The 72,089-nt window shown below is 39.6% G+C and overlaps 1 long non-coding RNA gene across 3 annotated transcripts; it reads right to left on the reverse strand.

Annotated features, from left to right (window-relative positions):
• Positions 1-1,295: 1,295 nt before the first annotated feature.
• On the reverse strand, positions 1,296-48,225 carry LOC311631881. Of its 3 annotated transcripts, none has more exons than XR_014796661.1 (3): positions 48,109-48,225; positions 17,109-17,171; positions 1,296-1,761 (listed from the first exon to the last, which is right to left on the reverse strand). It is a non-coding gene; the product is annotated as an uncharacterized lncRNA (long non-coding RNA). The 3 variants fall into 3 exon arrangements; XR_014796663.1 differs by lacking the exon at positions 48,109-48,225 and adding an exon at positions 46,658-46,764; XR_014796662.1 differs by lacking the exon at positions 17,109-17,171 and having other exon boundaries at positions 48,109-48,141.
• Positions 48,226-72,089: the final 23,864 nt, after the last annotated feature.

Here is a 72,089-nt window from a genome sequence, read left to right on the forward strand (position 1 = left end):
AGAAGCATTGGTTTGATTTTGTGTCATACAAAAAAGGAAGCTGGGTGGCAACACCTGTGTAATTATACTTCCTTGCCCCACCCATTTTCCTCCTGGATGACCAAGGTGCTTAGTATTATTGGTGACTACATTAGGCAAGGGATCAGCCCACATAAGGGCTTTTACCCATGAAGGGTCAGGAACATAAGTCCTAAACACTTCCACATTTGTCCCAGGTAATATTACCGTACAGATGAATACTGCTAACATGGCAAGAAAGACATTCTCAGGTGTCAGGCGTCTGTACCGTCTTCTTCACCATGCGCCAGGAAAGTTAACTGCTTTCCTTTGCCAGTAACAATACATGCCTATAAACCTTCTAAAATATTTATATTTATTAATTTTTATTTGATAAGGCTTTCCATGCAATTTCAAGTATATTAAATCTGTTTTAAATCATTTAAGAAGAGAATAAATTTCTTGTATATCTCTGGGCCCTTGGAGCTTTCCAAGAATCATCTCTGTTAAGGCCTTGAAATTTTAACATGGAAAAAACCATCAAACAAATATCTATATCATATATGATTTAAATATTATAATACCTTTTATTATTATCTTAAGATATCAATTAAATTTAGACTAGTTTTTGCATAGAAAATATTTGGTTGAGATCACAGAATTAATCCTCCTTTTTTAATTAGACCAATAATAAGCAACTTATTTTTAATTCCTAATTATTAGAGAAAACACCTTTTATTTTCTCAAAAACAAGTTATACTTTAGGTATTTTAATTACAACTATATAATTTCTCCCAATTTAATTTGCACTTTGAACTTTTAAAGCTGCCAAATCAAATATATATTGCATGACCTAGATTAATGACACTTTACATTTCTAAGAAAAATACAAGACATAATCAATTAAGAGCTTCAATTCTGTCCTCTAGATTTTTTATGAGGCAAATTTAAACTTTACCCTTTTTTTAATTAAGCAAACTTCCACAAAAATTTTTGCCACAGGAGTTTGGAGGAAGTTTGTAGCTATTCAAATGCAAGTTACCACATTCCTTACTGGGAGAGTGGTCTTATAGGATTGCCTGGTCTCTCCCTTCCCCCACATCAAGCTTACTTTGGGAGAAGTTTCAACAGATCTGGCCACACATTTTTTCATGCTTAAAAGATAAAGACAGATGTTAAATTTTTTCTTTCTTTTTTGCTTTCTGAAGTAATCACTAGCACCCAATTTGGCCAAGATAAGCATTTCCCTGCGAATTCTTTTATAATTTTTAAAGAAAACTTTAAGTAATCTCATTGCAGGAGAGCAGATGGCTCTGCCCTCTCCTGCCACCTTTGAATTTCTCCGCACCAGAGGCGGTTTCAGCAGTGGAGTCTCATTTCTTATTACAGATTTTAAATTCCAAATACAAACTAAGATTTTAATTTGAACAAGAAACCACATTCTTTAAGCTTACAAACCAAAAATCTATAATAAAGTTTACTTTATATTTATAACCTAATTCTTCCCCATTAGCCTGGCTGAAAAAAAGACGTTCCCACCCTACTTACAGTTCGCGACTCTGCAGCTGGCCGTGGGCTTTGAGTGCGGTGAATTTCCCTCACCTTTTTTCTGGTGAATCTTCCACACCTTTTCTCGGTGTATTTTTCCTCCTTCGCTCTAGGCGAAAAATACCTTCTCCTCCAGAAGTCCCGCGTTGAAGGCGCCAGATATAGGACTCTCTTTCACGGCCCGCGTAGAAAGAGTTCCAATTCAGGGTTCAGGTCCTGGAGAAGGGCCGCACACAAATGAAGAGACTTGAAGAAATTCAATTTGGCGATTTGGGGGGCCAGGCGGTAGTCCAACTCTAGTGGGAGAACTACTCCTGCTCTGGCCCCGCCATCCCCTTTTATTGAGGCTTTGGGGAACACATCTTAAGCAACATAAACAGAAATTTACATGTAGCCCTTAGGCAGGAAATAACAGAAACTTGTAGATTCTGCTTCAGCTAACAAAATCTCAACTAAAGGTTAGAGCAATTAAGGTTTTTGACCAGCCTTCCTGGCTTCCTGTCAATATCTCTTTTTTAGTGAAACTGATTTGGTTTCCAGCAGTCAAGGGTTGGATCCCCTAAGACCAAGTCTGAAATGAGATGCTGGCTCTCCTTAATTGACCTTCCTTGATTCTCTGTCTTCCCTTTGTTTCTCCTGCCTTTTTGTTCTTCCTCCTTCTCTTTCTGTTTCTTTCTTTTAAAAAACCAAACTCAAATTCTTCATAAAGACCAAACTTAAGACAAAGTCAAACTTTGCATTGTCTATATCTCCCACTTTCCATAGGTTCTAGTAATGCTCCTTCATTTCAATATTTCAACATCTTTCTGATGTAGCACCTGTTACTGAGCTGAGCACATAGTAGAATCTTGTTGAAACACTAGGTTAGATGCAGAGTTCACAGGTACTATTCCAAGATGGGTAAAGGTTCCCCAAAGATGAGACATTTGTAATTTGAGGTGAATACTCACTGCATCTTCTCTATCCCATGCTTTAACTTGCCCTGACCACATATCTGCACTCCGAGGATTTTTTTTGTTTTCATCTGATTTCCCTGGTTCTGGCATTTGTATAGGGTTGCAATGTTTTGACTGTAATCCCCTTTGGACTGGCTTGATATTTACATCTCTTGGCTGAGATCTGATATGGTCTTTGGCTACACAGTTAAAAGAGGACACTTCTGATTAATATGGGGGTACTGCCTCTCATTAAGACAAGGACTATGTAGCGTATTTTACCATGTGGCATTTTCTGAGCTATCTTTGCTCATGTTCTCATGGCCAACCCTTCTCTCCTCATGAAATTTGAGCACCATTTTGCCTTTCTTGTAAAATCAACAATGTTTATTTCATTTGCAAACATTCTTGCCTGACATTGAATAAGCTTGGTTCACACACATAAACCACTCTGGCACTGCTCCATAATCTAAGACTTAAGCCTCTGCTCCAAATTTGCCCATTTTTCTGGTTTTCCTCTTAAGGCCTTCTTCTTTTTTGGCATCTTAAGGAGTTGTTCTTCCTGTTTTCTCCACTGTCTCATCATACACTCAGTGGGAGGAGGTCCAAATTGTCTCTCTGCAGCTCTATTTCCATGTTCTTTTGCATAGCTGATTACACTAGGTTTGATTTTTGCAGAGTAAGACAATCACTTTATCTTTTTATTTTTTTGACATCTTTATGTACTCAGAATGCTCTTGCACAATCTCTGCCTCCACCTCCAATTATGACATCAGCTAATGTCAGTAACAATAAGGCTGGTGATTGGAGGAAGCCTGTTGACAAGGTACTGGGCAGCTATGCACCCGCACAGCTCCCTCATCAGCTGACTTTCATGTATAAAACGCCCCTTGATTTTCAGTCTAGAGATTTTAGAAAAATAAATAGCATCTTATACATGGAAAAATACAGTACTAGTTTGCTAGAGCTGCTATAATAAAGTACCATATAATAAAATACCACAAACTGTGTTGTAGAAATATATCATTTCAAAGTTCTGAAGACCAGATGTCTAACAACAAGGGGTAAACAGTGTTGGTTCCTTCTCAGGACTGTAAGGAGAATCTGTTCCATGCTTCTTTCCAATCTTTTGTTGGTTTGCTAGCAATCTTTGGTGTAGATGAACCTTTGATATCTCTATGTGGGTCTATATCTAAATTTCCCCTTTTCACAAGGACATTGGTCAGCTGCATTGGAGACCACTATGCAGTATGATCTCATCTTAACTAATTACATTTGTAATGACCCTATTTCCAAAGAAGGTCACATTCTTAAATGTAGGGGTTAGGACTTCAACATCTTTGTGGGAGGCACAATGCAACACACAAGAGATGGTGACTTTCCTGTTGCTTGTATCTATTAGGCCCTTAATAGGACTGAGACTATTGTGAAGCAAGTGAGACACTCATATTTAGAGGCGCACAAAGTAGCCCAGCAATCTCAATAAATAATATTTTAACAATATATGTTAATACCAAATTAATTTAAAAATCTGTGATGAATAAACATCAAAATGTTAAGCAAAGGCAGCATCTCTTCCACACTTGCCTCCTCCTGATACTCGCTCAGTAGCCACACTGCCTTCCATGCACAATTGCTGTTCTTTATCGTTGAGTATGATTTCACTAAATTGAGAACATAACTGAAGACACTATTTTTTAAAATTTTGGAATTCAGAAGGCTCTTTTAGCATTAGGATTGAACTTTATTAATTTCCTACTTCAATGATTTTCTACCAAATGCTTTGCACTTCTTTTAAACGATGTGTTAATTTGAATACCTTGATTTCTCAGACTCACTTAAACACTTCCTGGAGGAGGATCTTTCTGCTTCAGTTTGATGTCATTTGGCAGTGTAGCTGTTTCCTAGTCTTTGGTGTTTTTTGTTTGTTTGTTTGTTTGTTGTTGTTTTGTTTTTGTTTGTTTGTTTTCTTTAATTTCCAGACATGGTATATTTAATTGAGCAGTGCAGGTCCTTAACAACTGTAGGGTCGCTTTCCCTACTGGCCTTCTCTGGGGTGGACTAGATATCTCTGGATGCTCATTCCCCCTCAATCAAGGCTAAGGGCAAATCTGGGGCAGAATTGTGAAATAAAAATTTTCCTCAGGACTTGTCAAACTCACTCATGCAAATTGAAAACTAGAGGAACCACCTCCATTACTGAAAGAGATTACATTGAGCTTTTTTTTCAGGTGAAGACTTGGTTGAGCTATTTTGCCAAAGTAACAGAGAGAAGGGGGTAAAATACCAGATAGGCATGTGTTTTGGTAAAAGCAAGACAGACCTTTTGCCAAATACACAGTGTTTGGCTTGCCTTTTCTATGGTGAATTGGGCAGGTGAAGTGGGAAGTGACCATTTGTTATCTGGGTTCTTAGTCTCTTCCAGTGTCTTCCTGGAACCTTGCTTCTCTTTACATCACCTGTCTAACCCCAACTTTATTCTGAGTTAGCTTTTTATAACACACCCCCGCCCCACTCCCTCCAGCACACACATTTACATACCTACACCAAATTCATTTTCCAGCTACCTAATTTAGTAGCTGAGAATATTTCTTTAAGCCCTTGATTTATCTTGTGAACTGTAAGTACTGACCAGGTTGGTCTCCACAGTTAAATGGAGGGGAAAGTGGGTCCTTGCAGTGGGTTTCTTTTATCAATATTACAATTTTTTATATGCCATTCACTAATACCCTAAACTTACAGCTTTTAGGGAAATGACACCTCCTTCAATGAGTTAATGTGAGTAAAACAGCACAGTCCTTGGCACCTGCTAGAATTTTAATAAAGAAAATCTAGGACTTATTTTGCTTAAGAACAAGGAAGTTTTGCAGAACCAAAATTTGAGCAAATGTGCTGCATTTCAGTATCAAGAAGACCAACATCTAGGAGGTGGCAGAGAGAATGCAGGACTTAGGCTGGTAACCAGGGTTACTCAAAGCTAATTGCAACTCTGCTAACAGTGGACTAGTTAGCAGGTAACTTAACCTCTCCAGGTCTCGGTTTTCTCATGTAAAATGAGAGGACTGGCACAAATGGTGGCCTAGAACACGTCAGGATTTAAGTCTGTGACACTGAGATTGTTCCTGCTCCTGGATAATGGGATACACTGGGAGAAATTGCTTTTTCAATAAGTCAGCATATTGGAATGAGAGTGCCTGTGATTCTCTGTAAAGGTTGGTGATGCTGACGGTCACAATTCTCGTGAACTCAATAAACTGCAGTATTCTGCAGACAGCTGCCTCTCGGGAATGGTGTTTAAATCATCCCATTGGGAAACCAGAGGACAAGAAATACTTATAAGATGCTCTCAGGAAGACTTAAGCTGACAGAAAAAGAAGCCATGCTCTGTAAAGAATCAAAAGCTATTGCAGAATGATATTTGTGCACGTTCTGTCTAAAGTGAGTAGTTTTACTTTTCAGGCCTTCCTTTTCTTTTTCTAAAAGGCTAAGAAAACAGTAAAGAAATAGGTTTTTTCAGAAGTCAAAGAGAAAGATTTCATGTTATTTTGGCTTTATTTTTGTTCAAAATGACCTTCCAAAATGCTTTAATGAATCTCAACTTTCTCCTCTTAATAATGGACCCCTTAGCTTCTCAGTCACTGCCATTTACAAGAAAAGACAAAGGAAAAAATTAAACTGCGATGGTAGCATGTCTATACTTTTCCTTCAGCTACCCACACACTGTGAGCCAATTTCAAGCTCTTATGAGTTTGCAGGGGATGCCCTGATGCTGTCTCTTCCCATTAGTTTCCTTGGAAGCAGGACTGGCTGGGACAAATCAGCTCAGTAGTACATGTGTGGTTATATTACACAACAGCTGTGGAAAATTATTAAACTAACAGAGAGACAAATGGCTTGGGAGAGAATAAAGTTAGCAACTCTGGAAACATCAGTAATAGGTCATCATGTTGTGTCTTCTCCCTTGATTACTCTCCTGGTTCCTAGATGAGAATCCAAATTGCAGCAGACTTTTTACTTTGCTCACCTCCCTTTTGTTAGATTCTTATTTTTATTTTGTTAGTGAGATCTTACTTACATTGCCTCATCCTATTCCATTTATTTTATCTTTTCTCTGGCCATCAGCCAGAACACACACACACACACACACACACACACACACACACACACACACTACTCATGTGCATTCCCTCATACTCACTCTCCAGTATGCACACACTCTTCACATTCATATACACACACTCATGTGTGAACATATACACACATTCATGAGATTCCCAGTTTAGTACCTTCTTTGTCTGGGCTCTGGTGATTAGGCTACTCTCTGAATTTTTTTCCCACTTTGGAAATAGCTGGAACTGAGTATGTCCACTCTTCAATGCTATGAGTTCACATTAGTAAGTGTAACTGGTTTACTAAATGGTATGAATTTGGTGAGAAATACATATGGAGGTGGCTTTATTTTTCTCCAAACACGACCTCCCAAAATGCTTTGTTGAATCTCCATTTTCTTCTCTTAATAATGGATCCCTTAGTTCCTTAATTATTGTCAGGCATCCAAACATGCAGACCAGATTAAAACAAGGTATATTATCAGATTTAGTCTATATGTCATGATTTAGGGGCTACCCTTCCCTAAGAGCTGTCCAAGCACCCAGCATCTGGAGAGAATAGGGAGTAGTTCACCTTTTTGTTTTTATTATTTTCTGCCTCTAGCCTCTGGGTAGTTGAGGTGAAAGGGGAGGGGCGATTTAAAAAAAAAAGCAAAAAAAAAAAGGCCAACACCTTTATTTTGCTGCTGCTGTTGGAGTTCTCTCTCTTGGCTGTTGATGACTCTGATCAGAGGGCTAACTCTGAAAGGGGTGCAGGTGGGTGCTTTGGGGATGATGTGCTTCCTTCCCAAGCTTAGTCTCCTGATGTAGATTGATGTCTTTTGACATTCCAGCTCCTATACCCTCTGGCAAGCCCACAGCAAGCAGGCCTCATGGATGTTGTCCTGGGAAGCCTGCTCTAATCTGAATGCATTCTGCAGTGTTCATGGGCGGATCACACATTCTGGCCATGCCAAATGATGGGTGTGACCTTCACTATCACTGTTCTCTGGCCATTCTGCTGTCCCTCTCTGAAAGGGCAGATCAGCAAGTCTGCTGCATCAGAGTTTATTCAACTAAGGAATATCCACCAGCAATGCTTCTTGCATTCATTTTTATTTTCCAAAGTGAGACTTTTGGAGCCCCCTTGTACCTGATTTATAGAGGGAATATCTGTGAGACAGACTCACATCCTGTCCCTGGCATGTATGTCCTGACTCAGCCCTGAAACTGTGAATATAATAGGTTTTATTCCCATGGTTAGTTTGTGTCATATGGCACAGTTGATTTTAAGGGAGATTATTGGGCTGGTCCTGACCTAATCAGGAGAGTGCTTAAAAGGCACTGGGCTTTCATGGAAAGAGACTCAAAGTATGAGAGGGACTGGACAACACCTTCCAGTCCCACATGGCAAGGAATATGGGTGGCCTCTCAGAATAGCTCCCAGCTAACAGCAAGAAAATTCCTGCAAAGAACTGAGTTCTGCTATCACCAGAGGAGCATGGAAGAGAACCCAGAGCCTACACTGTGCCTGCGCTTCTGACCTACAGAACAGTGAGCTAATGAACGTCTGTAGTTTTAAGCCTCTAAGTTTGTGTGACTTGTTACAAAACAATAGGAAACAAATACATTGCCCCTTTACTTGCTAGCAGGGAAGAGGGAGAACATACTCCAGTACTCATCATCTAAGACAGCAGTCTCAGTTCTGTCTGTTATTTTGCAAATACAGAATGGAGGCAGGTGGTGGGTTGATGGCAGCAGAGTCAAATAGCCCCGGAGAAATATCTGCTGTCAGTGCAGTCAGTTCTCTTTAGAATGTAGGGGCATTTAGTACTAATATTTTCAACTTTGGATTTTATCTGCAGTTCTCAGACAATAGAAAAAAATCCTGATCAACTCAACATCCTGTTACTTAAGGGAAAAGCAGTGTCTCCAATATCTTTGTCCCTTTGTAACTATTATGTTGAATAAGTGCAAGTCCAGATTGTAATTACTAAGCAATTTTATTTTTGTCTTCCACTGGTCCTTTCTTCTGTGGAGTTAATTAGCCTCTTGACCATGACTTTTATGGTCGCCTTTAGGTAATTAAAGGTCTTCTGATCAGTAATTAGTATATCTAATTCAGAATTATAGTCCAAACTTTCAACTTCACTCAAGGTTATAGTTACACCTCTTTCCCAGCTGTTGTCTGCTGGTTATTTGCAGTGATGGTAGGGAGTGGGGAAGAGAAACTGGATTCTTGATTTTTCTCCAACTTGTGCTTTGAGCCACCAGTTCCTTTGCCCTACCTGTTCTTACCCTTGTGAAGTTAGAGCAGAGAGGAAAAGGAAAGGAACATTCCAGGCTTGACTTTACTGCAGGTAAAAAAAAACCCCAAAAACCCTCAATATAGAAGTGTATCCCTAAAGACTCCACAAAGATCTCATGAGAGAGTCATCTGTGAGCTCTGCAAGCCATGAGAGTGAGAGGCCGGCCCAAGGGAGGCGTGAAATGTTTTCTTCCCTCTTGTCTTGCTTTCATTTACTTGACCCGGGCTTCCCAAGCTTTCCCACACTCCTGACTAATTTTTTTCCTCTTCCCCCTCAAGTGTCTCTCAATCTCTGCTTTTGACTTTCTCCTCTTGTTTTTCTCTAATCTGGCCATAGTTTATTATTCATTTTCAGGGCTCCAGCTCTAGCTTCCATGTGATGACTTCCCCATCTGCATGACTAGCCCTCTCTATTCTCTGAGCTCTGATTCTGAATTCCTTATTATCCACCGGGCATCTTAACCTGAAGATGTATAGTCTCCATGTCTCAGAGTAAAGTCAGCCCTCCCGTGCTACTAGTCTACCTTCCTCTGATGTTCTTGTTTTATTAATGGCACCATCCAAACAGGCTACTTGTCATCTTCTGCTGATCCTTCTTCCTTGCTCTCTGCATGAAATCCATTGCCAAGTTCTTGCATTCTGTTTTCTTAATAGCATTTGAATAGGTCTCTTCTATATCACAGTTGCTTCTTCTCTAGTTCTACCAAGTTGAGGTAATAACTGTTGACATTTTGATGCATATTTTCCAGCCTTCTTTTCTAGTCGTGTATTAAATAAGTAAATAAATATTATATGTGTATTTTCATAGGATAAGATCAAACTTTACATATTATTTTGTAAACTCATTTTTTCCACTTAACATGTTGTGAACCTTTCTAAATTATTCTATATCCACCCACAACATTTTTCAGATATAGCAACTGAGAATTTGGGGTTTTGTTCTCTGTTGTTCAGATAGAGCTCTCATAACCCCTTTCTCCTCTCCAGTGAATTCCTAAATTCCATGGGGGAAAAAAGGAAAAGAAAATGGTGCTTCACATAGGGCATATATCCTGTCCATGGTGCACTACATTCATTAGAAACAGGGGGCAGTGTGAGGTGGACATAGGCATTGCCGGACTTAGAATAAGTGTTTAACAAGTATTTGTTGAATGGGGGAAAGGTGACATAGGAGGCAGGACTCGATGAGGAGTCTGGTTGGGTTAAAAAAGCTGTCACCAGATCTGACTCAGGACAGGTCAGAGGACCGCTCCCTAAAAGGCTGTGCAGCTCTGATAAAGATCTCTTTTCTTCTTCCCTTGTCTTTCCCTTCTGTGGGAAACACTTGGTGATCCATGACAAATTGTCTCCCTCTGGAGTTTGCCCAGGAAGGGGGACTTTCAAGCTAAAACAGGGCAGTTGGTTACCCTACACAGTAAGTCTCACCCTGGGTTTATATAAGGGACATGGATTGATTCCAGAAGCTTTGATGCCACCATCTCACCCTTGCAGAAACATTCAGTGTAGTGTCTGAGAGATTTATATTTTCCGGTCAGAATCCTTTTATGGGTGAGAGAAGTAAATGAAAATAATTTTATGCTTCTGTTATTTTGGATTTTCTGTTACTAGCAGCTAAACCTAATTCTTACTGATAAAAGTAATACTAATTTAAATCATTTGCCAAACTCACCAATTTTATTCTTAATTACTGTGATGTGCAATAATAAAGTATGCACTGCAAGATTTATTTCATTACAGCATTAAACACAGTGTGTAGATATGCGTGGCTTTTTCAATAGTCTGTTGATTTTGTAGTATAGCTATCCTCTGACAACTTATAAACATGGGTGGGCATATATTTTCTCTAGCATGTGAATGGAGAATCAGGGCACAGGCCTGCTATTGAATTGGAGTAAGTAATGGAATCTCTTAGAAACATAATCTGGGAGGCAGCATTAACATACACCTCATGGCTAAAGTGCATTTTATTAAGCCTTTGTGTGTGTGTGTGTGTGTGTGTGTGTGTGTGTGGTAAGTTGTTTTTAGAGACATGGTATGACAGAAATACATATCTGTATTTGTGAGATAATAAGCCATTCTTTAAACCAAGATTTTGCTGCCTTACAAATGCATGGAGAGTGTTTTCAAAATTATTATTCTAGTGCTGATCTGCTTCCTTTCTTTCTCTGAAATAATCTGCTTTAGGTATTCAAAGGGTCTACTCATCCCAGGACATGACTATAACCAATTTGCTGAGAGCCTGCTTAGGGCATCTGCCCAGACCTTAAATCATTTTAAGTGGGGAAACTAGGCTAGTATTTTCTGCTAGGAAAAAGAACTGTGAATCTTGGTATTCCTCACAAGACTTTCAATGGTAGAAATGAATTATGCTGCAGATTTACAAAAGAAACATAAATCCATCTTGTTTCATGAGGAACTTGACACTTTTATTTAGAAAAATTATATTTCTGAATGCTTCCTCGTACATTACAGATGCATTTCAAATGTGACTCTGTTAGGTTAATAGTTTATGCTTTCCTATTTATATGTTTCACATTGAACGCTATTTTCTATGCACATAGGATAACTAGATAGTTGATGTTATTTGCTAGAGGCAAGGTGGAGAATTCTAGCTAAAGGCAGCTATGAAGTAGATTCTGACTGGATTTTCAATAATTTCTAAAGTAGGACTCATGTTGCTGAGAGAGGTTTGGTTTTGAACTAAATAGGCAGAGTTGCCCATCCCTATTTACTCCCAGGCCTAAGAAAAGCCAGGTTACAGACACTATTATTCCCCTATATTTGTTATCTACCAACTCCAGGCAATCTCATTCTTCCAGGGAATAGCTGGGGAATGATGGGATCCATCTACCTCTGGCTGCAGACTGTCTATCTTGCTCTGAGAAATTAAAAGATAAATCAATGTCTTTTAGCCAAAAGAAACCTGTTCTCATTGATTTAATGCTCTTAGTCTTCTGTACTATTAGCCCTTTCTTTTGAATCTCAGTATTTCTTGACATGAAATAATATAAACTAAGATAAATAAGTACAATATTTGGAAAGTGTGTGTTCTCAAAAGTGCATGTTCTTTAAGAAAGACATTTGGTAATTGACATCTTTAAATTGCCAGACAGTCAGGAGAAGGGCAGGGTGGGGGCTCTTCCAGGCTGTAAGCTCTGATTAGAGTCTTAAATGTATACATGGCCAGGAGGCCAGGTGCATGGATAAAACTCCATCCCTGCTGTGTCAGATTCTGGAGCTGCTTAGGATAACTCCTAGCTCCTCCACAAATAATGATTCAGAAATATGTGAACTGCTAGCTGAGACTTTTGTCATTGTGAATGAGCATCATGTTCTCCCTCTATGCCAGGTAGCATGATTGTGATTCTTAACCTCTAGCTGGGAAAGGAGGTGCTGAGGAGTTTCAATTTTTCTCTCACAGAGGGCAACACAGTGTGGCAATGAGCTCATTCTTCCTGGGGTGACCTATCTTAGCATTTGTTTCCTATTGTGATTCATGGTCCTGAATATCTATGACCCTATGGTACTCCTGCTGGCTGGATTCTTCTACTTGGCTAATTTAGAATGCAGAATTTCATCTTGAGAGAAAGATCAGCACTTGTCCTTTACTCACCCTCCCAAGGGTGACTGCGTGGGGCAGGCAAACAGGCTTCAGTGATTAGAGCTTGTTTGCACAGTTACTATATTTATCCAAAGAAGAATATAAAATTTGCAGCCTCTTAGCCCCCGCCCTCTCCCACCAAAGAGCTATCAGAAAAAGTAAAGTTCATGTTACCCTTAGAAAGATATTCAATTGTTTTATTTTGTTTGTGGTTTCTCATTTCCTAAAACTTAGAGAAAGTTTGACATAGATTACTCTTTTTTTTTCCTTTTTAATGTATTTTTTTTGCAAGGAGAGAAGGTGATGTTTTTGTCACTAAGCAACAGGAATAGGGAAGAGCACTTATGGTTGTTTGTTATTTAAATAAAGCAATAATGAAGAAACGGAACTTAAATCCTGATGTTTTTCTATTTCTTCACAAACCAGCCAGAAATGGCAGCACGGTGTCTGAACATGTTAATGTAATGGTTGAGACACCATTCACACTTGCAACCTTGATCTTCATAAGCAGAGTTCTTGTATGAATTATGTTCATAAGCAGAGAACAGCCAACATAATTGTTATCAATAGGTTGGAAGCACAATATACATGTAATTTCCACATTTTTATCCACTCATCTATTGATGAGCGTATAGGCTGCTTCCAAATCTTAGTGATTGTAAATAACACAGCAATGAATATAGGGGTACATATATTCTTTCAAATTAGTGTTTTGGGTTTCTTTAGATATATTCCAGGAAGTAGAGTTGCTGGGTTATGAGGCATTTCCTTTTTTAATTTTTTGAGATAAATCTATACTGCTTCTCAGTGATTGCACCAATCCGGGTTCTCACCAACCTTTTCTCCACATCCTTGCCAACACTTGTTATTTGTTGATTTGTTGATGATAGCCATCAACAAATATTCTGCTGCTTTGGAGTAAAATGCTTTGAAAATATCAACTAAATCCATATGATCTAGTGTGTAATTTAAAGGCCACCATTTCCTTATTAGATTTGCTGTCTGGAAAATCTGTTGATTGATGTCAATGGGGTGTTAAAATTACCTACTGTGACTATATTATTGCCTAAATCTCCTTTTGTATCCATCAAGACTTGCTTCACATATTTAGGTGCTCCTATGTTGGGGGCATAAATGCTTACAAGGGTTATATTCTCTTGTTGGATTAATCCCTTTATTATTATGTAGCACCCTTCTCTTTGTTGTAAAGTCTATTTTGTCAGATATAAGTATTGCTACCCCAGGTTTTTAAAAATGTCTATTTGCATAAAATGTATTTTTCCATATTTTTACTTTTAGTCTGGGTGCATCTTTTCTTCTGAGGAAGGCCTCTTGTAGACAGCATATATATGGGTCTTGCTTTCTTGTCTAATCAGCTACCCTATATCTTTTGATTGAAGCTTTTAAGCTATTTACATTATTTAAGCTATAATATTTACATTATTGATGGATACATATATATTGCCACTTTATTCTTTTAACTATATTCCTCTGTGTGTGTGTTTTTTTTGTGTTTTTTTGGGGGGGGATTTGTTTGTTTGTTTGTTTGTTTGTTTATTTTTGTTCCTCCTTCTTCTATTTCCCTTTAAAATTTCTCATAATACTGGTTTGGTGGTAACAAACTCTTTTTTTTTTTTTTTCTTTCTTTCTTCTGAGAATGTTCTTACTTTGCCTTTAATTTTAAATGATAGCCTTGCTGGATAAAGTGGTCCTGGTTGTAAATTTTTTTATTTTCATCACTTTGAATATTTCATGCCAATCTCTTCTGGCTTGAAGTGTTTCTATTGAGAAATCAGTGTATAGTTCTATGAAAGCTCCTGTGTAGGCAACTAACTGCTTTTCTCTCATTGCTCTTAAGGTTTTCTCTTTGTCTTTAACTTTTGCCATTTTAATTATGATATTTCTTGGTGTGGTACTCTTTGGTTCAGCATCTTTGGGACTCTGTGCTATATGGACTTGTGTGTCTATTTTCTTCACCAGGCTAGAAATGTTTTCAGTTTCTAATTTACTCAAATAGGTTCTCAATCCCTTGCTGTCTCTCTTCTTCAGGCTCCCCGATGGTGTAGATGTGTTATGCTTCATATTATCCCAAAGGTCCCTTAAACTATCCTCATTCTTTAAAATTTCTTTTTTCTTTTTGTTGCTTTGATTGGATTTCCCCCCGCGCCCTTCTCACCTTATCTTCCCTGTCACTGATTTGAACCTCCACTTCATCCAACCTACTTTTAATTCTTTCTAGTGTATTCTTGATGTCAGATACGGTATTCTTTATTTTCACTGGCTCTTTTTCATGGTGTCTATGTGCTTTTACATGCTTTTGTAGTTCTCACTAAGTTTATTGAGCATCCTTATAACCATTACTTGAACTCTATATCTGATAATTGCTTGCCTTCATTTCATTTAGCTCTTTTTTCTGGAGAGTTCTGTTTTTCATTTGAGGCGTGTTGCTTTGTTTCCCCATTTTTACTGCCTCTTTGTATTTGTTTATGTATTAGATCTGCTATGACTCCCAATTTTTGGGGTTGGCCTTATGTAGTAGGAATCCTGTGGGACCCTTTCAGTGAGTGATCCTAACAGGCAACAGGCAGGCAGAGGCGGATCTCCTTATGGTGTCTTGGGACTTTTGCCGACCTTCCTCCATACCTGGTAAAAGCCAGGTGTACAGCATGGTCCTTCCTGCTTACAACTCAGCCTAGCAGAAGCAGTCAAACTATGGTTTTCCTGGAACTTCAAATAAGTTAGCATCTGACATTGGCCTATACCAGAGTGCCTTCTAAGAGGCCCAGAACCAACACAACCAATGGCCAGCTTCAAACATCAGAGCAAGAACCAATAAACTTCATAAACAGCATATCCAAAGGGATATCTCAGCAGGCACTAAAACCTGCTGAGGCAAATTCTGCTTCATGTGGTTAGCACCTGCACAGCAGTTTACACACTGTGTTGGGAGTTGAGCCTCAAAGTCATCCAGCTTGAGGGTTGATCCAATGCTCAAATGGGACAATAGCAACCAACACTCTCTTGCCTCTTTCAGTTAAAAAGAGTATTTCTCTGGTAAATATTTTATATTGCAAAGTACAGATATAGTCTGAAGGATACTTCTCTCATCTTAAGTGATTTCTCTCTCTCTCTCCCTTTCTTTCTCCATCTTTTTTCAAATGGTGCCAGAAGAAGAGAGAAGATTTTGGGATTGGGGGAGAGGAGGTTGGTATTTACTTCTGTTTTAGTGTGTATGTATGAATTGGGGAGTGGTATGTAGACAGTGAATTCAGAAAGGGGTGTATTGAGTTGGAACGGCTTGTAAATAATGCAGGAGGCAGCTGATGTTGAACAAACTAATGATATCTTATTATCTTGATTTATATGAATCAAATAAAAATTTGTAATTAATGTAATCTTGATTATTTTGAGGGTTTATCAATGAAAAAATGAGAAAGCCATCTCTGTAGTGCAATTCATCTTGAAGGGTGCCAGTTTCCAAATGGACCCCTCTTACTCTACCTTTTTAGCCCTCTTTTTAAGGTCACTGGTCCATATCCCAAAGCTTTAGAATAAATTTGTACATGAAAGATTTCTTTAAAATATTTTAGGTTAATACACATTAATAAATCAGCCCAGCAAGGTATTAATTCCTGGAGAAAACTGATTAAAGTTGGTAGCATTCAGTGTAGCTCGGGTACTGATAAGGTTGTGTCAGTGAGTCTGGACACAGGCTTTGTTGGTGAGGAATTGCAAAAGGGACTACTATACAGCCAGAAGTCAGAATTACTTGAAAATTAATTAGTTGAAAAGAGATAGTTTGATATAAGGAGAAAATGATATGGAAGTAAAAGGCAGGAGTTGCAAGTTTTGTTGAGGTTCTGAAGATGGTGAAATTATAGGCTTTTTGGCAAGAAGATGAGTGTCCCTGAAATAGGGAATAAAAACGTTATCCTATTACAGGAACCAGCAGTTCTTGCTGAATAAGAAATGGCCTTGACCACTTCATCTGATGCAGATTGCCCCAACTGCAGGAATTTGGCTGATGCTGACCAGGTTCAGCATGTTGATGTTAAAGATCCACATCCAGACCAGCAAGGACATTGCCTGCATGTCCATAGCCTCTCTCCGGACCTCTTTGCTCGGCTTTACTTCTCCATCCCTATAAAAACCCATGCCTGCACTGAGATGTTAAAATGGGCTTTAGGACAAGAGTCTCTTTTTTTCAGATGGCTGGCACTTGAATAAACCACTTTAATTCTTATCATCACCTGTCTCTTTAGTATTGGTTTTCAAAGAGGCAGGCAGCTGAATCTGCATTTAGCAACACCCTTGAGACAAAGAAGGAAGGTCCTCACTGATTAATACATTTGTAAAATGCCAACTCTTGGGTGTATCCAAGCTCCATCACTTTCATGAAGGAGCCTTATTCGCTTACACTTTTAGCTATAATCTGAGTAAGACTCAGGTGTGAGATAATACTTTCCAGGTCCCTCCACAAAGAGCGTATTTTCTTTATATAGGAGCTCCAGAGAGGCAAAATTGAATGTCTTTGGTCTTTTGGCATGTTGTTTCCATCAAGTCACAGAAAGCATCACATCTTGAGTTATCATATGACAAGACATTCTGTGAGAAGTTTGCTCATTACTTACTAAGCATGTCAAAATGTTGGCTGTTTCCAGGCCTCTCAGGGGAGCAGAGATTTTCCAGAGTACCTTCATGGGAAACACAAACAAGAGATAAATTGCTACTCAATTTCAAGCTTGCTGCTGAGAACATATGTTCTGTCTGCTCCCTCTCCTGCTGAGGCTTCTGGTTACAGAAAAAAACAAAACAAAACACCATTAAAATAATTGTAACACAGGTATTCTAACCTGGTGACAGCTATAGACAGTACAGTTTATGGAATAAATATGGTCTCCTCTTTTGTTTTTCAATGAATGGCTTAAGTGCCCCACATATTGCATTAATAGGAAGTCTGACATCTTTCTCTCAAGCTTGAATTGTGACAGATTGCTTTTGATTCTCACTACCACACAGAGTTGCTTTCACTAAACAAGAAGTTTAAGGGTCTGGGAATACAACAGTGCCTGGGAGAGATATATCACTGAGATAATCTACTAAGTACATGGAATAACAGAATTAGAGAGCAGAGAATGAGAAGATAAATGGGCCAAAAGTAGAGTAACCTAAGAAATGTCTATGTAGAAGGATGGGAAAAGGGACATAAATCTTCAAATAAGACTGAAATGGAGTATAGGAGAAAATTTAATAAGATACGGTACAAAAGTTAAAAGAATATGATCTATATAAAGGAAATACGCTCTTTGTGGAGGGATCTGGAAAGTATTATGCTAAGCAAAATAAGTCAGAGAAAGACGATTATCACATGACCTCACTTATATGTGGACTCTAATGAACAGAGTAAACTGGTAGAAAAAATAGATCCAGAGTCATGAAAGCATGGAACAGACTGACAAATCTCAGAGGGAAGGGGGGCTGTAAGGTGGAAAGAGATTAACCAAAGAATTTATACCTAGTATGCATATATAGTATAACCCATGTATATAATACTAGAGGCCCGATGCATGAAATTCATGCACAGGGGAGAGGCGGTGTCTTTCAGCCCAACCTGCACCCTCTCTAATCTGGGACACTCCAGAGGCCGCAGAGCAGCCAGGCTTGATCCGCTACCTTAGTGGGCGCATCCCACTCGACCCCTGGCGAGGCCAACAGGCCCAAACCTTCCAGCCTCGCTGCTCAGCCCCAGGCACTCCAGAGGCAGCAGAGCAGCCAGGCTTGATCTGCTACTGGATTGGGCACATCCCCCATGACCCTTGGCTGGACACCCCAGTCGCCTTCCAGCCACACACCCTGGGCTACCTCCCAGCTGCACACCCCAGGCTGCTGATGCTAGCAGCAGGGATGGGTGTATGGGGACCTGACCACACCCAGGACTGCCTCTGCTGGTGGCAGGATCGTCACATGGGGGCACTAGTGCCTCCCAGCTGGACTGTGGGACTCCAGAGGGGCTGGACTGGGGGACTCTGGCGGGGTTGAAAGCACTGGGCACCTCCATGATGTGGCTATGGGCACCGCCATTTCTGTAACAGAGTGATGGTTAATTTGTATATTACTCTTTTATTAGATAGGATAGTGCCATGTTATTTCCATGGGCCCAGACAATAGTGCAGAGAAGGCTGGGGATGAGGGGAAATGGTCAGTGGGGGGGGGGGGATGGGGATTTCTATAATACTTTCAATAATACAGATATATTAAAAAAAACTAGCTTAATAAAAAAACGAAAGGAAATGTGCTTTAAAAAAAAGGAGGGATGGTCAACACTGATAAACACCCTGGTGAGAATGGTTCTCAAGTAGTGGAAGTGACAACTACTCAAGGAGTAACTGTGTGGTGAGGAAGTGGACACAGTGAGGAGTGATTGGGAGGGGAGAAAATGGCACAGTGTGCATTTCTTTGGTTTTCTGCAAAATGGAGAATAGAAATAGAATGACAGAATGAAGTGGATATGAGGTTAACAATTTTTATTATTTGCTCTATAAGATGGGAGTGTCTGCAACATTTTCAATGCTGAAGGAAAATAGTCAATTAAGGATGAGCAATATAGATACAGGAGAGAGGATGTTTAATATTGGGCTCTAGCCCCTAAGAAGGCAGATGATCTCACTTATAGTGGAATCTAATGAACACATATGGGAATACACAGACAAGTTGGAGATTCATTTATGGAGAGAAAGGTCAAGAGGTAGATGCTGTTTGCAGGTAAGGTTTTTATGTGGAAGTTGAGGCAGTGCCAACAAAGTTATGTGCTAAGAATGAGTGTTGGACAGAAGTAGGGGAAAGAATTTGGCTCCATTTAAGACACTAATACTAATATGGTTCATTCAGATACAAATGAAGGGGCCTGTTGGTGATCTTTCTCCTACAATTACAAGTTCCCTCACAATGTGAGATGATTTATTTTGAGGCATGTTTTTCAATTCTGAATCTCATGTTGTTCTCTGACTCATTCATGCCATACATACACTTGATAAGAAATACTTTGGACTTTTTACTTAATCAATTCAGCTCAAAAACTGTTTATAGGACATTCACAATGAGTCAGGATTTGGGGTTACAAAGAGGAGTAATTAATGTTTTTACCTTCAAAGATCTTATTCTCTAGTGACATCAAATGCATTTCAAAAGCTGACTTTTTAGAATTGACTTTTATGTGATATGCTTTCTTTGAATATCTAGTTCATAATTCCTTTCAAAAATATAAATAAGTAACAGCTTCTTTGGGAATACTGTGCTCTATTACGATGAACAAATTAGGACAAATTTAATGTAATAATTTATATAATAATTAATAATGAAACTTTCCTCCTTCAAGTAGTACTTTAGCTTTCAAAATGCTTATTATTTAATGTTGTTTTTTATAGTATATAGGGCATTTTCAGATAAATTATCTTAATATTTTAATTTATACATCATTTAATAACCACAACATTAATTTTTAAAATGTGTTCATTTTGTAGCCATAATGTGCAGGCATTATATATAATTTTATTAATCTTCATAAAACTTCATGATGCTGGTATTACCCCATTTTACTGTGAGAGAACTAAATGCTCAGAGTTTTGTTGTTGTTGTTAATCCTCACATTGAGGTTATTTCTTCATTAATTTTTAGAAAGAGTGGAATGGAGTGGAAGAGACAGAGAGAAAGAGAACATCAATGTGAGAGAGACATATGGATTGATTGCTTCCCACACACACCCTGACTGGGGCACGTGTCCTTGACCAGAATCAAACCTGACACTCTTTAGTCTTCAGGCTGATGCTCTACACATTGAGCCTCAGATCTTGACTAAGGTAATTTAGCTGGAGGATGTCTGGAATTCAAACTCAGGTCTGCTGACACTATAGGCTTTATACTTTGCACTGTGAGATATTTTCTAAAAGAGTTATTAAAACAATCTCCTGTTCTGGCTGGTGTGGCTCAGTTGATTGAGCATCTTCCAGTGCTGGTTGGATTACCAGTCAGGCACATGCCCAGGTTGCATGTTCCATCCCCAGTCAGGATGCATGCAGGAGGCAACCAATCAATGTCTCTCTCACATCAATGTTTCTCCCTCTCCCTCTCCCTTTTCCTTCCTATCTCTTTCTCTCAAATCAACAAAAATCATATTTAAAAAACAAACAAACAAAAAATCTCCTGCACCTTTGCCTCTGTCTTCTGAAATGCATAAGAACACTGAAAGATTAAGAGTGTCATATTTGGGTGGTGGCCAGGCTGGCCTCTGGGTTCTATTGTGATGCCTTTTCTATTTCCTCCCACCCCCCATGTGACTCCATGCTGCACATGACTGTCATCTACTGAATGTTACCTATAACCTGCTATAGAGTCTAGAACACTCTCAGGAAGGCCTCATAGATCTGTCCTAAGAAGCAAGATAGTCCATGGGAGAATCTGGCTCAGTGGCTTGTTATGTTTATAGCATCTGGATTGACAGGTGAGTCAAGGGAAAAATGACAAATGACAGAAGTGTTTTTAAGGCTGGGGAAATATTCACAGATTGTGGCAAATTTCAGGAAGAGTTGAGAAATGAAAGATGCACTAAAAGACAGATTCATAAAGGGAAAATGCAAAAACAACAATAATAGCAATAAACAAAACAACTATATATTTTTTTTACCAGTACAGAGAGTAAGTATGGTTCTTTCTGAGGCAAAGGGCCAGAGTATTTGAGTCACAACATAGAGACCTAAGCTATAAAATAAATAAGTATGAAATGATATTTAGACTGAACATTCAAAAAAGTTCAGCTAAAATAACTAAGGGGTTAGACCCATCTAATTCACTGATCTTAAAATGTGAAATTGACCTGTCAGAATGGCCAACATCAACAAATCAACAAACGACAAGTGTTGGCGAGGTTGCGGAGAAAAAGGAACCCTCGTGCACTGCTGGTGGGAATGCAGACTGGTGCAACCACTGTGGAGAACAGTGTGGAGTTTCCTCAAAAAACTGAAAATGGAACTCCCATTTGACCCAGTAATCCCACTTCTAGGAATATATCCCAAGAAACTAGAAACACCAATCAGAAAGGATATATGCACCCCTATGTTTATAGCAGCACAATCTACAATAGCCAGAATTTGGAAACAGCCTAAGTGTCCGTCAGCAGATGATTGGATCCAAAAACCATGGTACATCTACACAATGGAATACTATGCTGCCATAAAAAAGAAGGATTTCTCGTCATTTGCAGCAACCTGGATGGAATTGGAGAACATCATGCTGAGTGAAATAAGCCAATCAATGAAAGAGAAACACCACATGACCTCCCTCATTTGTGGATAATAAAGAACATTATAAACTGATGAACCATAAGATAGATATAGAGACAGTATATCAACAAGTAGACTGTCAAATTATAGCAGGGAGGGGAGGAAGATCTGGGGGAGATAATAGATCAACCGAAGGACTTGTATACATGCATATAAGTGCAACCAATGGACACAAAACTCTGGGGAGGGAGGGGATGTGTGGGAGGGAGGGAGGGGGTCAAAAAAATCAATAAAATATATTAAAAAAATAAAATAAATAAATAAAAAAGAAAAAAGAAAAAAAAAGAAAAAAAATGTGAAATTGATTATACTCCTAAATATGAGGCTTATTATTAACTAGTGGCCTGGTGCACAAAATTTGTGCACACAGGGAAGGGTATTTCTCAGCCCTGCCTGCACCCTCTCCAATCTGGGATCCCTCAGTGGATATCCGACTCCTGGTTTAGAATGGTCGGTCCTAAACCGGCAGTCAGACATCCCTCTCACAATCCTGGACTGCTGGCTTCTAACCACTCATCTATCTGCCTGCCTGATTGCCTCTAATCACTCTGCCTGCTGGCCTGATCATGCCCAGCTTCCCCCCTTCTGATCAGATGAACCCCAACTGCCCCCACCTGTTGGCCTGCTTGCCCCTAACTGCTCCCAACTTCAGGCCTGCTAGTCCCCAATTGCCCCCCCCCCCCCTCCTGACCTGCTTGTCCGCCCCTGCTGGCCTGCTCACCCCCAACTTTCCCCTTCAGCCAGCCTGCTAATCCCCCCCCCCCCCCCCCCCCCCCCCCCCCCCCCCCCCCGCCTGATCACTCCCAATTGCCCTACCCTCCTGGCCTGATTGCCCCTAACAACCTGTGCCTTGGCTCTGCCACCACGGCTTTGTTTGGAAGGATATTCAGAAGGTCTCCCCGTCTAATTAGCATGTTACCCTTTTATTAGTATAGATTAGAGTTCCATCCAACCTGCCTTTGCTGGCCTTGGACAAAATAGTGAAAGTGAAAGTGGTCAATTTAGTCTTTCTGTCCTTCCACCCCCAACACTGTTTTCCCATCTCTCCTCATGTGTCTGGGGTCTTTATTCTGTCCTTGCAGGCCCCCAAGCTGGGACTATCTCTTGGATAATTCCAGCACTACTCTTTCAAACTGGATCCTCTGTCCCATTTCCTCTTTCTTCCATAATAAATAGCAATCAAATTCCCTACCATTTCTAGTATATAATAATGATCCAGGAATATTTGCTGTTTTAAACAAACATCTCTCTGCTTCCCTTCTCCTTTGTAGAGGAATCAAAGCTTTTCTTAACCCAGAAAAAATAGTTTGATAGGGGAAACTGTCTTGATTTTTCTCACATTGATTTTCTTAAAGATGAATGTCAGCCTCTGAGCTTCTGTTTACTGAATTAGTGTCACAAAAAACATAGGCCACAGGATAGCATAAATCTTCAAGCTATCAGCCTTGAATAACACAGGTTTGAACTGCAGTGGTCCACTTATACACATATATATTTTTTTTTATAAATAAAGTAAATGTATTTTCTCTTCCTTATAATTTTAAAATAGCACCTTCTTTTCCTTGGCTTAATTTATTGTAAGAATGCAGTATATAACCCATATCATACAAAGTATGTATTAATCAACTGTTTATGTGATCAGTGTAGCTTTTGGTTAACAGTTGTTTATTAGTAATTAAGTTTTTGGGGAGTCAAATTATACATGAAATTTTGACTGCAAAAGGTGTATCATCCCTAACCGCCAGGTTGCTCAGGAGTAAACTGTATTCTTAAAACCCTAAAAGTGGCACTTTATTAATGGGTAATTTGTTTGCTAAACAAAATTTACTTTTAATATATTTTTTACATAATTTTCTTTGAGGAACTAGAATAAGCTTGTTTCAGTCATTTATTGCATTTAAAAAGAGTAATAATACATTTAGATAAACACACATAATTCAGTATTTTATTAGTTCAGGTACTGCCTCTACCTTTGAGTTATGATTTTTTTTCTACAAAGAATAAATGTTAATATGAAAACAAATGTTGCATTGGAAGAAAACAAATTTGAGAAAAAGATGTATCTGTGGTATACTTTCAGGGCTTTTGGTCTTACATAAGAGAACAAAATCTGCTTGTCTTAAGCCAGAGTGAAATTGGTTAGATGATGTTGGGGAGGTCTTATAATTAGCAGAAAATCTCAGGAACTAAATAACTAGGAATCAAAGAAATGTGGGGGGCTGTAGCTATGGCCAAGGCCACAATCTAGCACAAATGAGGTTGGGCTCCATCTGGATGCCATTGCTGCCCCCAGCACTGCCATCCCACCCTGGAGGCCCACTAGAACCATGCCAGTGGCCCTCTGCCTGCAAGTTGGTACCGTATTTTTCGGACCATAAGACGCACTTTTTTCCCCCCAGAAGTGGGGGGAAAATGTCCCTGCGTCTTATGGTCCAAATATAGCCTACACATATACTTTAAAAAAAAAGTTTTTTTACTTGCCCGGCTCTGTGTGGTCTCTGTGTGCTTGCCCGGCTCTGTGTGCTTGCTGCAGCCACTGTCCATTCCTCCGTGCCCAGAGTGTCTGCCCCGCTCTGTAAACCCCGAGTGGTAGAGGAGTTCCCATGTATGGTAGTCAGCCTCCATGCCCTCGCTGCAGCCATATCTCCATGTCAGCCCAGGTGCGGTGTACGGTAACTGCGTAATCCAAACCGTAATCATCGCCTGTACCCCTTGCTGGCCCGTACTCCGTGCCCGGAAGAATGCCGTGTCTATTCCCCCAATCATTCCTCTCCGCCCTCTGTTGCCATGCTTGACTACTGGGTAGGCGTACTGTAGATCTCAGCAGAACCTTTACCATAAATCTTCAACTTTATTCTAATTTATTACTGAAGTCTCTCGTTATTGTGTTTTACAGTACATTTTGTCTTTTGCTGACTGTATTTGTTAATAATGGTTCTAAATGGTTCTAAATGCTGCTGTTTACTTTACAGGGTTGATTACATGTGTTTATGACTGTGATGTTGGGTTTTAATGCACATAAAATATTTTAGGACACTATTTGTTTCAGAATCTTTTTTTCTTCATTTCCCTTCTCTAAAAACTGGTGCGTCTTATGGTCCGGTGCGTCTTATGGTCCGAAAAATACGGTACTTCTCTCCTCTGATCGCTGACTTCAGTTTAAAAACTGATTGGCTGAACTCAGGCCTCATGTTGTGGAGAAAGGGCACATCTGCCTCTTCCAGTTTTAGCAGTGAGAGCTGGCTCGCTTCCACCAACACTTACTGGGAATTTCCCAAACACACAAAGGAGTAATCTTAATTCTGGGTATCTAAAAATACACTGAAACTTAAATCTAACTCAAGCCAAAACCTCAACACCCTTGCAGGTAAAATTCTCAAGCAAGTGCAGGCCAAATTGGGCTTGTTTTAATAATCAACCCAGGTTTCAACTTTCTTTACTACATGGAGATGATTCTGAATGTCCACCATGTGTTTATTGGAGCATCTGATTGTTTTTCCCAAAGGAGGCAGTTCCATGCCACAGGAAATGGGGTGGATAGTCGGGAAAAGAGCAAGCAGGCTGCCCTAAGGGTAAAATAAAATTCTTCTTTTGAAAAATTATCCAAAGTATCAAGTGATGTTATATAGGGCGAAGTAAAGATTTGTGTTGAATGTATATAGAGCATAATTCCTTTGTAATGAATAGGACTTTTTATTACACCAATAGAGAACCACTGTGGAGCTTATATAGTTGTATACATGATTTTAATAAATCTATGAAACTCAGTAAGAATCTTTATGATGGAGTTTTGGTTGAGATTAATTAAGTAAATACAACACACACATTTGATATATAATTCAATTTATTCTATAACATATGTTATATATGAGGGGCCCAGTGCAAGAATTTATGCACAGGGGATGGGGGGTCCCTCAGCCCAACCTCTCACATACAGGGGATGTCCTACTGACAGCTTAGGCCTGCACCCCACGGAAAGCGGGCCTAAGCTGCAGTGTGCCCTCCCTTTGTGGATAAAGGGATAAAGGGAAGGCACCAGCCCCATCACCCCGCTGCTGTAGCCACTATCATCACCCCAGGCTGATAAGGGGAAGGCACCAGCCTCATCACCCCACTGCTGCAGCCACCGTCAGTCACCACAGCACAAAGGACTCTAGTCCCTTCTCCAAGAAAAATGACAACTTTCGTTAGGCATTTTCAGGATGTGTCTTTCATAGGATATGCATTTCTTTTTTTCTTTTTTTATCCTCACCATTGGCATTTAGACAATGTGGAAGAGAAAGGGAAAGACAGAGAGAAACATCAAAGTTAGAGGAACACTTTGATTGTTTGCCTCCTGCATGAGCCCTGATCTGGGCCCTGGCCAGGGAGGAGCCTGCAACCTAGCTAGCTACATGCCCTTGATCAGAATCGAACCCAGACCCTGCTGTCTGCAGGCCGAGGCATTCTCCACTGAGTCAAACTGTCTAGGGCAGGATATGGCATTCTTAGCCCTCCAGCAGCAGACCTTCATTTTTTCTCCAGAAGTGTGGTCGAAAAACCCTAGATCACCTTTGTGGATTCTTATTACCCAAGTTACTAAGAATATTACCAATGGCATACAGGAAGCTTAGCCAATGTGCAGTCAGAAAAGGTGTTTCCTCTATAGTTCACACCAATCGCAGGCTGGGTCCTGCCCAGACCTAAAGCCTCTGGCCAAAACTTTAGGCCTGGGCAGAGCCCCTGGAGCTCCCTCTGATCACAGGCTCAGCCCCTGCCCAGGCCTTCCCTGGCCAAAAGCCTGTTGAGCAGGAGTGGACCCCCAGCTCCCTGAAATCAATCACAGGGGGTCTGCTCCTGCCCAGGCTGAAAGCAGACCCCCAACTCCCTGCCCAGGCGATCAATTGCAGGGGGTCTTCTCATGCACAAGGCTGAAATCCAGGCTTTCAGCCTGGTGCCGGAGTGGCCCCCAGCTCCCCGCAACCAATGGCAGGGGGTCTGCTCCTGCCCAGGCCTTACCTCACAGTGACCTGGGAGCCAAGATGTTCCTGGGACACAGGGCCTGGGCACCTATGTATGCAAATTAACCGCCATCTTTTTTGGGCTAATTTACATAATCACTCTGATTGGCTATAGGCATAGCAAAGGTACAGTCAATTTACATGTTTGTCTATTATTAGGTAAGATGTTACATGTAAATATATAATATATAAAGTACTATATAACATGAAGTATAGATGTACTATATAGCATAGAAGTACTATATAATATGAAATATTATATATATTACATATATAAATCAGTGTTACTATTTTACAAATATAATTATATATTAGATGCAGTATAAGATATATGATTATATAAAATACTAGAGGCCCAGTGCATGAAAATTCATACATTGGTGGGGTCCCTCTGCCCAGCCTGTGCCCTCTTGCAGTCCAGGACCCCTGGGGGCCATCTATCTGCGGGAGCAGGCCTAAGCCATCAGTTAGACATCCTTAGAGTTGAGGAGGAGGCAGGAGAAGCTCCCACTGCACTCAAAGCCATCAGCCTGGCTTGTGGCTGAGCAGAGCTCCCCCTCTGGGAGCGCACTGCTTTGAGTGTCTGCCCTCTAGTGATCAGTGCGCATCATAGAGACCATTCATTCCAGGTCATTTCACCATTATGATCAATTTGCATATTGCCTGTTTATTAGGATAATGAACATAAAATATCATAGCACAGTATAGCATATAGTTTGTCTTATTTCACTTTTTAAAATATTTCTATATCTCTTACTCTGACCATTTTGAATCTCAAAACTTAAATAACAATTTAATAGAATAAGTATTATTACTTGTTAAACAGGTGATTGGAGAAAGGATTAAAGCAATACTTTACATGATATATTTGGAGTCTCTTTTGTAATAGGCTTCTCTGTTTCTGCCTATGTAATGGGGAAATGAAAAGTTGACTGGATATCATTTTAAGCTACTATTCATTTTCATTTCCCCATTTTATTTTTATAAAACCATTTCATTGGTTAACTCAAGACATTAAATACATATAATTAAATAATAAATGAGTGGTCATTGTGAGAACAGTAGGAAGCAGAAGAGGGAAAGTTGAAGAAGTTTTCAATAAAGACGAGAAACAGAAGAATGGGTGGGAAAATGAATGAGAGAATGAAACAGAAAAACCTCAATAAAGTACCTAATAAAACGAGAAGTCTGAGAAAGAAATCTTACTTTTCTGCCTTTCCCTATACATCCAGCTGAACCCCAAGGAAGGCCAGTGAAAATGGCTACTATGGGTTTATGAATAAATATACACACGGTATTACTTTTTAAGTTATATATATAGATATATGAATAACATCAATTTCTAGTCTGCCAGTGGAGATGGTCTCTACCCACCTACATGTATTAGGGAATTTGAAGACCTCTTTTATACCAGAGCTTCTTTCTAACATCATACTTCCAAAGAGCTGGGAAACCCAATACAGTGGGGAGGGGAATCCAGCCTTCCTGGGTGTGGCTTTCATCGTGCATAAGTCATAGGAGAAGGCACTGTTTGAAATGCTCATGACTAGGAGCTATGTAGTCTGAGAGATCTGTCTGAGACTCATGTTTTAGATATGTGCCCACACCAGATTATCATCAACAGCACAGGAAAAATCAGTACTGCTGGAAAGAGTGATGAGTGAAAAGTTCTTAGGATGCTGCCTGGCATGCAGTAATTATTATAATCAGAATATGGTTGTTAATTCGTGCATGCTGTTTAGTTTTATAAAAACTTTCACACATTTTTTCTCATTTGATCCTCACTATCACTATGTTGTAGACATTTTTAGTGTTACTATTTTATACATTTTATAAAAAATTTTAAGCTCACAGATGTTGAAATAATTTATTCAAGTCTCTCACACTAGTAATTGGTGGTAGTGGAGTTTTAAATCAGGTATTCTCAATTTTGATTTCACAATTCATGTGGGTATACATTGAGACTTTTGAATTAAAATAGAACTTTAGATCTTATTATAATTTAGTAATGGAGAGTCTGAAGACATGGTCATTTTTTAAAATGATAAATTGATGTACAATTGAAGCCCAATAAATTGTATATGTGTCAAGTGTAAAATTTGATGAATTTGGCATACACATACATTCATGAATCTATCAGCAAGGCCAGTTTAGGGAATGTTTTAATCAACCACAGGTTTCCTGGCAACTCTGGTAACCCTTTCTTTTTTCTTTCTTCTTTTTTTATTAATGTATTATATGTGTACATATCTTATCATTGCCCCCTTTGGTAACCCTTTCCTTTCACCTTCTCTTACCTCTTCCCTGTCTGCTGATCTGCTTTATATCACTATAATAAGTTTGTCATTTCTATAATTTTGTAATTCAGCATTACTCTTCTTTGCCTTGTTTATTTTGTTTTAACATATTTTAATAGATTTTAGAGAGGAAGGGAGAGGGAGCCAGAGATAGAAACATCAATGACAAGACAGAATCATTGATTGGCTGCCTCCTACATGCCCCCTACTGGGTATTGAGCCTAGAACTGTCCCCCCGACAGGGAATTGAACCATGACCTTCTGATCCATAAGTCAACACTCAACCACTGAGCCACACCAGTAGGGCTTTGCCTGGTTTCTTTACTCAGCATAAAGTTGTTGTCATGTGTCAATAGTCCATTCCTTCTTACTGTTGTTCAGGATGCCACTGTAGAAATAGACTATACCACTGGTTGATACTTGAAATGTTTCTAGTTTGTGCTATTAAAAAATACTTTTATGAATATTGATCTACCAGTCTTTGTGTGGTTATATGATTATATTTTTCTACCCTGAAGTCGAATGGTTACTAGGCTATATGGTTGGATAGGTGTGGTTTAACTCTGTAAGAAATAGCTGAAATGTTTTCCAAAGTGTTTTTACCATTTTAGATTCCTAACTGCAATGTATGACAGTTTCAGTTTCCCCATATTTTTGCCAATATTTTTTAAGCTAGTATTTTTAATTTTAGCCATCCTAGTGGGTGGTAACAGTTTCTCCTTAGTGGTTTTAATTTGCATTTCCTGATGATTATCGAGTATCATCTCATGTACCTAAATGCCATCGGTATATCTTTTTCAAATCGGGTCATTTGTCTTCTTATTGAATTATAAGAATGTTTTATATATTTCATTTATTGTACATATTTTGCAAATATTTTATTGTATATGTTTTGCAAATATTTTCCTTCTAGTCTATGATGTAGTTTCATATTTATGACAGTAAGGCATAGAAATTTTGCCCTGAGTTTTCTATTCTCAGTATACCCTCTTTCTGACTTAAATCTCATTACTAACTGCTTCACTAGACATTGCTTGTTGCTGAACTCTTTGTATACCACCTCTGCTTCTTAGACCAAACCCTCTTTTAGTCCTTGCACAGTGGATATTATTCTGTCTTTGTGTTCAATCCCCTTGGTGTTCTATGTTCATCTGTAAGAAAAGAGGCCATGCCTGACTGGGTGCTTAGATAAGTGTCACATTCTTGGAGTTTTACCTAAAATAATCACAGATTTCAGTGAAGGAACTGCATTCATTAGAACCGCAGCACATTCAAAGAAAAGACAGCCATCTAGAAATAAAACCAAATACTGACCAGTTTATGACATTGATGACAAATCCAGTCACTCATACTTATTTATCAAGCAGCCAGTATGTGTAAGGCCTTTTCTATAATTATTTTTTAAGTTCAATATTATTTTGCATTAGTTTCAGTAGTCAAGAAAGAGACTCTAAACAGCTTATGAGAGATTTCTGGAAGACTGAGACTGCATACTGATTCCATGACTTAGACAGAGGCTTGGGGAGTGTTGTATAAAAGGTATCAGTGATATTCTTAAGTATCAATGCTGTTCTTAAGAAGTCCTCATATTTAGCTCAAGAGACTTTCTGAGATAAATGGCATCACCATGAGCTGTTTTCCACTAATCTGGGGCTTTTTGCTCCTCTAATGAGAATATATGAGCTTTTTTCTATGATATACATACCTTTCAATGCTCTGTTTTTCTTCTGAGTTTACACAATTATTACAGGGAAATTGTTTATGATGATTAAAAAATATTAATCTGCTAATTATTTTGTGTCACATTTTCATTTGTCTTGATTACAGACAATGGCATCTCAAATGATGAGAATATACCTAAGTTCTGGGTCAATGCAACTGCACATTCAGTTAGTATTTTAGCCCACCCATTCCTCGTGTTCAAGAATTTCTCATAATTCATTTCACAGCTTGTCCCCCAACTCCTGTTCTGAATGCTTGTTCTAAATGCGTCAGTTGCCTCACCAAGAGAGATTCCTGGTTTATTTTCATAGTGGTAGAAAAATTCCAAAAGAATAACTGAGACATATCAACTATCTTTTTATCCCACCACCTGTCCTGGCAGCGATCAGTGCTCCTGAAAGGCCCTTGGTGATCCTGGGCGGGAAGTCCTCCTTGTTTTTGAGATGGCCTCTAGCTGAGGATAGTCATTGAGGCCTTCCCTCAAGTCATGGGCTGACATGCTCATACTTTGCTTTCTTTTTGTACATAGTTAAACAGCCAATTGTTTCTTGCCAAGTGGATAACACTCCCTAGCAAATATGAAACAGACAAAATTTCTATTCCTAGTTTCTTATTTAAAAAGAAAAACCACAAATATCACCACTATAATAAAGTGTAATTTCTTTTTAAAACAAAAACTCTGTTCTTTCTACTTTCAACCAGTTTCCACACATGTCTGTTATCTTGATTGAATCAAGGTGAACTCTCTTTCTCTCTCTGAATACATAAAGAGATTTCAGAGAGGAAGATGAGGGAGAGAGATACAAACATCAATGATGAGAGAGAATATTGATTGGTTGCCTCCTGCATGCCCCACACTGGGGATCAAGCCCACAACCAGGGCATGTGCCCTTTCGGAAATCAAACCATGACCTCTTCGTTCATACGTTGATGCTCAACCACTGAGCCATGCCATTTGGATGAACTCTGTATTTTTTAATCCTATAGTAATCAGCTGATTTTTGTTACAACTAAGCTGTGTATTTAATGGTGAATTTTAGATTCTAATGCAGGCCTTTCTAAAAATGAATAACTAAATAGAAAGAAACTTAAAGAAAAAGCTAGTGTTTGTCTTCCTGGAGAGAGAAAGCTAACCTGAGAGGGTGTGAATTACAGGGAAGGCTGGTAATAAAATGAAAAGTCTGTACGAAGGAGCTTTGGAAGGTTTTGAAGGTAAATTCCAATTAGAAGATAAAAGGACAAGAAACCCATTGCTAAAACAAGGTTATGTGATGACATTTGCATCTGGGAACATAATTAGAATGCAGAGGTGATACTAAAACAGGAATGGAGAAGGGAAAATTTAGAGAACTAAGTGAACAAAGAGGTAAGGTAAATATTCTAAATCATGTTTAATAAGCTTGAGATAGAACAAGAAAAAAAAAACACCCCAAAACAAAACTGAAAATATTATAGCTGAGAGAAAAATTTTTTAAAGTATTTAAATATATCTCTTTTCTATAATGAGGTGGGGAAAGAAAGTGATGTGAGGATTCATCTTAACAAGGGGCCTCTGGAGTGGGGAAGTCAAGGCAGTATGCCCTGTTGGTGGGAGGTGGAAAGGAGGGGTGCTGCCTCTTGCCTTGCCTACCCTCCCTGCCTCATCATAGCTACTCTTCTGGGTTGATTATACACATCTGTGTCTCGTGTCATTTTTGCAGTGTCTCCGTGCATCCTGATTCATGTCACTGTGCAGTGAGCTGTAGCTGGCAGCCTGGTGTGCAGATTACCCACCTGCTATGACATTAATTGATCATCTTCTCATGTGGTACTTAATCATCTACTGCAGCATTTGACACTTAATTTTTAAGGTGACTATATTTTGTTTCACTGGCCAGATTGTAAGCATTGTGAGGGCAAGAACTACAATTCATTCATCTTTGCTTCTCTCCTGGCACCAAATCAATTGCTAGAAAATTAAAAAGCAGCCTACACATATCTGCAGGATGGAAACATTTGTCCCATGGTTGTTAGGGTTTCTAGGAAGCTTTAAGAAAAGAGCCACCCAGATGTGCACACCATCTGCAGTAATTCTGCAGCCCTTAGACTACCAGTGATACCAATAGTCTTAGCATCCAAGGGCTAGAAGCAGCAAACATATTCTTGAATTCCCATTTTTGCACTAAACCTGTACTTGAATTGCTGCTGTTTTTCTTGGTGATGGAGGACTGAGAGTCTGCCTTGTTTACTTCCAACTAATTGTGTACAGTCTGTTGTACCTGAAGGCTTGGCACTGCAGATGGATTGATGGGGACACTGAGTGTCATCACTTGACAGGGCATGCTGGGGCCAGTTATGCAGCTCAGGTCTTCATACCTAGGATCCTCAAAAATGGGTTTTACCACCCTCAATATTTTGAATTCAACAAGAATTTTTCACTTAGCAATTTAGTAAATGTATCTTCAGAAAAGCCAAGCATTTATCTGGTTATACTATTAATATATAGGAACCTGTGGCTGATTACATATTAATGTTCAGATGTATATTACTAGCAGTTCATTGCAATTGCTGTTAACCCCCTCTCAATGATCCACATTTAACTCAAGTTGTGGGCCTGAGTATTTGTTCTTGGATTTTTTTTTTTCTATCCTAATTCAGTATTCTCCCTCAGCTTTCCCTGATTTTTGATATGAGGATCTCTCAGGCCCATAATTAGCTCAGTGTCTCTTCCAAATGGTATTAAACGAGCTGCCATTACTACATTATGGCCATTGTTGTTGCAGAAGTTAAGGCTTCTCTTTATTTTATGTCATTCCCTGTGTTGAGTCCTAGTTTTGCAATCTTTTTGGTTTTAGAGTCCTCTAATCATAGCACAGACTTGAGTGATTGCTTGGACAATGGTAGTGATTGCCAGAGAGGAAGGAAGGAGGCTTGTATTCATTTAAACTGAACTCAGAAGGACGGATAGGATTCAGACAGGGTCAGGAAGGAAATACAGCAGCATTCTTTTAGGTGGACCAGATAGATGGTGTCATGAGGAGATTGGAAAAACAGCCTAAGTTTGGGCTATAGACGATTTAAATACCAGGCTAGAGATTTTGGTGAATTTATGGTGTTAGCTGATCAAAATGAGCGAGGATTGGTGTGATAAATGGTTTAGGAGGAAGATGAGAATGAATTGGTGTAAAACTTGCTTCTTAAATCCAATACCACACTAGAAAAGTGTTCAAAACTTAAGCCAATTTACAGGTAATTTTCTGGCTCACATTCTGAACTAACTTGAAAAGTTTGCCATGACAATGTTTGAAACATTGAGTGAGTCTTGAAAACTTATACTGGTAATATCTTAGTAAGATATTTAAAAAATATTTTCCTGTTACTAATATTTGAACAGTGTATATACATGTGTGTGTTCCCAAATCTCCACGGTAGTAGTCATTCTAAGATGATCCTAAATGATCTCTATCTCTTATAGTCATACCTTCACATGATTTTCTCCCCTGGAGAATTCTCTCCCTGAGGCTAGACCAAGTGACTAACATCTAGTATATAAAATATGGTAAAAAGTATGGTATGTCATTTCCTATATTAGGCTATAAAAATATAGTGCCTTCCATTTTGGGTGCCCTCACTCATATATATTCCCTCTTGCAATCCTTGCTCTGGGGAAAGCCAGTTACTAGACTCTGAATATGGTATTTCTAGCTAAATTTAATAAGAACTTGAAATCTTGCAGTAGCCACATGTGTAAGCCTGGAAGCACATCTTTCTGTTTGAGCCTTGAGATGGCTGCATCTTCAGACAAGACTTAGATTACAGCCTTGTGAGAGGCCCTAAGGCAGAGGACCCAGCTAAGCCATGCCTAGATTTCTGATATCACAGATCCACAGAAACTATGAGATAATAAATGTTAGCTGTTTTAAGTCACTAATACACCATTAATAGTTAGCTTCTGTCCCTAACCGGTTTGGCTAAATGGATAGAGCATCAGCCTGAGGATTAAGGGTTCCAGGTTCAATTCTGGTCAAGGGCATTTACCTTGGCTGTAGGCACATCCCAAGTAGAGGGTGTGCAGGAGGCAGCTCATCGATGATTCTAACTCTCTATCCTCTCCCTTCCTCTCTGTAAAAAAATCAATAAAATATATTTTAAAAATAGTTAGCTTCTGCTATGATAAAATATAGGTCAGTCATTAAAATGATGAAGTAGAAAACTATTTGAAAATAATGAAAAATATTCACAATATATTCTTATTTTATTAATAGAATATTTTTATTATACAAACTTGTACTATGTGCCCTAAGATATGTATTAAAAATACTGGAATTATATTCAATGCATATGTGAATATGGCTGGTATATTTGTTATTTTACGCATTTCTTTAGTGAATGCACCTTACTTTTAGAACAACATGCACTTTTAAAAATATATATATATTTTTTTATTTCAGAGAGAAAGGGAGAGGGAGAAATAGAAACATCAATGATGAGAGAGAATCCTTGATCAGCTGCCTCCTGCATGCCCCACACTGGGGATTGAGCCTAAAACAGTCATGTGCCCTACCGGGAATTGAACTGTGAAATCCTGGTTCATAAGTTGATGTTCAACCACTGAGCCATGACAGCTTGGCAAAACAATGTACTTTTAAACTGCACACCCAGGAAGGTTGATTATTGTGAATTTTTATGCTTTTTAGTGAAATTGTTATGCTTATTCCTGTATTGTTATTGTTGCTTTGTATTTTTTTTTAAATCCTCTGTTTTTGTTTGTTTCCTTTTCTTCTGTATATCATAGCCTTACTTAATAATAGTGGATATTGTAGTTTGTATTAATCTCCAAGTATAGTTACTGGCATTGGCTGGGTTCAGTGGTTGTTCTATGGCAATTTTCTCCACATATATATAGTTTGTTTCCCATTTCTCTTTTAGTTTGCTTCTTCTCTCTCTCTCTCTCTCTCTCTCTCTCTCTCTCTCTCTCTCTCTCTTTCTCTCTCTCTCTCTTTTCTTTTTTCCCCTGTTTTCCAACTTCATTTTGTCATTATTTTTTTTTCTTCTTTTTCTATCTCTTTATCCTTCTTTTTTTTATTTACTTAATTTTTTTTATTTTAATTTTAATTTTTTTTTTAAATTTTTCTTTATTTTATTTTTACCTTTATTCCTTCTCTCCTATCCCCTAAGTTGCCTTTCTCTAGTGGTCACCTTTATTAGAGGTTATTAATATTGTAAATACATTCCTGATAAGTGCCTCTTGTGTTGTACCTGGTAGTGTTGTATTTTGCACCTTTAAATCAACGCAGGAGAAGGAACACCACATAACCAGACATCCTGAAAAGAGAGGCCATGGGGAGGCAAAAACATAGTCCGCACATGAAAGAAAAGCAGGCATCACCAGAAAAGGAAGTAAACGAGTCAGCGGCAAGCAGCCTACCAGAGCAAGAATTCAGAGTAATGATCATAGGATGGCTAAAAAGAATGGAAAAGAAATTTGACAATAACCAAGAAGAAATGAAGAAGAACCATGAGGAACTGAAGAAGAGCCATGAGGAACTGAAGAAGAACCAAGAAGAAATGAAAAATGACATCACTACCATGAAGAACTCAATAGAAAGCATCAAGAGTAGACTAGATGAAGCAGAGGACTGCATCAGTGAGCTAGAAGATAAGATGGAAAAAAACACCCAAGTAGAGCAACTTCTAGAAAAAAAGATTAAAAAGCAGGAGGAGAGCCTACAGGAGCTTTGGGACAATACAAAACAAAATAATATTTGAATAATAGGGGTTCCAGAAGGAAAGGAAACTGAGGTAGACATGGAAAAAGTATTTCAAGAAATAATGACAGAAAACTTTCCTGAAATAGAGAAGAAAAAACCCACACAAATCCAAGATGCTCGCAGAGTCCCCAACAAAATAAATCCCAGAAGACAGACGCAAAGGCACATTATAATTAAATTGGCAAACAACAACGACAAAGTAAGAATCTTAAAAGCAGCCAGAGAGAGACAGAAAGTTACATACAAAGGAACCCCCATCAGACTAGCAACTGATTTCTCAACAGAAACTATCAGGCCAGAAGGGAATGGGATGAAATATACAAAGTCATGCAAAGGAAGGGTCTGAATCCAAGAATACTGTACCCAGCAAGGCTATCAATCAAAATTGAAGGGGAAATCAGGAGCTTCACAGACAAAAAAAGACTGAAGAATTTATTTCCACCAAACCAGCAATGCAAGAAATGCTAAAGGGTCTACTGTAAAAATAAAGAAATAAGAAGTGAAGAAGGAACACGGGTATAGAATAAAAATGGCGTCAAATGAGTACCTATCAATAATAACCTTAAATGTAAATGGATTAAATGCTCCAATCAAAAGATATAGGGTAACAGATTGGATAAGAAAACAAGACCCATACATCTGTTGTCTACAAGAAACCCACCTCAGAAAAAGAGATGCACACAGACTGAGGGTGAAGGGATGGAAAAAAGTTTTCCAGGAAAATGGAAATGAAAAAAAAGCTGGGGTAGCAATACATATATCAGAAAATTAGATCTCAGAGTGAAGGACATAATAAGAGATAATGAAGGCCACTTCATAATACTAAAGGGAACAATCCAACAAGAAGAAATAACCCTGTTAAATATATATGCACCCAATACAGGAGCAACCAAATACATTAAAAAACTGCTAGAGGACATTAAGAGAGAGATTAATAGCAATACAATCATAGTAGGAGATTATAATCACCCTTCGACAAATCATCTAAACAAAAAATCAGCAAAGAAATATCAATCCTAAATGACTCACTAGACTAGATGGAATTAATTGACATCTTCAGAACACTCCACCCCAAAGCCACAGAATATACATTCTTCTCAAATGCACATGGGACATTCTCAAAGATAGACCACATTTTGGGACATAGGCAAAGTCTCTTCAAATTCAAGAAGATAGAAATCATATCAAGTATCTTCTCAGACCGTAATGGCATAAAACTGGAAATTAACTACAATAAAAATAATCCAAAGAAATCAAACACATGAAGACTAAACAGCATGCTATTAAACAAGGAATGGGTTACCAGAGAAATCAAGGAAGAAATTTAAAACATCCTGGAAACAAATGACAATGAAAACACAACAATCCAAAATCTATGAGACACAGCAAAAGCAGTTTTGAGAGGGAAGTTCATATCCTTACAAGCCTATTGCAAAAAACTAGAAAAAATGGTAACAGATGATCTAACTCTACAACTCAAAGAGTTAGAAAAGGAGCAACAAGAAAAGCCCAGTGTAAGCAGAGGAAGGAAATAACAAAAATCAGAGCAGAGATAAACGACATAGAGACCAAAAAAACAATACATAAGATCAACAAAACCAAGAGCTGGTTCTTTGAAAGAATAAACAAGATAGATGGACCTCTAGCCAGGCTAACCAAGAAACAAAGAGAGAGGACCCAAATAAACAAAATCAGAAATGAAAGAGGTGAAATAGCAACAGACCCCACTGAAATACAACGGATTGTTACAAAATACTACGAACAACTCTATTCCAACAAACTGAACAACCTGGAGGAAATGGACATATTCCTAGAAAAATATAAACTTCCAAAACTCAATCAGGAAGAATCTAAAAATCTCAATAGACCAGTGTCTTGGGAAGAAATTGAAACAGTCATCAAAAAGCTTCCAGCAAACAAAAGCCCAGGGCCAGATGGCTTCACAGGAGAGTTTTACCAAACAATCAAGGAAGAACTAAAACCTATCCTCCTCAGACTATTCCAAAAAATACAATAGGAAGGAACACTTCCAAACTCCTTCTATGAAGCCAGCATCACCCTAATACCAAAACCAGATAAAGACAACTCAATGAAAGAGAATTACAGGCCAATATCCCTCATGAACATAGATGCCAAAATCCTCAACAAAATTCTAGCAAATCGACCCCAGCAGAGCATCACAAAGATCATACACCACGACCAAGTAGGATTTATTCCAGGAATGCAAGGATGGTACAATATCCGCAAATCAATAAACGTGATACATCACATAAACAAATTGAAAGATAAAAATCATAGGTCATATCAATTGATGCAGAAAAAGCATTTGATAAAATCCAACACCCTTTCCTGATAAAAACTCTTAAGAAGGTGGGAGTACAAGGATCATACCTCAACATAATAAAAGCCATATATGATAAACCCACAGCCAACATTATACTCAATGGGCAAAAACTAAAAGCATTCCCTCTACGAACAGGAACAAGACAGGGATGCCCACTCTCGCCACTCCTGTTTGACATAGTACTGGAAGTACTAACCATTGCAATTAGACAAGAGGAGGAAATAAAAGGCATCCAAATTGGAAAAGAAGAAGTAAAGTTATCCTTATTTTCAGATGACATGATATTGTACATAAAAAACCCAAAAGACTCCACTAAAAAACTAATTGACTTAATAAATGAATTTGGCAATGTAGCATGATACAAAATTAATGCCAAGAAATCCATGGCATTTCTATACACCAACAGTGAAACTACAGAAACAGAGACTAAAAAAGCAATCCCATTTACCATTGCACCAAAAAAATTAAGATACCTAGGAATAAATTTAACTAAGGAAGTAAAGGACCTATATGCAGAAAATTACACGACACTGAAAAAAGAGATAGAGGAAGATGTAAGGAGATGGAAGAACATACCATGTTCATGGATTGGTAGAATCAACATCATCAATATGTCCATACTTCCTAAAGCAATCTATAGGTTCAATGCACTCCCATTAAAATACCAAGGGCATATTTCACTGACCTAGAAAGAACTCTCCAAAAGTTCATTTGGAACAATAAAAGACCCCGAATAGCCACAACAATCCTGAGAAAGAAGGGTAAAGTAGGAGGGATCTCAATACGAGACTTCAAACTGTATTACAAAGCCACTGTTCTCAAAACAGCCTGGTACTGGCACAAGAACAGACATATAGATCAATGGAATAGAAATGAGAACCCAGATATCAACCCAAATTACTATGCTCAATTAATATTTGACAAAGGTGGCACGAATATACAATGGAGTCAAGACAGTTTCTTCAATAAATGGTGTTGGGAAAATTGGGCAGACACATGCAAAAGAATGAAACTAGATCACCAACTTACACCATACACAAAAATAAACTCAAAATGGATGCAGGACTTAAACATCAGACGGGAAACCATAAAAATACTAGAAGCATCCACAGGCAGCAAAATCTCAGACGTATGCCAAAAGAACTTCTTCACTGATACTGCCCCTAGGGCAATAGAAGCTAAAGAGAAAATAAACAAATGGAACTACATCAAAATAAAAAGCTTCTTTACAGCAAAAGAAACCATCAACAAAACAATAAGAAAGCCCATGGTGTGGGAGAACATATTTGCAAATAACACCACTGATAAAGGTTTAATCTCCAACATCTACAAACAGCTTATACAACTAAATAAAAGGAAGGTGAATGATCCAATTAAGAAATGGGCAATGGACCTAAATAGAATATTTTCAAAAGAAGACAGAAGGAAGGCCAAAAGCCACATGAAAACATGCTCAAAGTCACTAATTATCCGAGAGATGCAAATCAAAACAACAATGCAGTACTATCTCACACCTGTCAGAATGGCCAACATCAACAAATCAACAAATTACAAGTGTTGGAGAGGTTGCGGAGAAAAAGGAACCCTCGTGCACTGCTGGTGCGAATGCAGACTGGTGCAACCACTGTGGAGAACAGTGTGGAGTTTCCTCAAAAAACTGAAAATGGAATTCCAATTTGATCCAGTAATCCCACTCCTAGGAATATATCCCAAGAAACTAGAAACACCAATCAGAAAGGATATATGCACCCCTATGTTCATAGCAGCACAATCTACAATAGCCAGAATTTGGAAACAGCCTAGGTGCCTGTCAGCAGATGATTGGATCCAAAAACCATGGTACATCTACACAATGGAATACTATGCTGCCATCAAAAAGAAGGAATTCTCATCATTTGCAGCGACCTGGATGGAATTGGAGAACATCATGCTGAGTGCAATAAGCCAATCAATGAAAGAGAAACACCACATGACCTCACTCATTTGTGGATAATAAAGATCATTATAAACTGATGAACCAAAAGATAGATATAGAGACAGTAAAGCAACAAGCAGATTGTCAAATTTCAGCGGGGAGGGGAGGAGGATCTGGGGGAGATAATAGATCAACCGAAGGACTTATATACATGCATATAAGTACAACCAATGGACATAAAACTCTGGGGAGGGAGGGGATGGGTGGGAGGGAGGGGGGCAAAAAAAAATCAATAAAATATGTAAAAATAAATAAATAAATAAATAAATAAATAAATAAATAAATGGTTTAAAAAAAAATAAAATAAACTGCACACCCAGGACAACCTCAAGCATGGTTTTAGTGCAACTGTACCAAGATATTTGAGAATGGATTTCTCACCAACTGGAGACAAACTGAATGGCTAGCACTGATTTAACTCAAGTTCAACATCTATGATTCACTTAGACCACGTGTGTCAAACACAAGGCCCGCGGGCCAAATCCAGCCCGCCAGGCCTTGCAATGTGGCCCGCACCGCGCTGTTATCACTGCACTCCGCTGTCAGTTTATGACATTGTCAGTTTATGACTGTTCAGTAAACCATTCGGCCCGCAATTTAGGCTGGATTTTAGATTTTGGCCCCTTCTCTGATTGAGTTCGACACCCCTAACTTAGACTGATTATCCGAAGAATCAAGCTTCCACACTGGCACCTGTTGGAAAGTTTGTGTTGCTCACATAAAAGGGCACTCAGACAACAGCTTGTTAGCCAGCAAAAATCAGAGAAAGTCTGTGAAAATTAAGTGCTTAGGAGTTTAAGTGTTGGTTTTGAAACTTCTTGCACCTGATTGAAACTTAACGTTTTCTATGCAATCCTCATATTAGGTTTATCAAAGTAGAAAAACACTGGAATCTGTCTGTAATAGATTGAGATAAAATTTATGCACTGTAATTAAATAGCCATTATGGCAAAAGGCAATGACTCTTATAAGGTAGTTTGCTCCTGGGAATATCTATTAGCTTGTGAAACAGTCATTATTGTGATTCCACTCAAACAGAAAAAAACAAAAAACCTTCTTTCTGAGAATTCTAGAATTTTCTTTAGTTTTGCATCTGTTTTAATTAAATATAGGTATAATTTAGAAGGGAAATAACTTCATCTTCATCCCTTAGAAAAAAGTAACCAAAATAGTATTTGTCATGGTTTTTTGTAGTTTAACTGAAACAGCAACACTGAGCCCACTCAAGCAGCAAAATGAACAGAATGTTTTAGTAACTGCCTGGAGGATAGCAGAGGGAGTTCATGATCTGATATCATATAGCCTGAGTTTATTCTTCATCTTTCCATTAGGTGCTTCTGTATTACCTTCCAATTTTGTTTCCCTTAGCTGCATCAAAAGTACGTGTTTCATGCCCATCAGCAGATTAGTGGATTAAAAAACCATGGTACATCTACATAAAAGAATACTACACTGCTGTAAAAAGAAGAAATTCTTACCATTTTCAACAGCATGGATGGAACTGGAGAGCATTATGCTAAGTGAGATAAAGATAAATATCACATGATCTCACTCATTTATGGAATATAATGAACAACATAGACTTATGAACAAAAACAGATCCAGAGACAGAGAAGCATAGATCAGACCATCAAACCTCAGAGGGAAGGTAGGGGAGGGTGGAGGTAAGGAGAAGCAATCAACCAAAGGACTTGTATGCATGCATATAAGCCTAATCAATGGACACAAACAACAGGGGAGTGAAGGAATGAATGGGAGGTGTGGGGATAATGGGGCAATAAGGACATATACAATAACTAAGTAACTTCATTGTTATGAACTATGTGTTTAATAAATATACCAATTATTTGTCAAAATCAATAAAGTTTTAATAGAGCCCTTCCTGAAGGAGGACTTGGTTTTAATGAGAAATATTTTATACAAATAGCCAATTTAACACATCCTCATGCTATCACATGGGGTGTGGTAAAGTGCAATTGGAATGCAAAGTATAATCTTGCTGGGTATTTGATAAAGCTCAAAATTCACAGCCCTCTGGAAACAAGAAGTAGGACCCTTAAAGCTCATTATCACAGGTCAGGGAGGCTTTTAAAATTCATAGGAAGGTTAAGAGGAGGAAATGATTAATACTGTACCTGACTGTAGGTGACCCTGGCCCAGGAAGCTTACACATTCTTCCACTTGTATCAGATCAGAAGATCATTTGTTAAGAAAATGGGGAAAGCACTAATGTGGGAACTGGTTAGGAAGAGCATGTAGTCATTGTGATTCTGAATTCTTGTGGAATGAGAGAGCAGAACAGTTGAATCGCTTAAATGAGGGTTGCAAAATTCAGAAGCTAGACCAGTGTCTGCATCTTGGAACCCATGCAGAAAATCCAGGAGGTAGGAGAAAGAGGTCAGGCAGGTAGATGGAAAAACAGACTAACTGTTGGGTTTTGTGCAGTCTGTTATGTTAATGTTAGGATCTGTCCTTCCCTTTGTATTCCTGTGAGCCTTCTCTCCAGTTTGCTTCTAGGAGTCTCCATGTAAGTTTGCGTTGGGGCATATCCTTATCTATGGACAAAGGACAAGAATAATACCAGGTACCTGCTCTGCACCACATGCCTCATGTAATCACGGTAACCTTATAAGGAAGAGATTAGAACAGTTTCTTCTCACAGAAGGGGAAGGCAACATGTTTTGTCAGAGAAGCTCAGTTGTCCAAAAAGTTAATTTGTTTTATTGCACTAATTCCTAAAGCCTGGCCTATTCAAGAGTGCTCTAATCACAGATAACTGGATGCTACCATCCTGTATAAGAATAATTAGAACTACTCTTCAGAAACACCCAAAATGTAAGAGACTTTAGGAATGGAAATTTGAAATGGCTTACGGTTACCAGGAAGCACAATAAATAAAACAGTGAATTTTATTAGTAGAGACAAGTTAGAGAGCTTCTAAAACACAACTTTTGAGAGTTAGAAAGAGAAGCAGTCTAATTAGTTCCCTTGAGGATTTCATCAATCAATTCTTAGCTACAACATAATCAATTTTATTGAGGTTTCAAATGCCTGTGCATATGCACTTTTGAAAGAGCTAATTGGTTTGTCTACAAAAAGGCCCCAATTTAAAAATGGACCAATTTTCATTTAAGGCTGAAATACTTAAATAGATATCACTACAATTTCATTCCTTCACAATGTAGCAGAGCCTCCTATTTCAAATTAGGTGTTCAATTTTCATCTCCATTTTATTTTATTTCCTCCCAAAGATGTATAACCAAAAGACCAAAAAAATTGAAAGGAAGTAAGGAAAGAAGGAATGGAGGAAGGAGGAAAAGAAGGAAGGAAGGAATGAAGGTAGGAAGGAAGAAAGAAAGAAAGAAAGAAAGAAAGAAAGAAAGAAAGAAAGAAAGAAAGAAAGAAAGAAAGAAAGAAAGAAAGAAACAAAGAAAGAAACAAAGAAAGAAACAAAGAAAGAAACAAAGAAACAAAGAAAGAAACAAAGAAAGAAAAAGAAAGAGAAAAAAAAGAAAGGTAGGGAAAGATTTTTCTCATTTCTGTATGTGCATTTTATCAACAAAACTTCAGCTTGAGCTCCCTTGGGAAAAGCCTTTCAAGTCAGACAGAATGATGTCCTTCCTGCTACAACATACTTTTCCAGCTGCCAGGGAAAACTACATGTTTTACATTAAGCAACAATCAAGAGAGAATGGATAATCAATCACTCCCTAAGGTGACTTGCTTCAGCTTTTCTCCGAAAGGGCTGTAGACATTATCTTGAAGTAACTGTTAACCTTATGCTTTAAAAGAGACAGCATGATTTTTGTTTTAAATTATTGGAATAGCTATACTGCACGGGAACAGAGCAAGTGGAGCAGATCTGAATTAAGATTAATTTAAGTGGGAAGAAGAGTTTGCAGAGATGTTCAAATTGCTCTCTTGGTCCTCTTCCCAAGATGTTCTTATACGTGTAAAACTCTGTGATGTCCACTACCATATGTGTGAAAGCCACATGCTCTGATGCAATCAACACAACTCCAAACCATTCTTATGTAGAAGCATCTAAGAAACATGGACAGTTTTCTTTGAAGCACCCCGATTGAAACAGTTGTAACCTGGAAAGCCTTCTCTTGTGTTTCCTCAATAATCAGAATGCTGTGAATCAGCAGTGACCAAATTCCTCAAGTAGCTGCTGTGTGAGAACTGAAATTTCCTTTTTTCTTTTTAAGAATCATATAGACCTACCTACTAAGGGTTTTGCAAACTGGCACACAGTGGCCCTGCCATCTCCTCTCATGTCTCCTTTAATGAAAAATTGGAGGCCTCATAACTGAGCTATCTCAGGCACTGTCAAAGCCTCCCATTACCTCTGCCAGTAGGTTCTGCTAAAAAACCCAGAAGTGGTTAGCACTATTTTTTTTTAATCAAAAGCAAGTGTGAAATAATAATTTCCTCAAGATATACATCCTCTCAGAAAAGAAAAAACAATCTCATTTTGACAGGAAAAGGAAATGTACCAACAAACTTAGTTAAGAGCCCTCTTCATTTTACATAATCTACTTCCCCCAAACAAAGCAGTGTAGAGATTCTTAGCTTTAAAGAGTTCCCTTAAGATAGTTCAGTTCTCTCCCCACAGCTTTGATTCCACAGCAGATAAGAATCTATTTAATTTCTAAACCTTTTAGAATGGAGATTGCCAACTTCCTGTTGCATCCTGTTCCAGTGTTTAACAACCCTCACTGTCAGGAAATGCTTTTTGATGCCAATGCCAGCCTCCAAAATGCCAATGCAGCTTGTGTCTACTTCTCCTGACATGTCCTCTAAGTGGTAGAATACATCTCCCATCCTCTGTGTGTCAAAGTTCTTCACAAATTCTAAGACTCAGTGTCAATCACTCCTCACTCTTCCCTTTTCCAGACCAAAACCCGAAAATTCCTTTCTTTAACTTTTCCTTTTGGACCCTAGTTTCTCTCTCATGTTTTTTGCTTGTCTCTGAACCCTGGCCACATTCTAGGTCTTCCCATAATGGAATATTCCTGAGGGCCCCAGGCTGCTTTTTTCAGGTTTATATTTAGGGTTTGAAAATAGCTCAGTTAACTCAGGGTCACAATGAAATTTTTTGACCAGCTCCTAAAAATAGTACTGGGGAAAATACTTCTCAATTTTATGTATCTAAAATCTCCCCACAGAATATGTTAAAAACAAACAGAAGGCCCAAATAACTTATTTTTTGTTTTAAAATATTGCTGGATTTTTAAAGGTGAGGAATAATTATGATCAAATTAACAACAGTCATAAAGAGCTTCATATCTTGTTCTGGTGATAATAACACAAGAGATAATTTATTGTCCTGAAATGTTAAAATTTGACACAAATGGGTCACACATAGAGTTAAATTAAACAAAAGGAAAGAAACCAAATAGTTACTAAGGAGCACAAACAGTTCATTTATCATCAGCTAAAGTCCAGTAGCTATACACTGTATGCATATAAGTCCTGGAGATGTGCCCACCCTTCACCCAGTTCTGAAATACATCAGGTATTCCTGACTTGAGAGTTTATATTCTACAAAATTTGGTTCTGCATGTGCTGAATAATTGCTTGGTGCATTTTATCATATATGATAAAATATATGAAATATTAATTACTGCCATGCCAAAGAGACCCTTTGGTCATACTGTCCATTCAGCTCTTGGTTGAATAGCTCCACTCTAGAAATGAACTCGTGAGAGTATTCCAGACTTTTCAAGAATTCTAAAGGAAATTACAACTTACCAAGTGAAATCCTTTTGCAGAGAAGAGGAAGTGGCCCAAGACATAAGAAATGACTCATTAAAAAATTCTATATAATAAAAGCCTAATATGCAAATTGTCTCTTCCACCAGGAGTTTGATCACTCACTATGATGTGCGTTGGCCACCAGGGACCTGTGGGGAACATGGCGGGTGTCGGTGACAAGGCGCTGAGGGCAGGTGGCACTGGAGGTGCTGCTGGCCCTGATTAGCCCTGATGAGAGCGGGAGCAGGTGAGTGGGCTGTGCCAGGCCAAGGTGGGTGTGAGTGGGGCCCAATCTCCCTGCCCACCATCCTACAGATGGTAAGCAATGACAATGGGAGATGGGGCTGCTGCCTGGCTCCCAGACACTGAGGGAGCCAGGGGGAGACTCGATGACTCAGGCGGAGAGGGCCATGTGGGGACTCGGGGGCCCAGGTACTGTGCAGGACCCAAAGGTCAGCTGGGGCCTGCCCTTCCATGCCAGATGCCCGTGCTTTGATTGCCAGCCAGGCCTACAGACTGCACCCATGCACAAATTACAAATTTTGTGCACTGGGCCTCTAATATATATATATATATATATATATATATATATATATATATATATATATATATATATATATATATATATATATACATACACTGAGAGGAAAGAAGAGGGAAAGAGAAAAAGAAATAGCAATGATGAGAATCACTGATCAGCTGACTCTTACACACCTCAGACTGGGGATTGAGCCCACAACCCAGGCACATGTGCTGACTAAGTATTTAATTGTTACCTCCTGGTTCATAGATCAATGCTCAACTACTGATCCACACCAGGCAGATGAAATGGCTTATTCTTTTTTCTTCTTCTTTATTGATTAAGGTATAAATTCAGAAAAAATTAGAAGGATCGTGGTTATTCTTTATAAGTATTATTTAATTTATGAGTCAGAGGGCACTCAAGATATCCTTTTTGGAGGTGTAGCTTATACATGACAGTACAATAAGTTGCTTACATTTTATTTTTTCCAAAATAAAATTAGTTACATTTTTTAGGACATTTACTTCCAAGAAATAGAAAACATAAGAGGTTATCTAATTAATTTTCATAAATGAAACCTGATTGGGGGGTTGGTCAGACAGGTTATTACCACTTAACCTATCTAATAAAGAGAAAGAAGAGAATATGCAAATTGACTGTTACTGTGCGACAAAGATGGCAGCACCCTTAGCCACAAGTTGACAGCACCCAGTCCCCTCAGCCCAACCAGGGGGCACAGGCACATGGTGTGGCTGGACCTGCCCTCAGCCCCCCAGCCACCCAGAACCAGCCTGAGGCACAGGCAAGCCTTGGATGGCAGCTGCCCAGCCTCCCAGGGCTGTCAAGGCTCAGGTAACCAGGGCAGGCTGAGGCTTGCACTGCTGGCAGTGTCAGCAACAGAGATGTGATGGGAAAGTCTCCTTACCCTGATTTCCGGGTTGCCTTGAGCCCCTGAGAGTTCCTGGAGTGTGAGAAAGGGCAGGCCGGGCTGAAGGACACCCTTCCAGTGCATGCATTTTCATGTACTGGGCCTCTAGTACGTAGATAACAGTAAAAAGAATTTAAGAGTCTCCTAAGGCCACAATGACTCAGTGCTGAGATGACTGATTAATTCACACTGACATGGGGTGAGGGACTGACATCCTGTTCTCTTTCTGATATATATTTTCCAAGAGGGCTTCGATGGACCAAAGGCTTATGAGGGTTTTTTGCAGTCTTTTGTTCTGCACTGGTGTGTGGTGAAGTTATCCATTTAAGGAAATAAAATCACAGAATATGAGGACTGAATGAATCTAGGATATAGTTTAATGTAGCTTTTCCCTTTCCTGATGAGGCAAATTAAACCTCAGCAAGATTATGCAAAATCAGGCACCCATGTTTAATTCATGACCACAGAGTGAGTCTTTTGGCTTTTCCATTTCACCAACTGAAAGCAATAGTGAACATGGCTTCATTTCTGGTGTGATAAAACAAATTCAAAGTCATTTTAAGCCAGAATGGCAATTTCCTTCACATACTTGACACTTCTGGTGCCTATTTTGGGCTTACTGTTAAAAGTGTTCATAGGGTGTACCACTTAAGAAACACATAGACTGTGTTTCTTCTAGTAAATAAGATTTTATGTTATATTTGAAGACAGATTTCATCTACTAGCATAAAACTTCCAATTCACCCCTCCCTTCCCCACCAAAGAATTTCATTCTGCACGTCATCGGTAACAGCTTTCCAGGAATAGCACATGTGAAAAAGTAATTACTTCATTGCCCAAGGAAGAAATTAGATTCTATCAGCTCGTCTAGGCTTTTGCAGATAAAAGAGAGCAAAGCCATGGCTTACTAAAGACACTTCAGTTTTTTAACCTTTTGAAAATTCACTCTTTTCTAATGATTAGACATGGAAAAAAGTGAGTTAAGTACTACTTGTCATCCACTCAATAGAAACTCTGTAACATCACCTCTCCTAGTCTATTTTACTCTAGAACCAGTCATCTGTATCAACAGCTTCTCTCCCTTTTTAACAAGCTATAAATTGAGCAACATTACCCTTTCCATGACCAAGACTAGACAGCCAAATTCTGTCATTAGAAATTGGCTGGTTCTATGTTATAACCTGTCTGTCATTACTTCCTTTCATTACAGTCCTGTAGTTTGTAGACTTTAAGGACCTACTCCTAGCTTAGCTTGAGTATATGCTACATGTTATTGTGTGCTTGTGTTAGATCAAAATGCCACATTCTGTAAATATATTCAGATAATCACTAAGCATGTAAAAGGGAATTTACCAAGGCTACTTCTATACAACTTCTCTTTTCACAATAATCTATCAACTTTTGTCTGTTTTGCTGTTGGCTTATTCTTGAGTCTTTGTCCACTTTTCTTTTTCTTTTAAAGCTATAAAGTCAAAGTCCAGTGAAAGAAAGACCCTTTCTCTTGTTTATCTTCTATTAAAGTTCTGCAGAAATGGAATGCACAACCTTTTAAAGAAAGTAATCTTTGTCAGTAGAAATATACTGTATATATAATATATTTCTGTCTTAACTGGGAGACTGGAATAGATACTTTCTAAAACTTCTGAAGTTAAGATTTATTGAAGTTATACTTAGTTCAGCTATTCTCAACCTTTTTCAAGTCATGGAGCACATAGGCTAACTACTAAAATTATACAGCACACCAAAAATTATATTTTTTGGCAATCTGACAAAAACATAGGAATAATTTTGATTCTTTCACACTGGTTAGCTATTGCTGTGTTGGCTATTGTCATTTTTTGTTTGTTTGACAATCTAAGGGAAAAGAAGTCTGCCCCTGACTAACTAGTCAGGTATTGTGTGTTTTAAAAATTCATGAGACACACTGGTTGAGAATTGCTGACTTAGTTCAATGTAGGGGAGCCAAGGGAAGCTTAATATATATAACTGGAAGGTTTTTGTTTTATTATTATTATTATTAGTTTTTCTTTAAAAGGTAAAAATTTCTTTTTGTTGTTGTTGTTGTTAAAGAGTCATATGGGAAAGTTTGTTTTTTTCTACAACAGGAGAAGAGCAGTTCAGTTTGTTTGGTGTGTGAAAAATTATATTAAACTGTAACAACGTTGAAGCCTCTTCTGTAGGAGCAGGCTGAGCCTGAAGAAAGGGGGAAACCTTGTATAATCCAAGGCAAGGGGAAAGTGGGCCAGATACACCAATCATCTCCCCATATTTTTATGAGGTAACCCTTTTCTACAGCCAGCAAAAACATACTCATCGTGCTCCTGATTGAGGTGGTAAACAACTCAAGTGTCAACCAGTAGAGCACATCTGTGGGCTAACAATTCAAGTCAACCGTGCAGGGAGGAGGGAAACAGAGGAAGCACAGTTTCATTTCCCAATAACTCCCCTGACTTGCATTAAGGTGGGAACTGAAGAGGACATCTGTAAAAATAATAGCATGCAAACCTCAGAAGGATGGGCTGTGCCCATTTAAGAGCAGCTTGAGTCCTAAAGTCTTTCTGGTTATTGTACAATATGAAGGAAAAATTCTCTGGGGTGAATGATAGTTCTAGAGCTTTAGATAACCCCTGCATATGACAAAGAACAATAGCCATGCTCTGTCACACCAATTTAATAAAGCCCTGTGACATACCAACCTGAACACCAAATACATTGACAACTTAATGGAAAGAAAAAAATGCCAAACATTCATTCTCAGAGTATCATTATTTTATTGACTTTTTTTTTCCCTGTCAGCCATCTTCTGTATTAATTACAGGACAACTTTGAACATATTGGAGACTCTCAGAATACCACCAATGAGATTTCCCCCAAGTCTTCATAAACACAGTGATTAATAAGGCAATTTCAAATGACTATAATCTTGGGCTGTGATTCACATGAATGTGAATTATTAACACTAAATAACTAAAGTGATTTATGTATGTCCATGTGATTACAGAAAAAGTGGTAGAGCCCTGCTTAGGTACCACAGAAGCTCTGAGATCTCACCGTTTCCTTGTATTTATGTGGTCCTGGATCTACAGGTATGTTTTTCCCCATTCTGAGCATCAGTTTTCTGATTTGCAGAATGGAAGCACATTGTCTGCCCAGATTTTTTTGGAGGCTGGTGATAATGGTAGTCAGTTATTATGTCCATTCTTGCCTGTGGCTTGCAAGAAAGTCAGATAAGTAAGAGTTTCTGAGTGTTAAAGAGAATTACCAAGGATGCTTCTATGCATGGTACCCACTCTCCCCAGACTTTGAAGCTTGCAGAATGCCCTATGCCCATTGAGCCATGGCCAAGCCCACGGTGAGCAAGCCTATCAAATGCAAACATCCGGAGGTTTCTGACTCTCAAGTGTCTTACAGAAAATAGAGCCAGGAGCTTCATCTGGCACTCCATCTGGTAAATGCCCCATTGAAGTCAAATGCTGGGAAATGTGGCTGTTTAAAATTCTAGGGGATAAGATTTCCATTCAGAAGCTTTCTAATGGACATGCTACACATTCCACATTCGGTGAAGCAAAAGGCCTACACTGCGTGGTCTAGTCACAGGCCCTCGCACATCCCCTATCTGGTCCTCAGCTGTAAAGTTTGAAGACATTTAGCTGAGAAAAAAATGGGCTGTCAGCCTCAGTGACTTGTTAATACTCTGGATACAGATAGAGGGCAGTGTTGCATATCTGCAAAAGCCCACACTCTACACAGCCTAAGAAGACCACCAAAGCCTTACTGTTGGCCTTTTTACACACTCTGGCACCAGGTTAATAATGAACACAAGCAATTAAAGCAACCACCCATGAAACATGTGCCTTCTGGTCAAAGCTCATTATTGCTTCATCACCACTTGGATAATTACAAAGGGCTTCATAATAATTGTTAATTATTATTCCTTAACAGTACTTTTTTTTTGCAGAAGGCCACATTCCTTAGCCTCATATTTTAGAAAACTGAGTGAGATACAGAGAGGTTAACTGGGTGGTTTGAATCATTCAGTCCAGAACCAGACAGATCTAGAAAGAAAACTCAAGAGTTTTTGTGATATATGCTGGGGAGTTCTCAAAATGGCCCTTTGCTACCTTTGAATGAAAACCTTCAGCAGCCTTCTTTTGTTCTTGTTTAATTAAGGATGACTGTCTTGCTTGGTGATGAACTTTGACTTCCAGATGGGACCTCTTTCCCCACCATCTCCTAATTGCATGTTTTCTCAGTTAATGTGGGTAAGTGATGACCAAACCAGCTAATTAGGCCCATTACACAACCCAAGGAAGTAGTTAGGGAGGGATGGGAAACAGATACATAAAATGTGGCCAACTAGTGAAAGAAATTCAAGCATTTAGGAGTATCATTGCTTTATTTGTAGGTGAAACTGAGAACAGATTGTTCAGAGCTTAGGAGCTGTCAGATCTCTATCTTGCACTCTACCACCATTGATCCCTAACAGCTACAGAATCTCATTTTGCATATTCTAAAGGCACTGAACATTTTTTCGTTAAGAACACATTGGCTTTAGTATCACCTACATATACAACCTTGCTGCTCTCTTTGAGGCCTGATGACACATTTTCTAATTTAATGTGCTGGAAGCCAATTAAGACTCAAACCCTCCTTATTATCTCTAAAATTGAGAATATTTATTGAAATATAGCATTTATAAATGGAATCAAGTGATAAACAGTCCCATAACAATGCAGTTATCTCTAAAACACCATTAGGCAAAAGAAGGCCGTATGGTCTAAATAGTACTGTTACATATTTTGAATTGACAGATTAAGATGACAAGGAGTTGCAGACAGACCTTAACGATAAATGTGCACTTGTCACATGTTGCAATGCAGCCTGGTAGAGCTTAAGGGTTAGGTAGCAAAAGTGTCATTTTTGAGACTGTGAAAAATTCACCTCATTCTAGTGGCAGCACTTTGTCTGGCACCTCAATCAATGGCCTAAGAAGAAACCGTTGGTCCCCAGATAGGCAAGTGTTACTTTCGCTCTTAGTAAGCTCTGTGCCAGTCTTGGGGCAGTCGGAAAGGGTGGAGAAAAGCATAGTGTTTTGATGGCTCATGCCTGGTCTAATGCGACACACCCATGTCTGAAGGGTTTGTGCCCACATCCTCTCCGCTGAAACTGGTTTCTGGTGGCAATCACCTTTGCAAGAGCTGGCATATGCCGTGGTATACATATGCATCTATCTTCAATCAATCCAGTGGATTTGGAGACTGCTATAAAACCATTTGGCCCAAAGTCTGTTCAAGTTTCTTTGATCCAAAATGGCACCTTGTATCCAGATGACTTGGATGCAGCCAGCTAGTCCATCTCAAGTGAGACACAAAATAACTCAAGCTAATGTCCATACTCGCACTTCATGACCAAGGACACTGAGGCTCAGAGGAGTGGGAAGACTTGCCACAAGGTTATGGTGAATGTGTGATAGAAAAGAGTCTACTTCAGTCATGGTTCAACAGAGCCTCTCTGATTCTTGCATTACTCTTTGCAACCTTTTGAATTGTTGTGAAGATGACAAGAATGATCACATATATTCTAGTATGCTTCAGAATTTTCTGGAATACTTGTTAAAAATGCAGATTCTGAACTTCATCCCACACTGCCGCAGAGATTTGGATTCAGGTTTCCATGGGTTACCTTTGTGGGCCACCATGGAGACAAATATGAGTTTTGCTGTCTCTTATAGGCACAGCCTCCAAGTCAGTGTCTCTTCATCTGTTTTCTAGTCCCAGGGCAGCTATTGAAAGGTCTGATCCTAAGAATGTAGCTTAACTTTACTAAGTGGAAACAACCATCCCATCACTCCACTCTTTGGATCACAACACTTTTCTCCTCCCTTGGATTCAGTGAGGATATAGAAATATAGTTGACGCTTGAACAACATGGGTTTAAACTGTGTGGATCTACTTATACACCAATTTTAAAAATAAATTCTTGTACTGTTTTTTACCATTCTTGGAAGTTGGTGGATGTGAACACTCATCATATGCATTATTTTACACCATTTTATATAGGGAACTTGTGAATTCTATAGATTTTGGTGCCTTTGAAGGGTCCTAGAACCAATCTCCAGAAGATACTGAGGGATTGTTAAGTTTTTGGGGAGTCAAAAGTTACATAAGAATTTTCAACTGACCAGGGGTTGACACCTCTAACACCTGCAGTGTTTAAGGGTCAACTGTACACATTCTGTATCATTGTTTGCTGTATTACACCTGCCAGAATATTGGAATATGAATAAGTGTGAACCCATGCTTACTTTATAAAGCATAGGCCATATGTCTTAACTTTCTATATCCTGTCACTAGTACAGGAATAGACAAAGCTTGGACTTTCATTCAAGTGGCTTGTTGATGAAGATGTTGCATGAGATCTAAAATATCCTGGTGCTTCTTTATGGTCTAACATTGTGGTCGGCAAACTGCGGCTCATGAGCCACATGCAGCTCTTTGGCACCTTGAGTGAGGCTCTACCGCAAAATATCACAGCCTGGGTGAGTCTATTTTGAAGAAGTGGCGTTAGAAGAAGTTTAAGTTAAAAAAATTTGGCTCTCAAAAGAAATTTCAATTCTTTTACTGTTGATATTTGGCTCTGTTGACTAATGAATTTGCCGACCACTGGTCTAATACATTATTCATGTAACAGAGCCCATTTGGAATTGGCACTTGAATACAAATGTAAAAATATTGCTTAGGTCAACCCAGTGGCACTCAGTATATATTTACTAGTATTTCACTCTCACTACAACAAATTTTCTACCATTTTCTTCTAACTAAAAATAATAAAGTCAATGACAACTATGAGAAGGTAACTATGTCATTTCTGTTGTGCCTATAATTTGAGTAATTTATGGTTAAAATTATATACTTCCAAATATTTCAATGCTATCCAAACACTTTATAAAGGCTTAGTATTTCTTTTTTTTTTAAATTTTCTAATTTTGTGTATTGAAAAGACAAAATTGTAATCAAGAAAAATTGAATAGAAAACAGTTTACTCTTTGAACACATCAGCTGATTTTATTCTTTTCAATTTTATTTCTGACCTCCATACTTGCAATTTAAAGTTTGTTTTTTAATCTCAGTTTAGCCATTAACAAGTATGATTCTGAGAATGGAGGTTAACTTTAGTGAGTAGAAATAAATGTCTATCTTACTAATATCATTGGGTAGTTAGGGGAATCTGGAGATAATGTAGGTGAAGATGGTTTGCATACTGTAAAGTGACTTAAATGCCAAAAGAATTGTTTTTTTTTAAATTTATGGTTCTCATTTCATGATGATATTCTTTATATCTCCAAAAGCTGTTGGATCTTTTTAAAGAGGGTGACAAATACAAGATAATATGAAGAAAGATAAAAAATAATCTGCAAAGTTTTCAGTGCATTTGACTCAAAGAAGGAAAAGCTTCTGAATAGCTACTTACTTAATGTTAAGGCCTATGATAAAGTGAGAGTAGGGACCAGCTGTTACCCATCTTTTCAGAAGCCAAATAAAAAAGTTATGAGCTGTGCAGCTAGAATAACACAAGTTCACCTGCCCTGATTCTAGAAGAATGGTACATTTGTCTATTTTCACCCTAAAACTTCATTAGGTAAAATAAGAAATGGATTCTGTGGATCAGGAATTCAGATAGGGCACAGCAAAAATGTCTTATTTCACTACCCAATGGTGGAGGCTTCAGTTGGGAAGATTTGAAAGGTTGGGAGTAACTTACATGGTGGGCCTGGATTCAACTGCTTTTTCTTTACTCACATGTCAAATGCCTGGAATCATGTTGGGTATCTCTGTGGAGTGCACAAACCTTTCCATGATGTCACTGCACATGGCTTCTCCAGCATGTCATTCCCAGGGTGGTTGGACAGCTTATATGTGGCTTAGGGCTTAGGGACCCCAAAACAAATGCAAAAGCTTTATGGCCTTTTATCAGTTAGCTTTGAAATCACATAAGTATCACTTCTGCTCAACCAGAAAGTAATCAGAATGCTGTCCATATTCAAGGGAAGGGGATGCAGACATGATTTCTCAAAGGAACAGTGTCAAAGAATTTGTGGTCATGTTTGAAAATCACACTAAATACTGATTGTAACTCACTTTCTCATTCAAGAGCATTTAAGTGCAGATACCAGAACTAGGCTGGAAAAACTAAAAATAATTTAGCATGTCCCTCCTGCTTTGAGGAACTCATGACCTGCTGGTGGAGGAGGAGAGTTAGGTGATAAATTTAGAGAGAGGCCTCGTGAAGTCAGTTTGGGTTTCCTGTCACTAAAATCCTCCTCTTTGAGACTGAACACTCTAGGGGAAAATTCCTCATCCTTCTGAAGTCAACTAAGCCAGCAACAAGTACCTTTTCAATTTGTTTTTATTTCTACCCTTTGATTTGTGCTTTCTGGGTTGTGGGCTCTCAGAGTTTTAATCCTTGGCAATGAGTCTCTTTCTAAATGTAAAGAGATGAGGAAAGTGCCAATAGGCCAAGTGTGATACATTCTAATACATTCAGTGCTGACACTGGTTGGACAAATGGAGCTGCATTTAACAACTGTGTTTGCTGAACACTTTTCAGGAGGGCTGGGATTGCACATCAGGGAGGTGCACAGCCATGCTCCTCTGGTCCACCCAGGACAGGCTGGCAGCACCATGTGAGGTCAGTAGACATTATGGGCTCTCAGGGGGAATGTACCAGGATCGGCAGAGAGACTTCTAATAATTTCTTATATTCTCCAGCTTTTACATTTTTCACAGGACAGACAATACATTTAAGCAACCTCAAAACAGCCTCCTGCTGCTAACACTCAAAATAAATTCGTGACTAAAATTGGCCCTATTGTCAGGTTGACCACACTTGACTCAAAATGAGTTTTCTACTTGTTAATCTCTCCCCATTCTGCCTCTTTGGCAGAGTGAAGGACTGGATGAACTCAGTTCACCTTTCAGCTCAGTAGCAGGCCAGAGGGGGTAACACCCCATTGTTGGCAGTGAATTGTTCTCTGTCCAGAGAATCAGTTATCAAAATCTCTTTAGTCTGACCTGAGTAAAATGCCCACCACTAATTGTTTTTCTAATAATCTTGTGCCAGGGCCTCTAGAAGATTTAGAACAAGTCAAACATTCTCTGATTAAGTGCATTAACACATGAACAATAGTGGCCATAATAATCAACATTTATTGAGCATTTAGTAGATGCCAGGCACTTTGAATATTTCTTTCCTTACAATATCTCGTAAAATCTCTACTTTATGAATGATAATTTTAAAAGTCTGTCACTATTATTATCTTCATTTCAAAAGTAAAGAAAAAAAAAAAACCACGAGGCTTCTGGGGGTTAAATAGATTGCTTCATGTATAAGTATCAGAGCAAGGATTTAAACTCAAGTCTGTTTTAGTGCAAAACTTTTGTTTTTCAACCACTGTACAATTACATAGTTACAGAATTATACAGTGGGCTAAGAGTAGGACTCTTGGAATTTGGGATACCCGACAGTTATGTTCTGATGGGGGTAGAGAGAGAATATGACATTCTTCCTTAGGGAAAACACTTGGGGCACTAAGAAGCTGAAATATAGGAGATAGGAGTTGCTGAACATAAATGCTATACTTTCAGGATTTATTGAACATCTACTCTGTATAGAGAATTACACTAGGGCCTAGAAGTATGTGGTCATACTAGTTATTCCATTGCCCAACATGCTTCATATGCTCCTCCTTGCTGGCTCTGGGCTAAAGGCAAGAAGTACATAAGGGCATACAAGCTGAAGCAGGAACATAACTTTCAGCCAGTTCTCCTTGTTCCCTGGCTTTTAGCCCCCTGTGTTCCCTGTGATCTGCCAGAAACATATTACTGTCACTGATGGCTGGGACTGATATTGCCTTGTCAAATAAACAACAATTACAATATTTACTGAGCACTTACTAAGTACCAGCCATTGTTTTAAGCTCTTTACATCTATTAATTAGAACCATCTTTAATTACTCAGGATACTGACTAACTTTATTATCCCCAGGACTGAGGTTCAGAAGAGCTTAGTGACTTTTAGAATCCTATCTTTCCTTTGGTCAGTTAAGATTGGCATCTCAGTCTATCTCCAAGCTATTTTCTGCCCTTTTACCAGTGAGTTCATTTGGAGGAATTACTGGTGTGGTGAAGTCAGGTGTATTGCATATGGACCAGCAAGGAGAGAGCAGTAGTCACTTAGGAGAGGCAAGAGGAAAACCTCAACCAATCTCATAAAACAGCAATATGGGTGCTTTCCCGCTGTAAGACTTAAACACCTACTAACTTAACTGATTCTGGAGGTTCCAGGAGACCTCTATACCAGTCACACTCCCAATTGGCCTAATTTTGTCTCTGAGATCACAGTAGACTGAAAGATACTAGTTACATTTGAAGCAGGAACACCTAAATGGAAGAAAATAAGAAGGAAAGCAGGACCCAGAGCCTAAAGGAGCAGAGTGGCTTGGAAACTCAGGAGTGCTCCCATTTGAGCAGCAGCAGCTCACTGGTGACCGAGTGGACATGGAGCAGCTGGGCTTACTGAATGTTGTCATCCTGGCTTGTCTCTGATGGATGGGAAGTACTTTCCTCAGAGTGAGCACTTAGTGCCCACTGAGAGAATCGATGGGGGAGAAGGGCTTGGAGGTGCCAGAGGAATCATAAATATTTTATAATGTTGAATCAAATGGAGAAGGCAAAGATAATTCTTTTTCAAATGGAAGTGGTGGAGACTTCATCCCATTCAAGATTAATAGGTACACTGCCCAGTCATCAAAGCTTGGAAACAAAGCCAAAAAAAAAAAAAAAAAAAAAAAGCAGCAGAGACTGTGAAGCACATACATGGAGCTAGGGCAGAGTGCTAGAGGGGGGTTAGGCCATGAGGTTTTCTTCCTTTTTATATCCCAGGAAAGTGTGGATAAGCTGGGAATTATTTCAAAGCATCAGGAAACTTTAAGTCATCCTCATTAATTTACTTATCAAAGATGAATAATCATGCTCAAATAGAATATGTGTCCCAGTGAGTCTGGCTAGAACAACAAAGAAAGACAGAGCTCAAGTGTGCAGTCCTGTGAGGGTGACCTCATTTCTCTCCTGCCCTCAGCCAGGGCCATCATGCCTCCAGTCCTTACACAGTGCTGAGCATCTAGGCTTTTTGTATCTCACCTCTTCCTTAGAGAATTTCCTTTTATGTTCAACTAGAGGCCATGAAATCTGTGCTGGGGCAGCGGTAGGGGAGGGGTTCCTCAGCCTGGCCTGTGCCCTCTTGCAGTCCAGGACCCCTCAAGAAATATCTGCCTGCTGACTTAGGCCTGATTCCCTAGGGGATCTGGACTAAGCTGGCAGTCAGACATCCCTCTTGCAGTCTGAGGCTCTCGCAGTCCCATACCCGTTGTTCCTTACTGCCTACCCACAGTGGAGGCAGGAAAGGCTCCAGACACCATCACTCTGCTCGCCAGCCATGAGCCCAGCTTCTGGCTGAGTGGCACTCCCGCTGTGGGAGAACACTGACCACCATGGGGCAGCTCCTGCTTTGTGCATCTGCCCCCTGGTGGTCAGTGCTCGTCATAGTGATAGGTTGGTTTGCTGTTTGGTTGCTTTGCATCTTACACTTTTATTATACAGGATAGATCCGGAAGGCAAATGGAAGGTGATTTTCCAAGCCATTTCCTCTACTTAACTTATTTTCACAAATAAATGTGGAATATGATAGTGCTTCCTTTTGCCTTTTTTTTTTTTTTCTAGATCTGGCATGTTCTTGGAAGTCAACTTAGGGCAAGTAGTGGATTTGGTGAAAGTGAGGAGAGTTGGGCATAGCTGACGTTCTGGGGTTTTCTCTGGGCATGAGATAGGTTTTCAGGAAACACTGCCATTCTGCTCACCCTTTCTCCACCCTAACTATCTCCAAAGCTACTTTGGTCACATTATGTGTGTCATTCCTGTTAGAGGCTGTTTGAGGAATAGAAAACAGTGCACATGTCCTGCCTGCAAGGACATGCAGACATCCCTCCTGTCTCTTGTGCTCCTTCTCCTTAGCTGTGCCTGGATTTCTGCTCTTCTCACGCTCACCTTGGCAGGAGCTGGGTTTCTACAACTACATTCTCCAAAAAAGAGGAGCATCTTCCAGGTGATTTTTGACCTCTGGGAGCACAAACTAGTTTGGGAGTTACAGAGAAGAATCAAATACAAGCGAAGCAAGATGGAGTATTTCCTTTCATGGTCCCTCTTAACCATGATGCCAGGCTTGGGAAGAGTCAGCTGATACACTCTCTGGCAACTGCTTTCAGCTAGAAGCACAGGACTTTCTCTGTTTCATTTATATGTATTTGGAGGCAGTGGCAGGGGCAGCAACATGGTGTCAGAGGCTCTGCTATTTCTGATGCCTCATGCCCCTGTCTCTCTCCCCAATTTCACCAGCAGTCTGGTGGCGATTGGTGGGTGTGCACAGATGAAGAAAGGTTTAGACTCACAAAGTAGGGCCCTGACTCCACAAATTGACAAGGGGTAGGAGCAGTTGACTCTTTTGTAAAATGGGCAGCAATTTTTCTTGAACAAGATCATTTATGCACAGTGTCTGGGATGGGATAGTGCTCAGTTCTTGGAGTTTCCTTTCCTATAAGATGTAGTGGCTGAGGTTTATGCTTCCCTTGAATGCCCTGAGCCTATTATGCATGTTCCACATAATAGTCAGTGAAGCTACATGTAGGCCACACATAGGCACACAGGGAGGTCAGCAGGCTAAAGATCATGGTCAGGGACAAAAAAGCATCCTACACTTGCAACATTATATTTTCTACTTCTTCTCTCCCCCCCCCCCCATTTTTCTTTCTTTTTCTTTTCCTGCTTGCTTAATTTCATAGAAGCAAGAGATATGGCTTGATACCACTCCTTTTTGTGACCTTAAAAAAGACCCTGAACTCTTGTGGGATACAGTTTCCTTATGCATAGAAGCAGAAGGTGGAGTTATGCTTAGATGATGAAATCAGGGCTGATTTATTTGAAACGATGACCAAGGGCCTGGAACCCTCTCAAAACTGCCCACCAGGCCACAAAAGATAGCTTTTGGAGAGCTCACAGGGACTCAGAACTTCAAATCACCAAACTGGCTGACCACTGAGGTCAGCTCTAACGGTATTTTTCCTCTCCTATCAACAGTTGGCACCACAAGGACAGAAGGAAAGCAGTAGTGAGTCCTGTGGCAAGCTGTGTGAGAGCTTGCACCATCCTTTGAGAGGCACACCTATGCCAGCCCAGGGTGGTAACCTTGGCCAGCTCCTAGCACCTGAACCCAGCCAAACAAGAACTGTGAAAGGACTCTAAGGCCAATGAAGTCATGTCTGAAAACATTTGTGAGATCTTTGGTTTTCCAAAGCATTTTTCTTTCTAATTCTAAAATGAGACTCTCTCTTAAAAAAAAAAAAAAAAAAGCCATTCGTGGTGAATTTTTATATACTACATAATAACCCCATTGTCACACTGTGGTTGAGTCCATAATCCTGGGGTGAGGGGCAGAATCAAAATATAATTATTTAAATTATTTATAAAAATTGTTTTTCTCATCCCCACACGGATGTTGAAATGGTTCTCTAATACCTTTTTAGAAATATGCTTGCTCGAGGTTCATGACCTCAGCCTTGGGGAATCATTACATGCTCATCAGCTGACAGCATCAGTAATCACTCAGATCAAAATGCATGTGCCTCAAACAGTCTGACTCAGCCCCTACCTTTAGGTGATTCTCCTGTGGGATGCAGACTGTGTTCAGACTATTTCAACACTGGACAAGTTTCAGCAGATAGGGCTGGAACCAGTAATTAATCTCTTCCATGAAACACTGAACAGGAAATTAACATGGATCCACCAAAAGCTGCCCAGGTTTTAGTGAGAATTTCAGGTGCAAGACCTCTCAGGAACATTTGCCTTTTTTAGGAATGTGACCTAATCATATTGGTTTTCCTTTAATGTCCACAAACCTGGGAATCTGGGGAATGAGATAGATGATACTGGTGAATTTCTTAAATTGCCCATAGGCATCCAATCATGTGAATTTGTTCCAGCAGAGAGAGTGGGTTCCCTGAATCCAGGTGAAGATGCTGACGATAATGGCCTGCCAAGCCTCCTCAACAGGCTACAGGGTTGGCAGCATGTGCTCCAGATTCTTTGAATGGAGGCCTCAGATCATAACCCTGTTTGAACTATGTGAGATGGGCGGTATTCAACCTTTTTTTTTTTTTTAACCTATAAAAATTGCAGTTTCACATGTTGGACCTAATGTGTGCACTTGACACTTAATTGTGACCTTTTAACTTCATGATGGCAGAAATACCCCCCTGTGGAACTTAGAAGGAAATCCTTCTTGTGCTCAAAAGTCCACTTGATGCATGAAGCATCCTTAGTCTTGTGACCTTAGTCCCTCAAAGCCTCTCATGATCCCACCACCCCAGTCAGAACTAATCTCTCCTACCCTAGGGTTGTTGATAGTTGGCTAACAGTATTTATGAAACAGTAGAGGCCTGATGCATTAAATTAGTGCAGAAATAGTCCTTCCTTCCCCCAACTGCTGGCACCAGTTTTCCTCTGACACCCAGGACCCAGGCTTCCCTCACAGCTCTATCTTCATCCGGAAGGATGTCTAATCTAATTAGCATATAATGCTTTTATTATTATAGATATGTCTTTCAGTATAGCTATTTATATTCATTTATAACTTAAAATTATAAATTATTTGAAGATGTGGGCCACCATGCATATCTTTGCATTTCCTACCTAGATGCTTTTTCACATAGTAGGCATTGTTAATTATTGATTGGTTGGCTACCTGGATCTTAACTCTTCTATCAATGTAGTAAAATTAATTAGAATCAATCAGCTCTAGGCTAACATGAGACAAAAATAATTATTGTCTTTTATGTTAAGATTAAACAAAGTCATGAATTACATAACATTTCCATGGCGTGTACAAACGTCTTTTCCTTCGTGTTGACATGATTCAGAGAATAGCTGACCAGTTTTCCCAGTCCTACACTACTCTGCTCTACAGTTTGTCCTTCTGTGTCCCCGTTAGGAGTGGGGGTGAAGCAGAATATGGGGCATCTAAACATGCATAACTAGACCACATGTTTGTATGCTGTCTATAACTGGAAAATGAGGAGCATGGGAGTTTGCAGTTCAACATGTGTCCAATGGAACTTATACTTTCTGCCCTGCTTCTCTTCCTGTGTGCTGGTCTCAGTGAATGGTTATGATGTTCTTCCAGATGCCCCAACCAGAGACCTCAGAGGCCAAGTGCTCCTCACTAGTTCACACATTTCACCCGCCATCTCTCTCTCTCTCTCTCTCTCTCTCTCTCTCTCTCTCTCTCTCTCTCTCTCTCTTAATTTAAATTCTTTATTGTTTAAAGTATTGCATAAAGCTCCTTCCCCCACTTCCATTGACCTCTTCCCAGCCCTTCCACCCCCAAGCACATGTGCTCACCACCCCCATCTGTGTCTTTTGACTATGCTCATATGCATGCATACAAGTTCTTTGGTTGATTTCTAACCTTTACCCCTGCCTTTTCTCATAGGTTGGACAGTGTGTTTGATGCTTCTATGACTTTGGTTCTATTTTTGCTCATCAGTTTATATTGTTAATTATATTCCACAAATGAGTGAGATCATGTGATATTGATATTTCTCTGACTGGCTTATTTCACTCAGCATAATGGTCTCCAGTTCCATCCAGGCTTGTTGCAAATGGTAAGAGTTTTTTCTTCTTCTTTTTTACAGCAGCATAGTATTCCATTGTGTAGATGTACCAGTTTTCCAATTACTCATCTGCTGATGGGCACTTAGGCTCCTTCCAAATCTTAGCTATTGTAAATTGTGCTGCTATGAACATTCACTGGCCATCTCTTGTTCCTCTGGTGTTTGTTTGTTTGTTTGTTTGTTTGTTTCATCATTACCACCACTGCCAAGATTCTGAGTTCCCAACCTTTCTTTCCTGGCTTCTCTTCTGACTCCTTTGTTCCTATTCTTGCCTCCTTCTGCCCCTCCACCTGAGTAAGCTTTATGAGTTGTACTTTTGATCATGTGGCTCACCTGTTTAAAATCCTCATGCAGCCAAAAACGGTTTGGCTCAGTGGATAGAGCGTTGGCCTGCAGGCTGAAAGGTCCCGGGTTCGATTCTGGTCAAAGGCATGTACCTTGCTTGCTGGCACATCCTCAGTAGGGGGTGTGCAAGAGGCAGCTGGTTGATGACTCTCTCTCATCAATCTTTCTAACTATCTCTCTCCCTTCCTCTCTGTAAAAAAATCAATAAAATATATTTTTTAAAAATCCTCATGCAAGTCACACAAGTCCTTCTTGATGTAGTCCTGCTCCCCTCTTTAGAACCTAGTTCACTTCTCTTCACTTCTGTAACTACTGAACTACCCTCAATTTCTTTTTCCTCTTAGAGTTTAGGTTTTCTTCTCCCTCTGAATAGTAGGTTTATACCCTTCTCATGGCCAATTCCTATTGAACTTTGGGACTCAACTCTATCATTCACGCATCAGGCTGGGTGTGGATGACCCTCCTTGGCTCCCATAGCACCCCGATCTAGCAGAGCAACTGGAGCCTTTAATCAACTGGCAGCCCATCTTAGCTGGTGATGATGTGTTTCCTTTTCCAGAGTCCATCTTGCTTTGCTTATATGATGTTACATGACCTGCAGATCTTTGCCCTAGGTCTATTCAGTCACTTCTTTCATTGGACAGGATAGTGACTAATATTGAAGATCAAGTTCTGGGTTCTTACATGCTAACCCTAACCTTAAATGTTTCTATACATGGCATGTTACAATTGACATTAATGTATAGATGATAGAGGTAGACACAGAGTCTTTTAGCTAAATATAAAAGGCACATGGCATACCATTCTATACCCTTGGAAATAAAATACAAAAGGAGGAGAAAGAGGACATGATGGCCATTGGAAGTAAATCTTCTGAGGTTTCAGAGTTGAGATCTAGTGACTCAATAAAGAAAGGAATGAACTCTCCAAGGGTCAGACAGGACTCAGTTCAGGCTCTGAGCAAGGAGCAAAAGCACCCAGAGATGTGCCAAAGCTTTCTCAATGATGAACAGAGTCAAGAACCCATATCCCCTGAGGGTAAAATGGTCATCATCCCATGCCTTGCTCAACTTAGTCACCTCCTTCCTAATGAGAAAGTGGGGATAGGCAGTCCCATGAGTCTTAATTGGGTGAGGCCTGAACCATCAGCAAGGTGATAAAAAGCCAAACTTGTGCCCCTGCCTGAAAGTGGCAGTGCATGTGACTCATCCTACTCAGGGAAGTTTAGTCATTTCAAGATAAAGTTGTGCCAGTTCAACAACTAGTAATATTTTCCAGTCAGGGATCATTAAACAGGAGTTCACCAGTCATCTCTAGATTCTACGTAGAGCCCCAGCTCTGAGGGGCAGGCAGCTTAAAGGGATTGTATGATGGCGAAGTAGCCATGTTCACTTCCAGCTTATCTACCAGCTTACCCTCCATTCCCTCCCCCTTCCTCCCCCCAGCCCAGCCATGGCTCATTTACCACCAGTGAAACTTCTTGGTACTAAACTAAACCTGGGGCCTTTTACACATTCAGTGTGTTTCAGAGTTTACAGAGTATTACATAACTGAAATAATACTTTAAAAAACCATGTGACTTTACTAGGTGAAGCTAAAAGTAGAGGCCAGTATTTCACTGCAAAATAAGCTACAGAAGTTATCAGAAGAGTGCTTCTCATTAAATGCAGTTCACAGCAGAGAGCTTAGCTCAGCCCAGACTCTCAAAGGTTGTGTCCACAGGGACAGCAGCCAGGAAGGGTTTTAAAGTCCAAGCTTAGAACTTGGCCTGGCCACTATGGAGATTGTTCATGTTGCAAATTCAGGCATTCACTCAGGAACAGGAAGAAAAGTGGTGTGGAGGAGGTGGGTCTTGCCTATAATTGGTTCAGTTTAAGCTCAGATATAGCCTCCTTTGGTCAGCACAACTGTTTCTGTGAAGAGAGACTGAAAATAAACAAAGCTATTTGTGTAAATATGCCAAGACACAGAGACCAAACTCCCCTGCACAAGAGGGGTCATGTAGGAACAAAATGGGAGTGTTTTGAGAGAAAGCCTGCTGAAGTAAAATGAAGATCCAAGTGAGATGCACCCTGACAGAGAGGTGGGTTTGTCACATGCATCCTTTTCATGGAAACTACAGGCAATGTGGCTACCTGGGTAGTCTTCAATGCACTCACAAACTTTCAACCCAGAAATAACTACTCTACTTTCGATTAAATAATTTATTGGGATTTTAAAATAAGAATGCATGTTTCCTATGCATCCTTTCTTTTGGAAGGTCCAGAAAATGACTAACGGGTTGGGTGTGTGTGTGTTGGGAAAGTAACAAAGAAGGGAAGGAATACATAGATTAGTTAGCAACCATTAAAGGAGACACAACTAGTTTTGGTTCATCTTTTTTGGTCAATGTTTACATTGAACATTACATTTATATGTAATTCTAACAAAAATCATTTAAATGTGTTTCCTAATTGGGAAAAACTGAGAAAAAGTGAGTCATGCTAGGCCACAAATCTAGTAAGAGATGGAAACAAATCTCAAGCCATGGTTACAGGTCTCCAAACCCAATATTCTTTCCTCCAAAATATATCATTTTCTGTTTGAAAATGTACAAATGATGGGACAAAACTTTTCCTTTTCAGGATTATTTGGTGTCACATGTACATGCTACCATAATGCCTCAGGCTCTCTAGGGTATTTGGCCTGAATGTTAGCTCTCCTACAGTTTGAGGCCCTCTGTTTGGGAGACGCTGTGAAAATAGGCTTTTGGATTAGGCCACAGGGGGTGAGAAGATCCATAGATGTCAGGATTATAATATTCACACACCTACCCTTTCTAAGCAATTGCTATGCACCAGGCATTCTGACATAAGTATTTATGAAACAGGATCCCCAGCCAGGGGATGCAAACACCCACAGACACAATCCTGGTCCTCAAAGAAGCCCCAGACCCATCAGTGAGATGAGCTGTAAAACTGGGCTTCTCCTACATGCCCCCAGCCCACAGCTCACTGAGAATCTCTGGAACTGGGCCTCAGAATGTGTGTTGTTTGAGACCCCACAGATCATTCTGATGTTCACTCAGGGTTGCCAAGTCCTGGAAGGGCACATAGAATCTGATGGGAGGACAAAAAAGAAGCAGTTTGCCATCCAGAAAGCAGAGAAGAGTGCAGAAACCACAAGAGTTTAGCAATGTAGTCATTTATTCATGCATGTACTGGTATTCATGCATCCAGCAGATATTTATTGAGAGCATATAATGTGCCAGTCGCACTTCTCACTGCTGAGACTGTGGTGGTGAAGAAAACAGATCAAGAAAATCCCTGTTCTCATGGACCTCCATCTCCTTGACTAGGATCAGTATGGTGAAAAGGTTGTACCATAGAGAGCCAAGAAGTGCCAGGGAGCCTCCCCCATTGGCCAAAATGGTACAGTGGGAGGTTTGTACACAGAAAGCACCAAAATCTAGAAAGATGAATAAACAGGGTCCCCATAAGTCAAAAGCTAAAAAGATAATTGCATAGATGCCCTAACTGATTTGCCTCAATGGATAGAGTGTTGGCATGTGGACTGGAGGGTCCCAAGTTTGATTCCAGTCAAGGGAGCATGCCTGAATTGCAATTCTCCAGTAGGGGGAATGTAAGAGGCAGCTGATAAATGATTCTCATCATTGATGTTTCTATCTCTCTTTCCCTCTCCTTCCCTCTCTGAAATCAATAAAAATATATTTTTTAAAAGCCCTCCATTTCCTATCGCTATAAGGACCACAGGCTTGAGCAGAAATGGAAGTCTTTGGGATGGGAGTCCACCATTCTTCCAGGTTGTAGCACACAAATAAACCTCTTTTCTTTTGTACCAGTACCTGTCTCACAAATTTGCTTTCATTGCAGCAGGCAGCTGAACTTGTGTTTCAGTTACAAGGTAAGGCAGGGTAAAGGCATTCTAACATCACAGAACAGTAGTACAGGATGAGAGGCTTAAATGATGGATGAACAGCTCTACTGAACAGGGATAGAGGAAAGGATAATAGATTTGGTGGTAAATGAGTCTAGAAATTAAGCCTTCTGCTGAAGATGATGAGAAGGACTATTGGGAGAGAGAAGAAGTAGAACTGAAGGAACAGCAGAGTTTAGATGAGGACTGCAGATGGGCTGCAGAGATGACAAGTTTGACAAGATGTATTGAAGTGGAGGAAAGCTAATGGGAGCTAGTGATCACTAGCAGATAAGGAAAGTCCATGGACTACCCATCCACTGAAAGGGAGGTAATACATTGCCATGTTTTGCATTTTTAACTTATGAAAGGAAAATTTGTTATCAGGTGTGAAATAAAACTTTGTCTTCTTTCTCTTGGAATGGAAGTAACAATGAGTAGGTATGTATGTGTATATCTCAGTTTCATTCTGAAAAGTAAGCTGTTCAGAATTTCTTTAACAATTTTTTTTTCTTGTAAACAGTATATAAGTAAAAAAAGCCCTCCATTTCCTATCGCTATAAGGACCACAGGCTTGAGCAGAAATGGAAATCTTTGGGATGGGAGTCCACCATTCTTCCAGGTTGTAGCACACGAATAAACCTCTTTTCTTTTGTACCAGTACCTGTCTCACAAATTTGATAATTACTGGAAATTATCAATTTATTCTATACTTTACCCTCTAGCTAACTGAGGTGGTGATTTTTTGTTACTAAAGGAAATTTCAGTCTTGGTCTGGAATAGCCTACCCATAAAACCTCCTGAATGTGCATGTTTCTTCTTATAATTTGTTCTGAAAATAATCCTATATAATTAAAGGCTAATATGCAAATCAACAGAATGACTGGTCTCTATAACGCATACTGACCACCAGGGGGCAGATGCTCAATGAAGGAACTGTTCCTTGGTGGTCAGTGCGCTCCCACAGGGAAGCACAGTTCAGCCAAAAGCCGAGCTCACTGCTGGTGAGCCCAGTGGTGGTGGTGGGAGTCTTTCCTACCTCTACAGCAGTGCTAAGGATGTCTGCTGACATCCCCCAAGGGCTCCCAGACTGCAAGAGGGCATAGGCCGTGCTAAGGGATTCCCACAGAGTACATGAATTTCATGCACTGGGCCTCTAGCATACCATAAACTCCATGCCCTTTTCTAGTATTTTTAAAAATATATATTTTATTTATTTTTTACAGAGAGGAAGGGAGAGAGATAGAGAGTTAGAAACATCGGTGAGAGAGAATCATCGATCAGCTGCCTCTTGCACATCCCTACTGGGGATGTGCCCACAACCAAGATACATGCCCTTGATCAGAGTCGAACCTGGGACCTTTCAGTCCGCAGGCCGACACTCTATCCACTGAGCTAAACCGATCTTGGCCCTTTCCTAGTATTTTTGCCAAATTTTGGTTCTTAATTTCAACTTTGCATACCAAAAAATGGTTTCACAACTTTTTAAAAAAATATACTTTATTGATGTTTTACAAAGAGGAAGGGAGAGGGATAGACAGTTAGAAACACTATGAGAGCAAAACATCCTCCTGTACACCCATACTGGGGATATACCTGCAACCAAGGTATATGCCTTTGACCAGAACCGAACCTACGGCCCTTCGGTTCATAGGCTGACGCTCTATCCACTGAACCAAACTGGTTATGGCACAACTTGTTTTGTTCTGGTATACTTTGCTTTGCTTTGGCTTGCTTTATAGACCTGATTATGGTTTCTAAAATGTCTTAAATTTTTACCAGGAGTTATGTTATTTGTGTAGCTAGATATCTCTACCCAATAGACCTGGAAACTGATGGTAAAAATGTTGACCAAACCACAAATTCATTTGTAAACCTTGGCTCTCCAGAAGGTTCTTTTAGGAACGAAAACAGATGGACCAAACTCACAGCCACAACATGTGGCGCCAGTGTTAAAGCAGTTTTGCCAGGGCTCTGTGACCCCTCTTTTTGCTGGTGCCCCCTGTGTAGAGGCACACAGAGAGATTAGAAAGGTATGCATTTTCACCTTAGGTCTGCAATTTTATAAGTGGCAAATCTTCGGTTTTCTCCATTTCACATTGAAATTTTAATGCCCTTTCTATGTCACAGCTCTCCACCAAGCTGTTCCTAATCAAGGAGATTGAGGTCCATCATCTCCATGAGAACAGGGATTTTCTTTATCTGTTTTCTTCACCACAACAGTCTCAGCAGTGAGAAGTGCGACTGGCCCAATAAAAGCTCTCAACAAATATCTGCTGGATGCATGAATGCATGCATGAATGAATGCATTCATGCATTACTTAACCCTTGTGGTTTCTGCACTCTTCTCTGTTTTCTGGATGGCAAACTGCTCCTCCTTTGTCCTCCATCACATTCCATGTATACTTCCAGGACTTGGCAATCCTGAGTGAACATCAGAATGATCTGTGGGGTCTCAAACAACACACATTCTGAGGCCTAGTTTCAGAGATTCTCAGTGAGGTGTGGGCTGGGGGCATTAGGAGAAGTCTAGGTTTACAGCTCACTGATGGGTCTGGAGCTTCCTTAAGGACAGGAATTGTGTTTGTGGGTGTTTGCATCCCCTGGCTGGGGCCCCTGTTTCATAAGTGTTTCTAAATTGAGTTACAGATGACTCCAAGGTGGCTTTGATTCAGTCCTACACTTGGGTGTGAGTTTCGGTCTGCATCTGCTCCATTCCTCATTTCCTATGGCACTCAGACTTTAATGCTTCTACGTGGAAAGTGTGCTAGTCAGGGTGTAGAGGGTCTGATCAGAAACCTGATTGTCACTTAAAGGCATAAATTAGTCACACAGCTGTGTGCCTGAGATCTGAGTGGTGCTGGGCCTAGAGCATGACACACCTTGTCGTTGAATCCCTCCTTGCCTGATTTGCTAGGCAGGGGTCCTCAAACTTTTTAAAGTGGGGGCCAGATCAGGGTCCCTCAGAGAGCTGGAGGGCCGGCTATATGAACTACTAATCCCTACTGTAACACCTTGGCTGCGCTCACTGCCCAAAAAACCTGGCGGGCAGGATCAGACTCCCCTGGGGGCTGCATGTGGCCCGCGGGCCGTAGTTTGAAGACCCCTGTGCTAGAGGAACTGCATTTGTCAAGGCTCTCAGCTCTTGCTTCAGGAAAATGTTCTTATCCACCAAGGGAGTGGACAGGGCCTAGGTCTTTAGTAGAGGACTGGGCAGCACTGGTGGGGGCGGGGTGACCTAGGGACATCCCCATTCTCCTCAAGTATTTTCAGGCCTACTGCAGCATCAGAAGTGGGGTAATGGCTTGACCTAGTCCTCAAGGTTTGGTGAGGCTACTGTCTAATCATCACAAAAGCAGATCAGGTTTGGTTTATTTACAAAGAAGGAAGAATCTTGTCAACAGAAAGCTGGTCCTTTAGTGAGGGGATTCAAGGACAGGGATGGATGAAAAGAGATTTTGTAGATTGAGAGAGCTTTTTAAACTACCAAACCTTTAGGTGTTAGTGAAAGACGAGGGAAGTTGAGAATTAGAAATTGCTTTTGGCACTTCTGAGTCTCGTCAGATAAGCACATTCACCAAAAGTCTTCACGGCTTCTCCAAAGTGATGGGACCAACAGGAAGGGAGCTGCTGATGGAGGAAGGGGAGAAGAGGAGGAGGGAATGGTGGCGAGGAGGAGACTGACAAAACCCAGGCAAGTCTGCTCCCAGGGACTGAAGCTCTGGAAAACAAATTTGGAACATTATCCAGGAAGATCTCCACTGAAGATACTAAGCCAAAGGCCCAAAGGAACCATTGAAGGCAGGAGGCAAGAGTGAGGGATTTGAGAGGCTCTACTGTTCCAGTGAAATCAAAACAGCATGAAACAAACAGCTCGACGAAACTCAGAACTATGTAAATGAGTGGATCTCTAACATTCTTGAGGTCCCCATAGAAAAGA

Source organism: Pipistrellus hanaki, assembly GCF_964339955.1.
Source record: "Pipistrellus hanaki genome assembly, chromosome: 1".
Classification (NCBI taxonomy): Eukaryota; Metazoa; Chordata; class Mammalia; order Chiroptera; family Vespertilionidae; genus Pipistrellus; species Pipistrellus hanaki.